We start from the raw sequence: 70,548 nt of genomic DNA on the forward strand, positions 1-70,548 counted from the left end.
GTCAGCGTGGTGTAGTTTAGATGGTGATGGGAGGGCTGAGTGGGAGGGTGGTGAGGGTTGAGTGGTCAGCGTGGTGTAGTTTAGATGGTGATGGGGAGGGTGAGTGGGAGGGTGGTGAGGGTTGAGTGGTCAGCGTGGTGTAGTTTAGATGGTGATGGGAGGGGTAGTGGGAGGGTGGTGAGGGTTGAGTGGTCAGCGTGGTGTAGTTTAGATGGTGATGGGAGGTGAGTGGGAGGGTGGTGAGGGTTGAGTGGTCAGCGTGGTGTAGTTTAGATGGTGATGGGAGGGTGAGTGGGAGGGTGGTGAGGGTTGAGTGGTCAGCGTGGTGTAGTTTAGATGGTGATGGGAGGTGAGTGGGAGGGTGGTGAGGGTTGAGTGGTCAGCGTGGTGTAGTTTAGATGGTGATGGGAGGTGAGTGGAGGGTGGAGGGGGTGGTGAGGGTTGAGTGGTCAGCGTGGTGTAGTTTAGATGGTGATGGGAGGGTGAGTGGGAGGGTGGTGAGGGTTGAGTGGTCAGCGTGTGTGTAGTTTAGATGGTGATGGGAGGGTGAGTGGGAGGGTGGTGAGGGTTGAGTGGTCAGCGTGGTGTAGTTTAGATGGTGATGGGAGGGTGAGTGGGAGGGTGGTGAGGGTTGAGTGGTCAGCGTGGTGTAGTTTAGATGGTGATGGAGGGTGAGTGGGAGGGTGGTGAGGGTTGAGTGGTCAGCGTGGTGTAGTTTAGATGGTGATGGGAGGGTGAGTGGGAGGGTGGTGAGGGTTGAGTGGTCAGCGTGGTGTAGTTTAGATGGTGATGGGAGGCGTGAGTGGGAGGGTGGTGAGGGTTGAGTGGTCAGCGTGGTGTAGTTTAGATGGTGATGGGAGGGTGAGTGGGAGGGTGGTGAGGGTTGAGTGGTCAGCGTGGTGTAGTTTATATGGTGCTGGGAGGCTGAGTGGGAGGGTGGTGAGGTTTGAGTGGTCAGCGTGGTGTAGTTTAGATGGTGATGGAGGGTGAGTGGGAGGTGGTGAGGGTGAGTGGTCAGCGTGGTGTAGTTTAGATGGTGATGGGAGGCTGAGTGGGAGGGTGGTGAGGGTTGAGTGGTCAGCGTGGTGTAGTTTAGATGGTGATGGGAGGGTGAGTGGGAGGGTGGTGAGGGTTTGAGTGGTCAGCGTGGTGTAGTTTAGATGGTGATGGGAGGCTGAGTGGGAGGGTGGTGAGGGTTGAGTGGTCAGCGTGGTGTAGTTTAGATGGTGATGGGAGGCTGAGTGGGAGGGTGGTGAGGGTTGAGTGGTCAGCGTGGTGTAGTTTAGATGGTGATGGGAGGGTGAGTGGGAGGGTGGTGAGGGTTGAGTGGTCAGCGTGGTGTAGTTTAGATGGGGATGGGAGGGTGAGTGGGAGGGTGGTGAGGGTTGAGTGGTCAGCGTGGTGTAGTTTAGATGGTGATGGGAGGGTGAGTGGGAGGGTGGTGAGGGTTGTAGTGGTCAGCGTGTGTAGTTTAGATGGTGCTGGGAGGCTGAGTGGGAGGGTGGTGAGGGTTGAGTGGTCAGCGTGGTGTAGTTTAGATGGTGATGGGAGGCTGAGTGGGAGGGTGGTGAGGTTGAGTGGTCAGCGTGGTTGTAGTTTTAGATTGGTGCTGGGAGGCTGAGTGGGAGGGTGGTGAGGGTTGAGTGGTCAGCGTGGTGTAGTTTAGATTGGTGATGGGAGGGGTGAGTGGGAGGGTGGTGAGGGTTGAGTGGTCAGCGTGGTGTAGTTTAGATGGTGCTGGGAGGGCTGAGTGGGAGGGTGGTGAGGTTGAGTGGTCAGCGTGGTGTAGTTTAGATGGTGATGGGAGGGCTGAGTGGGAGGGTGGTGAGGGTTGAGTGGTCAGCGTGGTGTAGTTTAGATGTGCTGGGAGGCTGAGTGGGGAGGGTGGTGAGGGTTGAGTGGTCAGCGTGGTGTAGTTTAGATGGTGATGGGAGGGTGAGTGGGAGGGTGGTGAGGGTTGAGTGGTCAAGCGTGGTGTAGTTTAGATGGTGTGGGGAGGCTGAGTGGGAGGGTGGTGAGGGTTGAGTGGTCAGCCGTGGTGTAGTTTAGATGGTGATGGGAGGGTGAGTGGGAGGGTGGTGAGGGTTGAGTGGTCAGCGTTGGTGTAGTTTAGATGGTGATGGGAGGCTGAGTGGGAGGGTGGTGAGGGTGAGTGGTCAGGCGTGGTGTAGTTTAGATGGTGCTGGGAGGTGAGTGGGAGGGTGGTGAGGGCGGGTTGATGTGGTCAGCGTGGTGTAGTTTAGATGGTGCTGGGAGGCTGAGTGGGAGGGTGGTGAGGTTGAGTGGTTCAGCGTGGTGTAGTTTAGACCTGGTGCTGGAGGCTGAGTGGCGAGGGTGGTGAGGGTTGACTCGTGGTCAGCGTGGGATAGTTTAGATGGTTTGCTGGGAGGCTGAGTGGGAGGGGGTCTTTCTTGAGAGTTGCGTGGTGCAGCGTGCCCTGGTGTAGTTTAGATGGTGCTGGGAGGCTGAGTGGGAGGGTGGTGTGGGTGAGGGGTTTTGATGTGGTCAGCGTGTGGTGTAGTTTAGATGGTGCTGGGAGGCTTTGCGTGGGCGGGTGGTGAGGGTTGATGTGGTTCAGGCGTGGTGTAGTTTTAGACTGGTGCTGGGAGGCGTGGTGAGTGGAGGGTGGTGAGGGTTGAGGGGTCAGCGTGGGTACGTTTAGATGGTGATGGGAGGTGTTGAGTGGGAGGGTGGTGAGGGTTGAGTGGTCAGCGTGGTGTAGTTTAGATGGTGCTGGGAGGCTGAGTGGGAGGGTGGTGAGGGTTGAGTGGTCAGCGTGGTGTAGTTTAGATGGTGATGGGAGGTGAGTGGGAGGGTGGTGAGGGTTTGAGTGGTCAGCGTGGTGTAGTTTAGATGGTGCTGGGAGGCTGAGTGGGAGGGTGGTGAGGGTTGAGTGGTCAGCGTGGTGTAGTTTAGATGGTGATGGGAGGGTGAGTGGGAGGGTGGTGAGGGTGATGGTCAGCGTGGTGTAGTTTAGATGGTGATGGGAGGCTGAGTGGGAGGGTGGTGAGGGTTGAGTGGTCAGCGTGGTGTAGTTTAGATGGTGATGGGAGGCTGAGTGGGAGGGTGGTGAGGTTGAGTGGTCAGCGTGGTGTAGTTTAGATGGTGATGGGAGGCTGAGTGGAGGGTGGTGAGGGTTGAGTGGTCAGCGTGGTGTAGTTTAGATGGTGATGGGAGGGTGAGTGGGAGGGTGGTGAGGGTTGAGTGGTCAGCGTGGTGTAGTTTAGATGGTGATGGGAGGGTGAGTGGGAGGGTGGTGAGGGTTGAGTGGTCAGCGTGGTGTAGTTTAGATGGTGATGGGAGGCTGAGTGGGAGGGTGGTGAGGGTTGAGTGGTCAGCGTGGTGTAGTTTAGATGGTGATGGGAGGGTGAGTGGGAGGGTGGTGAGGGTTGAGTGGTCAGCGTGGTGTAGTTTAGATGGTGATGGGAGGCTGAGTGGGAGGGTGGTGAGGGTTGAGTGGTCAGCGTGGTGTAGTTTAGATGGTGATGGGAGGGTGAGTGGGAGGGTGGTGAGGGTTGAGTGGTCAGCGTGGTGTAGTTTAGATGGTGATGGGAGGGTGAGTGGGAGGGTGGTGAGGGTTGATGGTCAGCGTGGTGTAGTTTAGATGGTGATGGGAGGGCTGAGTGGGAGGGTGGTGAGGGTTGAGTGGTCAGCGTGGTGTAGTTTAGATGGTGCTGGGAGGGTGAGTGGGAGGGTGGTGAGGGTTGAGTGGTCAGCGTGGTGTAGTTTAGATGGTGATGGGAGGGCTGAGTGGGAGGGTGGTGAGGGTTGAGTGGTCAGCGTGGTGTAGTTTAGATGGTGATGGGAGGGTGAGTGGGAGGGTGGTGAGGGTTGAGTGGTCAGCGTGGTGTAGTTTAGATGGTGCTGGGAGGCTGAGTGGGAGGGTGGTGAGGGTTGAGTGGTCAGCGTGGTGTAGTTTAGATGGTGATGGGAGGGTGAGTGGGAGGGTGGTGAGGGTTGAGTGGTCAGCGTGGTGTAGTTTAGATGGTGCTGGGAGGGTGAGTGGGAGGGTGGTGAGGGTTGAGTGGTCAGCGTGGTGTAGTTTAGATGGTGATGGGAGGGTGAGTGGGAGGGTGGTGAGGGTTGAGTGGTCAGCGTGGTGTAGTTTAGATGGTGCTGGGAGGCTCAGTGGGAGGGTGGTGAGGGTTGAGTGGTCAGCGTGGTGTAGTTTAGATGGTGATGGGAGGCTGAGTGGGAGGGTGGTGAGGGTTGAGTAGTCAGCGTGGTGTAGTTTAGATGGTGCTGGGAGGCTGAGTGGGAGGGTGGTGAGGGTTGAGTGGTCAGCGTGGTGTAGTTTAGATGGTGATGGGAGGGTGAGTGGGAGGGTGGTGAGGGTTGAGTGGTCAGCGTGGTGTAGTTTAGATGGTGATGGGAGGCTGAGTGGGAGGGTGGTGAGGGTTGAGTGGTCAGCGTGGTGTAGTTTAGATGGTGATGGGAGGCTGAGTGGGAGGGTGGTGAGGGTTGAGTGGTCAGCGTGGTGTAGTTTAGATGGTGATGGGAGGGTGAGTGGGAGGGTGGTGAGGGTTGAGTGGTCAGCGTGGTGTTGTTTAGATGGTGATGGGAGGGTGAGTGGGAGGGTGGTGAGGGTTGAGTGGTCAGCGTGGTGTAGTTTAGATGGTGATGGGAGGGGTGAGTGGGAGGGTGGTGAGGGTTGAGTGGTCAGCGTGGTGTAGTTTAGATGGTGCTGGGAGGGTGAGTGGGAGGGTGGTGAGGGTTGAGTGGTCAGCGTGGTGTAGTTTAGATGGTGATGGGAGGGTGAGTGGGAGGGTGGTGAGGGTTGAGTGGTCAGCGTGGTGTAGTTTAGATGGTGATGGGAGGGTGAGTGGGAGGGTGGTGAGGGTTGAGTGGTCAGCGTGGTGTAGTTTAGATGGTGATGGGAGGCTGAGTGGGAGGGTGGTGAGGGTTGAGTGGTCAGCGTGGTGTAGTTTAGATGGTGCTGGGAGGCTGAGTGGGAGGGTGGTGAGGGTTGAGTGGTCAGCGTGGTGTAGTTTAGATGGTGCTGGGAGGCTGAGTGGGAGGGTGGTGAGGGTTGAGTGGTCAGCGTGGTGTAGTTAGATGGTGATGGGAGGGTGAGTGGGAGGGTGGTGAGGGTTGAGTGGTCAGCGTGGTGTAGTTTAGATGGTGATGGGAGGGTGAGTGGGAGGGTGGTGAGGGTTGAGTGGTCAGCGTGGTGTAGTTTAGATGGTGATGGGAGGGTGAGTGGGAGGGTGGTGAGGGTTGAGTGGTCAGCGTGGTGTAGTTTAGATGGTGATGGGAGGGTGAGTGGGAGGGTGGTGAGGGTTGAGTGGTCAGCGTGGTGTAGTTTAGATGGTGATGGGAGGGTGAGTGGGAGGGTGGTGAGGGTTGAGTGGTCAGCGTGGTGTAGTTTAGATGGTGCTGGGAGGCTGAGTGGGAGGGTGGTGAGGGTTGAGTGGTCAGCGTGGTGTAGTTTAGATGGTGATGGGAGGGTGAGTGGGAGGGTGGTGAGGGTTGAGTGGTCAGCGTGGTGTAGTTTAGATGGTGATGGGAGGGATGAGTGGGAGGGTGGTGAGGGTTGAGTGGTCAGCGTGGTGTAGTTTAGATGGTGATGGGAGGGTGAGTGGGAGGGTGGTGAGGGTTGAGTGGTCAGCGTGGTGTAGTTTAGATGGTGCTGGGAGGCTGAGTGGGAGGGTGGTGAGGGTTGAGTGGTCAGCGTGGTGTAGTTTAGATGGTGCTGGGAGGCTGAGTGGGAGGGTGGTGAGGGTTGAGTGGTCAGCGTGGTGTAGTTTAGATGGTGCTGGGAGGCTGAGTGGGAGGGTGGTGAGGGTTTGAGTGGTCAGCGTGGTGTAGTTTAGATGGTGCTGGGAGGCTGAGTGGGGAGGGTGGTGAGGGTTGAGTGGTCAGCGTGGTGTAGTTTAGATGGTGCTGGGAGGCTGAGTGGGAGGGTGGTGAGGGTTGAGTGGTCAGCGTGGTGTAGTTTAGATGGTGCTGGGAGGCTGAGTGGGAGGGTGGTGAGGGTTGAGTGGTCAGCGTGGTGTAGTTTAGATGGTGATGGGAGGGTGAGTGGGAGGGTGGTGAGGGTTGAGTGGTCAGCGTGGTGTAGTTTAGATGGTGCTGGGAGGCTGAGTGGGAGGGTGGTGAGGGTTGAGTGGTCAGCGTGGTGTAGTTTAGATGGTGCTGGGAGGCTGAGTGGGAGGGTGGTGAGGGTTGAGTGGTCAGCGTGGTGTAGTTTAGATGGTGCTGGGAGGCTGAGTGGGAGGGTGGTGAGGGTTGAGTGGTCAGCGTGGTGTAGTTTAGATGGTGATGGGAGGGTGAGTGGGAGGGTGGTGAGGGTTGAGTGGTCAGCGTGGTGTAGTTTAGATGGTGATGGGAGGGTGAGTGGGAGGGTGGTGAGGGTTGAGTGGTCAGCGTGGTGTAGTTTAGATGGTGATGGGAGGCTGAGTGGGAGGGTGGTGAGGGCTGAGTGGTCAGCGTGGTGTAGTTTAGATGGTGATGGAGGGTGAGTGGGAGGGTGGTGAGGGTTGAGTGGTCAGCGTGGTGTAGTTTTAGATGGTGATGGGAGGGTGAGTGGGAGGGTGGGTGAGGGTTGAGTGGTCAGCGTGGTGTAGTTTAGATGGTGATGGGAGGCTGAGTGGGAGGGTGGTGAGGGTTTGAGTGGTCAGCGTGGTGTAGTTTAGATGGTGATGGGAGGGTGAGTGGGAGGGTGGTGAGGGTTGAGTGGTCAGCGTGGTGTAGTTTAGATGGTGATGGGAGGGTGAGTGGGAGGGTGGTGAGGGTTGAGTGGTCAGCGTGGTGTAGTTTAGATGGTGATGGGAGGGTGAGTGGGAGGGTGGTGAGGGTTGAGTGGTCAGCGTGGTGTAGTTTAGATGGTGATGGGAGGGTGAGTGGGAGGGTGGTGAGGGTTGAGTGGTCAGCGTGGTGTAGTTTAGATGGTGCTGGGAGGCTGAGTGGGAGGGTGGTGAGGGTTGAGTGGTCAGCGTGGTGTAGTTTAGATGGTGATGGGAGGGTGAGTGGGAGGGTGGTGAGGGTTGAGTGGTCAGCGTGGTGTAGTTTAGATGGTGATGGGAGGGTGAGTGGGAGGGTGGTGAGGGTTGAGTGGTCAGCGTGGTGTAGTTTAGATGGTGATGGGAGGGTGAGTGGGAGGGTGGTGAGGGTTGATTGGTCAGCGTGGTGTAGTTTAGATGGTGATGGGAGGGTGAGTGGGAGGGTGGTGAGGGTTGAGTGGTCAGCGTGGTGTAGTTTAGATGGTGATGGGAGGCTGAGTGGGAGGGTGGTGAGGGTTGAGTGGTCAGCGTGGTGTAGTTTAGATGGTGATGGGAGGGTGAGTGGGAGGGTGGTGAGGGTTGAGTGGTCAGCGTGGTGTAGTTTAGATGGTGATGGGAGGGTGAGTGGGAGGGTGTTGAGGGTTGAGTGGTCAGCGTGGTGTAGTTTAGATGGTGATGGGAGGGTGAGTGGGAGGGTGGTGAGGGTTGATTGGTCAGCGTGGTGTAGTTTAGATGGTGATGGGAGGCTGAGTGGGAGGGTGGTGAGGGTTGAGTGGTCAGCGTGGTGTAGTTTAGATGGTGATGGGAGGGTGAGTGGGAGGGTGGTGAGGGTTGATTGGTCAGCGTGGTGTAGTTTAGATGGTGATGGGAGGCTGAGTGGGAGGGTGGTGAGGGTTGAGTGGTCAGCGTGGTGTAGTTTAGATGGTGATGGGAGGGTGAGTGGGAGGGTGGTGAGGGTTGATTGGTCAGCGTGGTGTAGTTTAGATGGTGATGGGAGGGTGAGTGGGAGGGTGGTGAGGGTTGAGTGGTCAGCGTGGTGTAGTTTAGATGGTGATGGGAGGGTGAGTGGGAGGGTGGTGAGGGTTGAGTGGTCAGCGTGGTGTAGTTTAGATGGTGATGGGAGGCTGAGTGGGAGGGTGGTGAGGGTTGAGTTGTCAGCGTGGTGTAGTTTAGATGGTGATGGGAGGGTGAGTGGGAGGGTGGTGAGGGTTGATTGGTCAGCGTGGTGTAGTTTAGATGGTGATGGGAGGCTGAGTGGGAGGGTGGTGAGGGTTGAGTGGTCAGCGTGGTGTAGTTTAGATGGTGATGGGAGGGTGAGTGGGAGGGTGGTGAGGGTTGAGTGGTCAGCGTGGTGTAGTTTAGATGGTGATGGGAGGGTGAGTGGGAGGGTGGTGAGGGTTGAGTGGTCAGCGTGGTGTAGTTTAGATGGTGATGGGAGGGTGAGTGGGAGGGTGGTGAGGGTTGAGTGGTCAGCGTGGTGTAGTTTAGATGGTGATGGGAGGGTGAGTGGGAGTGCTGGGATGGTGGTGAGCGTTGAGTGGTGAGCGTGGTGTGTTGTAGGTGGTGCTGGGAGGGTGAGTGGGAGGGTGGTGAGGGTGAGTGGTGAGCGTGGTGTGTTTCAGGTGGTGATGGGAGGGTGAGTGGGAGGATGTTGAGGGTGAGTGATGAGCGTGGTTTGTTTCAGGTGGTGCTGGGAGGGTGAGTGGAAGGGTGATGAGGGTGAGTGTTGAGCCTGGTGTAGTTTAGGTGGTGATGGGAGGGTGAGTGGGAGTGCTGGGAGGGTGGTGAGGGTGAGTGGTGAGCGTGGTGTGTTATAGGCGGTGATGGGAGGGTGAGTGGGAGTGCTGGGAGGGTGGTGAGGGTGAGTGGTGAGCGTGGTGTGTATGCGTATGTATGTGTATGTATGTACAACAAACCTGCAACCGGTTTTGTTCCGGTCTTTACAAGGTGGTTACCGTGGTTACCGGTAATGATGGTTTGGAGTGTTGATGGGGGGGTGCGTGATCATCATCGGTGTGCTTCATTGGTTGTGGGGAGCGGCAGTGACGTCTTTAGCGCTCTGCGCGACAAACCCGGCCCAGTTCGATTCCCGCTCACGGCTAACACCAGTGATGATTATCTGAACCGGACCTGGGCCTCCCCTATGTCCACTCAGCCTTACATGAGTACCTGGTAGTGTGTAAACATCGCCACTGGGGAGACAAAGGCGGCCAGGCGAGTTGCTGGCCGCCCACCCCCTCGTGTGCTGTGCCGGCCTTCGTAGGTGCTACTCGCTCACATCACTTACCCCAACATTCTGACAAGGCTATATGGGGGAATCTTTGTCTTGAGCGTATCTTTGTCTTGGGCGTGGGTTTATAGGATTCGTTAGGGTGAGTTTTGCGTGCATGCGGAACTTGTGTTCCACATGGCCTTTCTGAGATTCTTCCTGTGTGTGTCCCACCCCCCCCCCCCCCAGGCGATGATGGAGGGCACGTGTGAAGGAGGTGTCAGCGTCACGAGGGCGGTGAGGATGCAACCGTGATGATTGTCCCCGGGATGATTAGCCCGAGGGACAGGCCACCTCCACCTTAATGACGCTGGGCAGCAGCGAGGCTGAGCCCACGTGTTCTCCCTGGCTTGGCTTCCCCCGCTGCTGCTCTTGACGTTCGCTCCACTGGTCGCCTGTGCTCAACCCGCCCAGAAAATGCCCCACTTTTGACAGATTTTATAAACTAATCACGGTCGAGCCGACAGAGATGGCGCTTGGGCAGGTGGCCACCGTGCGCAACGGGTCACGTGGTGGGCAGTAGAAAGCTGCAGTGCAGGAAAGTTAATTGTTGTAGCGTACTTCAGTGCCCCCCCGCATCTGTGCTTCCTGGCTTCGCCAAACCTGTACTGGCCAGCCTGCTGAGGTATTGTAAAATAACCCCCATGACCCACATCTTGTGGGGATGCGCTCATCCAGCAGTTGCTTGATAAAGGTCTCTGCATATACAAGTACTTTACTTGGCAGATGCAGTTTTGCTAGTCCACGTTTATCGGGTTTCCATTTCAACCTTTTCTAAGAATGCCTTTTATTGGAATAATGTGTACAAGAGTGTGTGCGTGTGGGGAGCGGTCGCGTAGCGGTTCACATGCGGTGCCATGAACCTCGCGGCCTGAGTTGGATTCTCAGCCACGGTTAAAATCATTGGCCATTGTCGAAACCAGTCATTGGCTTCCCCTAGGTCGACTCAGCCTTGATTACCTGGTGAACGGCACTCGCGAGCCGAAGGCGGCCGAGGCATGGCGCTGGGCACACCGCCCCTCGTGTGCAGTGCTGCCATTGTCGGTGTTTGCGTCACAGCACTTGCCCCAGCGACGTATGTCGGCTACACGGTGGACCGTTGTGCGTGAGCCCATCATGCCCATGGTTGTGTGACTCCTGCCAGGGCCTCGCCGCCGTCACGCCGCATTGCCTGGGCTCGTGGCTGCGCAGCAGCAGGCGACTCTGCGAGCTCTGCATTGGTCAGACCCACGACAGCAAGGGTCTGGCAGAGGTATTGTGCACCACCAGAACAGTTTTTGTTTCTTGTGTTTAGTTTTGTTGTCCTTACCCTCGCACCTCCAATGAGCACGGTTAGCTACGTCCCATGCGAAATAAATTCAACATCCGTTCAACATGCATACACCACCGCCCCAGATGTTCTACATTGCTTCATTGCCGCTCTTCATTTTACTTTGTGATTGCTTTTGTCATTGTGGTGGTCCAGGCCATTAATGCCAATGGGACCCATTCCGGTCTCTTTTTTTTCTCAGCTGGTTCAACAAAAATACACAGGAGAACTTGAACTTGATTTTCAGCTGCCGAGACGATTTTGTGGGTTACAAGAGATGATCAAATTTCAGTCTTGTTTCTAAAATACGTTTTTGCTTCAAATATGTCGCCCGGATAATCCCTTGGGATGGAAGGTCTCATTTGGAAGGGTGTCCGACACAGGCAACTCTCGATCACCGATCGAGGTTGCGGATTTCACGTGTAAGTGCAGAAGTAAACACTTGTCCGCTCCTCACCCGTTGGGGGTCATTGGGATGGAAGGTCTCAATGCTCACATCACCACAAACACGTAAAAATCTAAAACTGTAAACGATTAAAAATTTTACCCAGTAAGGGCCCACTAAGCGTCCGCTAAGCGGCGTTGCCCTTTTTCGGGAGTGACCTGGCCACGAATGATACCTCTGACGAGAAGTGGCTTCTCATCGTGTGGACATTTATCACCGCAGCCAGATACTCCCAACGCGTGTTTCTAAATGTGGAGGGAAAAATCTAAGGAACCGGATAAAAATCCACGCCACCGTGGGGAGAGAGACACGCAAACTCCTCCTTATACCAAGCGAGCTAGTTAACATCTCGCCACGGTGGCAAGGAATCTGATCAGAGGATGCATTTTTCTCTTCTTGGTTCTTTCGGTAAAGTCACGTAGAAGGGAAGTAATAAAATAATAAAAATAAAACATAATAATGGTGAGAATTATTTTATTATGTTTTATTTTTATTATTTTATTACTTCCCTTCTACGTGACTTTACCGAAAGAACCAAGAAGATAAATCCCTGCAGTCACGAAAGCTTTAAATCGAGAGGATGCATTCTGCATCTTCACCCATAGTCTCTAACAAGTAAACAATAGCTTTGGATTTAATAGCCTAGTTCACGTGATTTTCATTATCTGTTTTTTTATCTGGATCAACCCTCCCCTCCCCCAATACTCTAGATAATTTATCAAATGTTGACTGGTCCTGTGTCAAGATCATGCAAATTCCTATCCCGTATTCCCTTATTCCCTGGCCCTGTCTGCACAGGTTACGTTTGTCTCCTGCACCAGGAACGGCTGGGATGAAGTCGACAAGGCCGCCTGGGAGGTGAGCTCATCGATGGTGCCCCTTGCACACCGCTCGAGTACCGCACACGCCACGTGCCTGTCCCTCGGGCTAATCACCCTGGGGATCATCATCATCATGGTGCATCCTCACCGCCCTCGTGACGCTCACACCTCATTCACATGTGCCCTATGTCATTGCCTGGGGGGGGGGAAGTGACATACACACAGGGCTGTCCGTCTCCAGTTGAGTCAGATGTTAACTCCCTCGCAGTGTACAGGAGGCGGTCGTAGGTTCCATCCCGACCCTGACGGCTGCTGCTGCTGTATATTTGGAGTTTGCATGTCTTCCCCGTGGTCGCGTGGATTTTTCTCCCGGTACTCCAGTTTTCCCCTCCACATTTAGAATCGATGTCACGCGTTTAGAGTATTTGGCTGCTGCTATACATTTCCACACAATAAGCCACTTCATTGGGCTATCATTTGTGATGGCCAGGCCGCTTCTGAAAACGACGTAGCTCAGTGGGCGTCACCTGGTTAAAATAAAAAATGAAACACACAGGGCTGTCCCTCTTCAGCTGAGTTTCGTGCCTTTTATTCTTTTTGCAACGACAGCCTGCTTTCCCAGGAAAAGCTCACCGTGTCTCTTTTTCCGGAGTGTTCTGACACTTTTTCACAATCGGGGGTAATTTTGCCATGTGTAATGGCAGCTGATTAATTTGCAGGTAATTTTTCAGCATCGAGACGTTTGGGCTATACCAGTTGCATTGTGTGTATGGTTTTTTTTTGCTATGGGAGGAAACCACAGAACAAGGAGAGAACGAACAAACAGCGCGCAGAAAGACGCCCGACCAGGGTATCGAACCCACTTCTGAGGCTGTGCCACCGTATCGCAACTTTTATTTGTTTTGTTTTAGTCTCCAAATTACAATAAAACCTCTTAAAGCCGGACTAATTGGGGTGAGAGCCAATCCAGATATGATGTCTGGCACGTTGGGCTTCAGGGTGGCGCTCCAGTAAACATGGAACGTGGTGGATCGAATCACGTTCCAGTGTTGGCCCAACGTTGCACGTTTACTTGGGCGGTGGTAATGCGCGTGACCCGTAGCCACCAGGACCTGGGCTGGATTCCCGGCTCTGGCCCAAATTTCTTGAGGGGTTTGTATTCTCTTCCCCCCGTTCTGCATGGATTTCCTCCTGGTTCTCCTGTTTCCTCGCTAAGCTATAAACACATAAAAAGTAGAGTCATTGGTGTTGACCATAAATCCCAAGTGTGGCTTTCGTCGGCAAACTGTTTATTGTTATACTAATTTGATTGTAATTTGTATTCATAATTATAACAAAAAAAATTTACACACATGAGTAACACCGAAAATTCGATTACTAGCTCGCACTGCACTGTGAACTCGGCAAACCAGCTTCTACTCATAATGTAATTGCTTTCCACGGCTAACATCAGTGGCGCGTGATATCCGAACCCCCCTTCGTCACACGCACTGACCAGCACGGTGACCTATATTCCAGTGACCTCCATGGCTGGACCAATATGGCATTTGGGAGGCTTGCGAGCCGCCCGCCGCGTCTGCTTGCGCTGGTTAACGACGCTGCGCACGCGCGCGCTTGCGTGCATGTGTGACGCTGCCGTGCAGGACGCGCCGCCGGCGATCGGCGCGCTGGTGCGGTCCCTCCCTCCCCTGGAGCTTGGCATGGACGAGGTGCTTCTGGTGACTAGGGCCGAACGAGGTTTAGCGCTGGGCAAGGGTGGAGAGCACATGGCACCGTCACCGCCCGCGGGGGAGGTGAGGCAAGACACGGTTACGGAGCGCCAGGCCCTCTACTTTCATTTTTAATTGGTATCTAAATTACGCGAGACACGATTAACCCTTTCCCAGATTTTCTTAATCGGAACGGAAAGCGGGAGGGCGTGGCACATTTTGGCGGCATGCTATCAAAGTGCGGTGGTCGTGTCGCTACGGTTCCCTGTGGTGAGTACAATGTCTTTAAAAACAACGGCGCTGCGCCTCCCTGAAGAAAATGAACGCTGAACCGCTTGCCGCGTTCCGAGATTCAAAGGTGAACGTGACCCACCCTGAAACGAAAAAGAGCTTCATAGCTCATCGGATTCCTCCAGTATAAATACAGATTCTGATTCTGAACTTGCAGATGTCTCGGAACGGGAAAGGGTTAATTGGCCATTTGTGTTTAGATTGCATCGTTCCAGTGACTTGTAAAGGTCAAGGTGCAGCGCTACATTCCTCGAGACCTCCCACACTGGCCTTAGAAGAGGTGGCAGGCAGTACCTGCACTCGAGCCCAGCGTGCACGACCTGCCGATCGACCGATTGCAATGAACCAATTTGTACTGCTGGGTGGGCAGGGGCACCCTGGGGATGCAACTGGAAGAGTGCAGTCGAACCGGCGACCTCTGGTTTGCATGTCCAGTGCGCTGACCATGACACCAGGGCAGCTTCCTATGTTTCTCAGTTAAGTCTATGACTTGGATATTCTACGTGGAAAACTGCTCACTTTTTTTTTACCAGTTTCTTTTTGCGGTTATTGCAGGTCCAGTATTGCTGACCATTACACCTGGTGGCATCCGCAGAAATGTTTATATATCTTACCGAGCTCTTGATTCACCGGTTTCTTTGTGCCCCGGTGCAAAGAATGAGACGGGGGTTGGCGGGGGGGTGGGGGAGAGGGGGGGGGCACCCTGTCACACGCCCGTGCCGCGTGTCGCGCAGGGCCACGGGAATGGCGCCATCTGCCTGTATCGCTGGCGGCCCTGCCTGGAGCACCAGCTGCACGTGGCCGCGCTCGGCTGCTCGTGGGCGAGCGACCGCCGGGTGGGCGACCGCCGGGCGGGCGAGCGCCGCGCCGGCGCCGGCGAAATGGCCGGGCCGGCCCACGGCCGCTGCACGCTGTGCGACGTCGCTACGTCCGTCGAGGCGGAAGACGACACCAACTGCTCCGTGAGCTCCATCGAGGACGACTTTGTGACGGCGTTCGAGGTGCTGGAGGACGAAGGTAAGGCGCCGCGGTTGAAGCGCTGTGGGGAGCGGTCCCCGGACACTGTTGCAGATATTAGGATCTGCAGTTTCGATGTTGAAAACGATGTTCGTGCATTGTTGTCTGCGAAGCTGGTTTGAGGGTTGGCAGGGCAGTGATCCACTGGTCTTGATAGGATGGGAACCACTGCTCTAATCCACGTGTTACTCTTTCCCAGCACGTCTCTCTCTCCCCACCCCCCCCTAAAAACCCTTCTCTGATGTTCGCCTCCAGGTGGGAGCGGCGTGGAGAGCGACCCCAGGCATGGCGGCGTTCACTGGCTGCAGGGCGGCGCTCCGGGCGGCGTGGAGGCCCCCGGACCCTCGGCCCGCGTCCCGGCCGTCCGGCCGCACGGCGGTCCCCTGGGGGGCCCCGGCGACGACTCGCAGTTGGCGGCCGGGTCGCGCTCGTCCCCCGAGCGTGGCACGGCGCCGCCCAGCGCTCCTGCTGCCGCCCCCGACCCCCGTGGCCTCGCGCCGCCGCCACCTGCCCGGCCGGGCGCCGCCGCCGCCGGCGCAGCAGCTGCACTTCTCCGCGGCGTCTCCTCTCCCGGGTCGATGTTCCGGCGGCGCCGGCAACGTCGGCGGCGACGGCCGCTCGGACCAAAGCATCCGGGGTGGAGGCGCCGACGCGGCGTTTCCGTCGCCCGGCAAGGAGCTCGGCGACTCGTCCGGCTCCGACGTGGAGCCGCAGGGGCCGTGTTCCGACTCGGAAGTCGAGACTGGGAGGCCGTCGTTCCTCAAGGACGCCGCCGCCGCCGCACGCGAGGAGGAGGCGGCGTCCGAGACGGAGGAGTCGAACGGCTCGAGCCCCAGCCCCGTCATCTTCCTGGACGAGGAGGGATACGAGCGCAGCATGCGCGCCGAGATCCACGTGCCCAGCATCCCCGCGCTGCTCGGCCACGACATCGAAGACTCCGACTCGGAGCTCGGGGAATTCTTCGACAGCCGCGAGCGCTTCGGGACGCCGGACGGCACGGGCGGCGAAGGCGGCGCGGGGGCGAAAGACCGGCGCCTGCCGGCTCCGGGGCGTGGCGCCCCCAATCCGCGGCGTTTCGATCGCTCCTTCCCACCGGCCGGGCTGCGGAAGCCGCTGCCCCGGAAGCCGACCGACGCTCCGGGTTCGCCCGTCGTGGGTCTCGTCGGGGGCTCGCCCACGCCGCCCCCCGCGGGCTTCGCCGACGGCCGGGACCCGTCTCCCCGGCCGGCGCTGCCGTCGCAGCAGCCGGAGTGGAAGCGCGCGTCGGCGTTCACGCCTCCCAACGTGCGAACCGGCGGCGGCGGCCCCGGTGGCGCCTCCACCGTGGCCGACTTGGCCACACAGATCTCGAGCAGAATCTTCCAGTCGCTGGCGCCGGTGGCGCCGAGCGCCGGGCCCGGCGAGGGGGCAGAGGGCGGCCGGGCGGCCGAGCCGGCGCCTCCGGCCACGGCGGAGGAGAGCGAACCGAACTCCGTGTCGGCGCTCGCAAGCCACATATCCAGCAATATCATGAGGTCGCTGTCGCGCGCTCACGGGGAGAAAGGCAGCGGCGGCCCCGTCCAGCGGAGAGGGAGCGACGCCGGCGATTCTCCGTACTGCGTCGCGGGTGGCGGCGGTGGCGGCGGCAGGGCTAGGAACGCTACGACGGGCCCGTATCAGCGCACCCGGCGCGAGGGCGACAAGTTGGCGAAGCTGGGCGAGTTTGCCGGGAAGCTGTCGTCCGCCGTGCTGGGCTCCGCCCTGTCGGGCCTCCCGACGGTAGCGGAGGCGCCGCCGCCGACCCGCAAGCAGCGGGAGGGCGGTGGCCGGCGGGGGCCGCACGGCCGCCGGGTTCGCTCGCGCATCAAGGCTCCCGCCTCCTCCTCGGGGCGGTGCTGCTGGGCGGCGCCCGGAGAGCTGGCGAGCGTGAGCGCGATGGCCGACGGCCTGGTCGGGGCCTGCTTTTACGACGCCATTCACGAGGTGGCGTACGGGAGGAGGCGGGGTACGGCGCCCGCCCCACGCCGGGCCGCCGGTCTCGCCGCCGGGGCCGAGAGGCTGGCGTCGCTGGTGGACGGGGTGGTGAGGGGCGCCATGCTGAGCGCGATGCAGGCCCTGCCGGACGCCTGGCACGGCCTCTACCTGGGCGCCGTGGTGCAGTTCTCGGGGGAGATGGCCGAGCAGGCCGTGTTCGAGGCCACCATGGAGGCGAGCCACCTGCCGCACGAGGGCCGCGCGTGGAACGCCGGCGGCGCCGTCGTGGACGTGTACTCGTCCGACCTGGCCGAGTCCGTGCTGCAGGAGGCCTTCATCGGCCTCTCCTGCTCCGCGAGCACATTCCCCTCTCAGGCGGCCATCAGCATTTCCTGCAACGGCCAAGTGCCGGGTACCGGTGGCCTTGCGCCGCCTCCGGAGGACGCCGGCGGGCCGTTCCCTCGCGGCCCGGACGGGCCGTGCCTCGTCGAGGCCTTCGGCAGGAAGCCGCCGAGGCGCGGTGACTTCGCGGCGGCGCCGACTCTGGTCTCGGAGAAGGAGTCTGGCTCGGAATCCGGCGACGGCACCAGCTTCTTGTCGTCGCCTCTGCCGTCCGTGGCGGGCCCTGGCCCCGAGCTGGCGCCGGTCCTGGGCCGGTACGCGGGGTCCTTCTCGTCGGCGCTGTTGCGGGAGGCTCTGAGCGCCGCGTCCACGCCGCGCTCCGCGGAGGAGTTGGCGCGGAGGCCGAGCGGCGCCGGCGTCCTCGACGGCACGGAGGCGGCGCCCGACGGCGCCCGCGGAACGGCGGAGCCGGCCGAGTTGGCCGAGCGTCTCTCCCTCTCCATCCTGCGCTGCTCCGTGGAGGAGGCCAAGGCGCGGCTGGTGCGGCGCGAGGGCTCGGAGACGCCGGCGGGGGAGGGCGGCGGCGGCGCCACGGGGACGCGGTCGCCCGCCACTCCGCCCCCGAGCCCCGTGCGGACTCCGGAGCCGTCGCTCGATCGCGATGGCCCGCGCCACCCGGGGCTCCGCCCTCCGCCGCGTCCGTCCGGCCGGACGGGGGAAACGACGGGCGGCGGCGACAGGAAGGTGATGCGGAGGCTGAGCAAGGATCTGAAGCGGGAGCTGTCCAAGTGCTTCCAGCCCACGGTGCCGCCCCCCACGCCCCGCGCCATGACGGCCGCCGAGCTGTCGGGCATGGGCCGCGACGCCGAGGAGAAGGCCGAGTTCGTGCTGCGCGTCGTGCGCTCCCTGTCAGAGGCCGGGGCCAGCAGCGAGGACGAGGCCGAGGGGGAGGGCACGCCCGTCCACCGCGACGTGCGGGCGTACTCGAGCCAGCTCGCCGGAGACATCATCTCGCTGGCGACGGAGCTCGCGTCCATTTACATCGACGACACGAAGCCCAAGGACGTGTATTTCCGCAGGGAGCAGCAGCAGAAGAAGAAGAAAGCGGCGCCGGGCGGTGCCGCCGCCCGGCGCGTGGACGTGCTGTCCCTGGTGAAGGCCCGACTGGAGCGGTCCGCCGAGGCCATGACGCGCAACATCCTGCAGTCGTCGCTGGCGGCCGCCAACCGCGGGAGCGCGTGGGCGACCGCGCCGCCGCCGATCGCCGAGCGCCCGGACAAGCTGGAAGACGCGACGGAGGCCCGGCTCCACGACTGGGCCCTCCGCCTCGCCCTGCCCGGAGGCCGCGCCGCCTGCGGCCTCACCAGCTGGCCCCACTGCCGCTACCGCGAGAAAGCCGGCAGGGTCGAGAGCCTCAAGGTTCACCTCCGGGCCTTCGCCGACGTCTGCGCCGAGGACGTCGTCGCCTCGTCGCTGGCGGCCGCCGCCAAGAGGCCGCGCGGCGGCGGCCGCCTCTGCGGCTGCCTCCGCGCCGCCTGCTGCTCCCGCTGCTGCGGCGCGGGGAAGCGGTCGAGGAGCGACAGCATCACGGAGGAATTCTACCTCTTCGTGACCCGAGGGGCAGAGGGCGCCCCCAGGAAGGCCGGGGGAGGCGGCTGCCCCTTGCATCGCCCGGGCGCTGGCAAGGCCGGCACGGCCGCATCGTCGGCGCTCGGCCGCTTCGCCGAGCGGGTGGCGAGCGACGTGCTGGCGTCGGTCCGCGCCGCGGGGGTTGCCGGCGGGCCGAGCGCGTCCCGCCACCCGGCGCCGTCTCCCCGCGTGGAGCTGTACGCCGCGAGGCTCGTCAACGTGGCGCTGTGGCAGGGCAAGTGGGAGGTGATCCGCCGGCGCGGCCCGCCGCCGCTGCCCTCGCCGCAGATGAGGTCCACGCCCCGGGCGGGCGGGTGGCCCCGCGCGTCGGGCGCGCGGGGCCGGGGACCGCCGCTCATCCGCGTGGAGGCCGAGGCGGGGTCGGCGGGGAGGCTGGAGGCGGAGGGGAAGGGGAGGGGTGAGGGGGAGGACGGGGGGAAGAGGGCGGCGAGCGACGCGACTGCCGTGGGCGAGAGCGCCACGTCGGACAGCGGCATCGTCAGCAGCTTCGCGGGCAGCAGGTGACGGTGACGCGGACCGGGCGACGCACGCCGTTGTTTCGTGTGTGTGCGCACATGCGTGCGTTGAACTTCTTTCGCACCACCGTACGTAGGCCAACGGTGCTAATTCGAGGTGCAGGGCGAAGGACAAAAAGCAGTTCTAAAGAAATGAGTTTGTCAATCTAGATGCTCATTTAAAAGTGGCATAACTCCAGCGGCTTCCTAATATCGGAAGGAAGATGGCTGCAGACGCGCACATCTGAAAGCAGACGATGCGTTGGCTAGCCAAAAAAAGAAACTGGCGACTACTCTGAGCACACACGTGGGATACAAAGCAAGCGCCTTCTTGTCCGGGGATACCGCAAGGGCATTCCGGGGTTGTTGGTTTGTTACGGCAATGGTGGTGGTGGTGGTGGTTTTGGTGTTGGCGGGGTTAGCGGCCATGTTGTACCATTTGCAGTGCGCCCCTGCTGACCCGCAATGCACGCTCTGGAGAGAGGATCTCCACGGACGCGCCGCGCGCAGGAGGAGGAGGAGGAGGGGGCAGCAGCGAGGGCAGCTCGGGCAGCTTGGGCAGCTGGGCCCAGCTGAGCAGCAAGGGGGTGGGCGACGAAAGCAGCAGTTTCCTGCAGCTCAGTGACAGGTGCTCGCAAAACTCCCACGCGGACACGTCATCTCACCGTCGTCGTCGTCATCTGCTGTGGTTTTCTCGACGAAAGTGGTGTCACGTCAAAGCAAATAAACCTCTTAGGACTGTACATAATGGTGAGTGGCACGATCCCAACTGTGAGGGGAAGTAAAGTGGGGCTTTGGCAGGACGAGTCACGGCTAGGGAGGGGGGTGGTGGGGCGGGCGATGGGGTGACGGTGGTCAAGAATAATGACGGAGCGACGGCCAGGGCATGGAATGCATCCTGAGAGGACGTTCAGCGGGGAGACGGAGAGCGGTGAGATCAGGGAATGTGCAGGTGCTGGCTGGATTGTTGAATCGCCGGGTCATGTGAGATCATTATCGGAATCTTTATTCATCCTGGAGAAATCCGATGAGCTGTGAAGCTCTTATTCATAGCTGTCCGGATGGCGGTGCCTTGGGGAGGCCTCCATCCAGCAGTGGATTGACCAAGGCTGATGATGACGACGATGATGTACATTATCTGATATTGACATTAAAAATCGAAAATGTTGTAATCCGGAACGCACCCCCAGTATAAACGTAGGCGTGTGTAGAACAGTCACGAAGGGTGGGATGGCCGCACCAATTCTCGGCCACCTTTGTCTCCCCACGCCATTGCTGCAACACGCATCCTTGACCCACTGGAGCCTCGTGCCTTCATCACTCACTCGCCCACCATGACTCCAATCCCACGCTCCCCACCCCTCCTCCATTTCTCCTCCACCTTCCTGCGTTCCCACTCCCTCTCTCCTTCGTTCCCACTCCACCCTCCTCCCCCCTCCTTTGTTCCGCCTCTTTCGCTCCCCCCCCACCCTCCTCCCCCCGTCACTTTGCTGCCGGCCCCCAGCAATGGGGCTGGCAGCAGCTGGAGCAGCGTGGCCACAGTGGACGTCGAGGGCTCCGACGAGAGCTTTTCCTTCCCCACCCTCTCCACCAGGTGCCCGCGCGCACTCCCACACGGGTACCTACGCACTCACACGTGCGCATGTCCACACGTGTACCTGCGCATGCTCACGCGCGCACCTGTGTGCGTGTACCCACGTGCTCGCGCGTAGCTGCACGTGTGTACCCGTGCGCTTTCCCGCACGTGCACCCATGCGTGCACCCGCTCGTGTACCCGCATGCATGTACCCGTGTGTACCCGTGTGTACCCGCGTGTACCCGCGTGGGTGCTGTCGGCTCTCCCCCTGCATGGCTTCCCCTGCAGTATTCGTCGTCAAGTCATCGCATGGCAGTATCAGCAGCAGCAGCGGGGGGAGTGCTTTTTCCTCTAGTGCATGTTGATCCTGTGTGCGCGTGCATGCCTGTGGGAGCGGTAGTGTCGCGGTTAGCACTACGCTGCGCTACGAACCTTGCGACCTGAGTTCGATTCCCGCTCATGGCCAACCCCGGTGACGATTACCTGAACCGGTCCTGGGCCTCCCCGTGGTCGAATCGGCCTCAAATGAGTACCTGGTGCGATGTGTAAACATCGCCACTAGGGAGACAAAGGCGGCCGGGTGTAGTGTTGGCTACCCACCCCCTCGTGTGACGTGCCGGCCTTCATAAGTGCTCGCTAACAGCACTTGCCCCAACAATCTGTGAAGGCTACGCGGGGGGCGGGGTCTTTGTGCGTCTGGTTACCGAGCGTCGCGACGACGGCGTGGTTGTCTTAGTTGGTGCGTCTCCCCGTGCGAGCCCTGCCGCCGTCTCTGTGCCAGCTGCCGCCGCTTGCGCCGCGTGGGGCCACTGCACTTCGTGTAACAACGTCGGCAAGCAGACAATGTCCCCCTCGCATTTCCGCCTCTCCACATTGCGTCATTTACACATCCCGTCAGCCACGAAGCCTCTTGGGAGCGCAGAATTCCAGTGGCGTTGGTACAATACAAGCAAGCTCTGGATACGGTTTTGACATCGAGTGTCCTGTCAGCAGTCAGGCTTGGCTGAAGCGACGCTGACGAACCCCTAGACGTCGTTAGGCAAGGATCCCCTCCCTTTTAAACACGGGATCCCAGTTCGACGCAGAATAACGGCTAGCGGCGTCGTGTGCAATCCGAGCTGTGCAGTGGCCCCCGCGTGGCAGCGTCGCCGGCCTGCGTGCGCTCAGCGTGCACCGCACCGCACTGCACCGCATCGCACCGCACTGCGTACCGCGCGGTGGAAGACGCCTTCGGCCGTGCTCGCGCCGCACGGCACGCCGCTCTCCCGCGCTGCGCTGGTCTGGGCGGCAGGGCAGGCCCCCAGAGCCTCCTCGTGACTGCCCCGGCCTCCTCATGTCGCGAGTGACTTGTGGCGCGAGCGCGGCCGCAGCTGGTGCCACCGGGGCCGCGCGCTCTTCCGCCGCCGGCTTCCGATGTAGCCGGCACAGCGTCTCCCCCCCTGGCCCCGTTCTCCTGCCCCGCCCCCGCACCCCCCCCCCCCGCACCCCCCCCCCCCGCCCCCACCTCCTGGGTCAGACGCCCGGCTCCCGGTCGCGCTGCCCTCCTCCGCCGTGCCGCGCGTTGCTTGTTCGCGATGCCCGACGTTCCGCTGCGCGTGCCGGGAAGCCGCCTCGAACCGGCTCCATTTCCCCCCGCCCCCCACCGACGGAGCTCTCGGCTCGCGGAGTGGAATGTCACTGTCCCCCGCCGACGGTGACGAGTGATGGACACCGCCGTTGTCCCCCCCCCCCCCCCCTTGCGTGCGTGCGAGCAGCGATCCGCAGGGGGCCCCGGAGAACACTCGGCCCACGGGAGCCTCCGGGACAGGTAAATGCGAGACGCAGGTTCGCGCGTGCGGGCAGGCAGGGCGGCCCGATGGGGGGGGGGCGGCGGGTAACACTCACGGCAAGGAGGACCCGGGTTCGATTCCTCACTCTGGAATCTTTCGTCGTGGAGTTTTGTGTCTTTCCTCCGTGTTAAACACACACAGTGCCACCGGTGTTGGCCAAACATCTCGGTGTAGCAGGGCGCTCCTGAATAATACGCCTTTGGGCGTGGCTTTCCTGGGTAAATAGCTGATTATTGTTATTGTTATTATTCCATTACGATTGTGTTGGTAAGAGTGGGAGGAGCCTTTTCCTCACTGAGGGCCGAATCGGACTTACAGAATCGGAATCAGAATGTTTATTCTGGAGGAATCTGATGAGCTGTGAAGCTCTTTTTCACAGATGTCCAGGGTTGGTCGGGTCAGAACGCGACAACAACAAACAGCACAGAAACTTGATACGTGTGCAAAGTATAGGAAATGTTAGCAAATCACTAAAAATAATACGAATAAAACTAAACTGTTTTTATTTTATTTTACAGATTAAGGCCCACTGAGCTATTTGTGGCCTGGCCACAAATGAAGTGACTTAACACGCGGTTATTTATAGTAGCCACACGCACACCTTGGCGTTATCCAGTAACGCCGCAAAGAACAAGTGCCTGAATGTGCTAATATTAGAAACCCGGCGCTGCCAGGTTAGTACGGCTCAAACGCTTGCAGCGACGGATGCGCATCACGCATCGGCTGTTTCGATGTGGTAGGCTTCGTGCATCTGCGGCTCACACGAAGTGAGTGAAATGTTGGTGGAGGACATGCTGATGTTGCTGCTAATCAATGTGATCATTCCTGAAAACGTTCTGCCACTGGTGATGGTCAGCGCATGCTCACGTCATCGCCGGCGCTGCCGATGCCGCATCTGAACTTCCCCTTCCGCCGTGAGCAGCGGTTAGCGCGCTGCGCTGTCACGTTGTGTCACCTGCCGCGCCGGGAGATTGACTCGAATTGGCGACCTCTAGATTGCAATCGCGGTGCGCTCACTGCGGTGACTACAACCACGGCAGCGCCATCCCCGTGTCGCTCGGTTCAAGAGGTCAACAGGAACACGCGTGTTGTTCGACACGCGTGTCCAGGGTATGTGGAGCGGTTAGTGTAGCCGGTGAGCTCCGCTGCTGCCCTCCGAACCCGGCTACGACCCGAGTTCGATTCCCGAGTATCTGAACCGGTCCTGGGCTTCCCCTAGGTCGACTCGGCCTCAAACGAGTACCTGGTGCGGCGTGTAAACTTTGCCACCGGGCAGACGAAGGCGGGCCGGGCGTGGCGCCAGCCACCCACCCCCCGTGCGCCGTGCCGCCCCCCTTCGTAGGCGCTGCTGCGCTAACAGCTCTTGCCCAAACGGTGTGTTGAGGCTACATGGTGGATCTCTTGCCTTTGGCTTTGTGCGCTCGTGTCGTGTTTGCGCCCAGCCGTGTGGAAGCAGGACCTGCTGGTGCACACCGTGTGGCCACGCTGCTCGGGCCTCCGGGCCGAGGAGGCCGTGCTGGTGCTGTGGGCCGTCGCGTCCGCCCGCGGCGTCGCCCGCTTGCGCGTCACCGAGTCTCAGCTGCCAGATCCGCAGCAGGTAGGGCGGGGGGAGGGGGCTCCCGGGGGGGGGGGGGGTGAGGGCCGTGGGGTGGTGGGGATAGGAGGAGGAGGCGTTGTGCTTGGAGAGGGTTTCAAGTTTATTATTTTTTTTCACGTGGAGGCCAGGATAGAGGAGACTCATTCACGAAGGTGATCTGGGCCGCCAACATTACAACAGCGGAAACACGAACTACAGAAACTAACGAGTAGAAATGGTTCTGTATGGTAGTGAGTGGTTCTGTGTGGTAGTGAGTGGTTCTGTGTAGTTGTGAGTGGTTCTGTATGGTAGTGAGTGGTTATGTGTGGTTGTTAGTGGTTCTGTGTGGTAGTGAGTGGTTCTGTATAGTAGTGAGTGGTTCTGTATGCTGTCGTGCGCTTTTTGCAACTCTGTTTCATCTCTGTGTTGCTCCTTCTGCTGCTGCTGCTCCTGCTGCTGTCCCAGCTGCAGGCCCTGGTGCGAGCCGCCCGGCGCCGCCTGTGGACCGTGGGGGACCTGGTCCGCTCCCTGAGCCGGCAGCGCGAGGCGGCGGACGCGGAGGAGGAAGAGGAGGAGGGGAAGGGGGAGGAGGGGGTGGTGGTGGTGGAGCCCACCGGCGACCCGGAGCACCACGCCTCCCTCTTCCAGCGGCTGCTGGGCCTCACCTAGCAGCCCGAGGGGGGGGGGGGGGATCGTCGTCCCTCCCTCCCTCTCCCATGCCCCCCCCGTCACCTCCCCCCCCCCCCCTGTCCCGTCACGCACCCCGCTCTGGCTGGGACCCCACCTGGTCAAGGTGGCACACGCGGCGGGGGTGGGGGCGAGTGGGGGGTGGGGGCGAGTGGGGGGTGGGGGCGAGGGGGGGGTGGGGGCGAGGGGGGGGTGGGGGCGAGTGGGGGGTGGGGGCGAGGGGGGGGTGGGGGCGAGGGGGGCGTGGGAGCGAGGGGGGTTTGGAGGCGAGGGGGGGGTGGGGGTGGTGATGGCCCCCCGGGTTCCTGTTCGGGCGTCAGGGCCGCTCGCTGAGTGTTTGTGCGGAGACCGAGTATTACCACGGAAACCAGGTGTTTCCACGGATACCAAAGTGTGCCAAAGGATACCAGGGGCTGCCACGGGTACCGGGTGTTTCCACGGTTACCAGGTGTTACCATGGATACCCGGGTGTTCCCATGGACGCCGAGCGTTCCCAAGGGTTACCGGGTGTTCGTTCGGATTCAATTCGACAACCCACACGCTCGGACCGATCGCGCGGCTTGAGACTCCCGCGCGCACCCTCACCTCGCTCCCAACTCCTCCCGAATGTAACGCCAGGCCCCACCCGAACCCTGACCCTCGGTGGATCTAACCCGACCACAGTCCCTAATACTTGACCTCGACCCGAACCCCCCTAACTGGACCAGGCCCCCTAACCCCTCGTCCCAGCCCCCCGCTCGTGTGCAATGCTTGGGGTGAATCGAGCTCTGGCTGCGTTAGGGTCTCCTACATCTCTCGGCTTCGCCATTTCACACTTTGCTGTCGTGTTTCACGCGCACAGGTGGTTTAATAAGCTCTCGTACTTGGGGTGTCTGTGCGTTGTTGCGTTGCGCGTGCGTGCTGTGCGCTTTTGGAACCCCCCTCTGTGCCCCCTCCGCTCTCGTCGGTTCTGGACCAATTGCCCAGTGCTCCTGCTGTTGTGGGTTCCCGGGGCAGTGCGTCGATTGTCAACAAACAGGTTAAAGGAAGGCGCAGCCCTGCGAAGTGCTCGCTCACGGCACTGCTGGCAGAAGTGGAGATGAAGGAAAGAGGTCCCTCCAGGGAATATTTTTTGGCCTTCACTCCCACACTGGACCAGACATCTTGGGAGAGGCAGGAGCACCCAGATTTGACCCCACTTTATGCGCCCTTACCGATAGACTGTGGTGGTGAACCCATTCGTACTGCTGGATGCACGGAGGCGACGGGGGGGGGGGGATTTAAGAATATTTGGTCGTAAAGGAAAGGCGGCCGCGGAAGCCACGACCACTTTTACGGCTTCTGGGTTTTTCTCGGGATCCTCCAATTTCGTGATGGGAGCACTGGTCGTGCGCAACGCAGCTCCTCGCCGCAGAGTAGCGCCCCGCAGAGTAGCGCCCCGCAGAGTAGCGCCCCGCACGGGGGTTGTCTGCTCCCCTTCACGTGGCGGGCGGCAGTTGCCGCGTCCTCCCGCCCGCGATTGTTCGGCACGCACGCAAGGTAGCCACGGCCGCTCGCCATTTGGCTTGGTGTAGGGGGCATCGTCCCCCGCAGCCCCCGGATTCTCCGATTTCAAGCGGGCGGCCACGAGAGGCCGTTAACGCAGCGCAAGGGGAGAGCGTTGCACCTCCGCTTGGCGCCCGGCGCGGCTGCTCGCGACTCCATCGGCTTTCATCGGCAGACCTTGCAGGCAGGCCACGGCCGCCGGACGATGCCCTACCGTGCGAGTGAGCCGTCACGTCTCGAGAGATTTCCCCCCCAGGTGAATAAAGCAGATAAAGTTAAGTGGAGCGAAATAGTGGTGGATGGGGCTCGCGCAACGGTAGCACAGCGGCAGAGTTATCCCCCCCCCCCCCCTGCAGTGTGGATTTTGTTGCTTTTGGGCACGAAAAAAATTGTGGTTGAATGATGGCCGCGTTGCGGCGTCAATCACCGGTGCTGAGAGTCCGGAACCGGTGACGTCGGTAACGAACGCGCCGATTGATACGGGGCGGACGCACGAACCGCACCGCGGCCTAAGTTCGACTCCTCGAGGTAAAGGCGCGGCCCTGCAATTGGTTGCTCACACCACTGCTGGGCAGACGGGTCATCACGGGGAGGGAGCCCTCGGGGGTGTTTGGTCTACTCTTCCGCGCCGGCCACACGTCTTGGAAGAGGTCGTTGGGCGTTTAAAAAGTTTAAACACCTTGTGCTTATTGTTCTAGACATTTCTCTTGTGCGCGGCAAACCGGTACCAACCGGTTTTCTCCCGCTGCTTTATTTTCATTCGGTTACCGGTTGACGGAAAGGGAAACAAAACTTTGAACGATCGGCGCGAGAAATTCCAAACACCCCGAGGAAGGTGGCAGCTGCCGGGCAGCTTCGCTTGCGTCTCCCCGTAGCCACGTGGTGCCCACCACCCCCCCGTATTGTTCACCCCCCCCCCCCCCCCCGTGTTCACCCCCCCGATCCTCAGCTTTCTGTGGGACTTTGGTGGTATTACGAAAAACAAAAAAAAACCCCGGCGACTTGTGAGTGTTTCCATGAGCATTTGCTATAGCTGTGAAGGAAAGTGTTTTGAACTTCAGGATTGTGCAATTCCATGACCGACTGTAGCTGTGTTTGCACTTCTCTTTGCGCATCGTTACGCCTCGTGACTCGGTAGCGGAAATAAAATAAGAATAAAGGACGCACTTCTGTTGCATGACCCCGGCGCCGCGTCTTTGACGGAGCGGGGCCCGGTGGCCGATCGGCGCACGCGGCCGCCGACGTGGAGCGACCCGGGTTCGATTCTGGGCTCGGGCTCGTGGCGATGATTAACTGGCCATGGGTGGGGGGGGGTCCCGGCCACACGCAGGATTCCCGCTTCTCCTGCGTCGTCTGTGGGAGTAGTTGAGCGCCTGCGGCCCGAGGCGCCGTGCCGTGCGTTGGGGAGCGAGGCCGGAGCGGAGCCGCGGCTGGGAAGACGGTGCCCCCTGCCCCCTAAAGCGCAACCGTGGAAGACGAGGACTGGCACACGGAGATGGCGTCTTTATTGGCGGTTTCCCATCGCGGTCGCCAAACGGCTCGTGGCGACGAGAGGCGATGACTAAACTCGGCATGGCACAAAAAAAAAACGGAACGTCTAGAAACGCCGATTCAGCAGCGACATTACGAATGGCCCTTTAGTGGAGGCAACCCCAGCTGCAGCGATTGAACCCAGTATCTCCGTGTACGTGACAAAGCCACTGTGGGTCCCGTGACCCCAGCCGACCTCTTTCGCACGAGACCACGCGTTTTTGTTGTCCCCCCTCCACCAAACCTCCGATGAGAACGGTTGGCGGCTGCGTACAGTGCAAAAGAAGTTCAACATACAACATGCATGTGGTGGGTAGCCGGGGCTAGAGGGGATCGGCCTCCTGGAACCTCTCCAGCATTCTCTGGCGTGCACACGGCCGACCCAGCAGCACCGCTGCGAGGTGAGTGCGGGGTCACCCCCCCCCCCCCCCCCACACAGAGCAGGGGGGTCCCCCCACGAGGTCAGGTGACCGGTGCCCTTGGACGCCCGTCCACCGCGTGCTCTGCGAGTGGCGGCCTTCCGCTCTAGTTTTTGGACATTCATGTAAAATATATGTATCGGTGGCGAGATGTTAACTACCTCGCCTGGGATACAGGAGGTTGTGGGTTTGATCCCGACCCTGATTCATGTGTATTTGGAGGTTGCATGTCTCTCTCTCTCCCCGTGGTCGTGTGGATTGTTCTTTGGGTCTTCCAGTTTTTCCCTCCACGTTTACAGTCAACATCACGTGTTCGGAGTCTTTGGCTGCTGCTCTACATTTCCACGTGATAAGCCACTTCGTTGAGCTATCATTTGTGGTCAGGTCGCTTCTGAGAAATGGCTATGTAGCTCATTGGGCCTTACCTGGTAAAATATTAAAAATTGTTTACAAAAAATAGACATTCAATTCGCTATACGTGATTTCACTTATCACAACGATGTCAGCTCTCTCCCCTCTAAAGGAAAAGGATATTTTCCACGCACGGCCTGTGGCCACACGGATTGCATGAGAAGCGTTACCCTGTGAGCTTTTGACGGAGCCGCCGCGTGCGACGTGCCCGCAGATAGATTTGTCCATCGCTGTTGTTAATAAATCGTTAAATCGGACGTCCGTACGGTAAAGCCGCCTCCGCCGCCACGGCACAGACGGCCAGGGGAGGGGGGGCGGGCTGACGAGCTCTGAGCATCAGGGCGGCGTTTACAAGCCTGGGAAGAGAAGCGGATTTTCAAAGCTGAGCTGTGCAAGGGCAGAAAGGGGGGGTGGAGGGGGAGGGAGGGGGAGGGAGGGAGGAGGAGGGAGAAGGGAGGGAGGAGGAGGGAGGGAGGAAGAGGGAGAAGGGAGGGAGGGAGGAGGAGGGAGGGATGGTGGGGGAGGGAGGGGGAACAATTTTGCCTGCAGCTTGGCCAGGAGACGGCAACATTGGAGGGAAGGGAGCGGCTGTAGCAACGGCCACACACCCACTCAACGGCCACACACCCACTCAACGGCCACGGCCATCGCGTTAGCGGAGAGACGAGCAGGCGACGGGCCGACGAGAGCGGCCGTTGTCAAAATGCGAATGAAGGTGGCCGATGGTCGTGGCCGATGGTCGTGGCCGCGGCGTTGGCCGCGATCGTCTTGGCAGCACGAGAGACGAGGAGGAGACGGGGGCAGACAGCCGGGGGGCCGTGGCAGCATCCGCCGGGCAGAGCCAGCTCCCTTCCGGACCGTTGGCCATTCCTGGTGTTAGTTGAAGCTGTAGTTTTCCGAGCACGAAGGCAGCACGGGTGCGGGCTGCTGCTTTGCGGTCTTTACGTCGAGCGCCGCGTCGGCTTTGCCCTTGCGCTGCTGCCTGCGTTGACCTGCCACGGAGACGCGCGGAGCGGCAGGTGAGCGGAACGCGCCAGGGCGAGGTGCAGCGTGAGATCACGCGGAGCGGCGATGGGCCCCGCCGGCAGGCTGCTGAGTTTACGGGACAATCGCGTGTTGTTAATTATTGGCTGTTGACGGGGGGTTGAGGGGGGGGCACCGCACCTGGCACGCGGATGCACTCGTGGCGGTGCCAGCCGGCCCACGCGGCCACGGTGCACGCGCGGCTGCAGTAGAGGACCTCGCGGCAGCGCGAGCACGGGGACAGGCGCACGCCCACGGCGCGGCCGCAGCCGTAGCAGAACCGCAGCAGGAAGCGCCTGGCCAGGGAGACGCTCGTTCACTTGATACAAAAACACGAATAGGTTTTACCCCCTTCTGGCAAAAACACCAAAATGGAAACCCATTCTCAAGACATCAAGTCTGCATTCACCACTTATGGCACCACATGCAAGTACGTGTGGTTCATGCAGAATTAGCAGAAAGGGTGACACCTATCGTTGTTTTTCATTACACTGGCAAAAAAGGTCCTGTACATATTCCTGTATTACTTATTCATTCACTAGCTGACTCATCACAGAACTGCAGTTGGAAGCGCCAAGGCAGGGAGACATTCACTCACTTTTACATTCACTCATTGATATTTTGCTTTCAGTCACCCATTCACGAATCCAAAAATCTGGAACAATCTCGAGTGTGTGTGTGTCGTGGGAGTGTGTGTGTCGTGGGAGTGTGTGTGTCGTGGGAGTGTGTGTGTGTATTGTGGGAGTGTGTGTATTGTGGGAGTGTGTGTGTGTGTATTGTGGGAGTGTGTGTGTGTGTCGTGGGAGTGTGTGTATTGTGGGAGTGTGTGTGTGTGTATTGTGGGAGTGTGTGTGTGTGTCGTGGGAGTGTGTGTATTGTGGGAGTGTGTGTATTGTGGGAGTGTGTGTGTGTGTATTGTGGGAGTGTGTGTGTGCTCGCGCGTTCACACCTCACGATTTTCTCTTCATTCGCCGCCGCGCTCCTCTCTTTGGTGCCCGCGCCCGCGCGGGTTTCTCGTCTGCGACCGTGAAGAGGGAGCGCGCGGTGAATGAGCGCGCAGTGAATGAGCGCGCGGTGAATGAGCGCGCGGTGAATGAGCGCGCGGTGAATGAGCGCGCGGTGAATGAGCGCGCGGTGAATCAGCGCGCGGTGATTCAGCGCGCGGGGGCCCGAGCGGCCGTCGCGTTCGCCGTTGTTCACACGCCAGTAGGGACCCACCGCGGTTGGCCCGGACGGATTTGAGCCGCGGAGAACAAAACCGTGAAACTAAAAAAAACAACTGAACTTATTTTTTTGTTTGACCAGGGAATGCCCCACCGAGTTGCTGCGTAGCTCAGTGGGGCCTGGGCCACCACAAATGGGAGCTCGACGAAGTGGGCTTAGATCTCGACTTGAAGCTCTCGCGACTGCAGGAATTCCATATTCTTGGGTCTTTCGGTAAAGTCACGTAGGTTTTTGTTATTTTCTTTGAACCTATCTACGTGACTTTAGCGATAGACCCAAGAATATGAAGTGGGACTTACCGTGTAAGCCCACTTCATATTAGCGCAGCCAAATGCTCTAAACGCGTGATGATGTTGTGGAGGGAAAAAACGGAGGACCCAGAATAAAATCCACGTGACCACGGGGAGACAGAGACACACGCAAACTCCAAATATCCAGGTGTCAGTCGGGATCAAACCCATAACAGCCTGTATACCAGGCGAGGTAGTTAACATCTCCCAGCCACAGTGATGATGATGATGAGAGAGAGAGAGACGCAAACTCCAAACATACAGCAGGCGTCAGCGTCCGAATCGAACCCACGACCTGCTGCACACCAGGCGAGGGAGTGAACATCTCCCGGCCACCGTGACGCACGAAGGCGACGTGTGAGCGAGCGTCGCCACCTCGTCGTTACCTCCGTGGGGAGTGCGGCGAGGAGGAGCGCCGTGCCGAGCCAGGGGACGGCCCGGAGGCCGTGGGGACGGTCGCGCCCGCGCCGGTGTAGACGAAGCTCTTGCTGGGCCCCACCGCTGCGGAGATGCACAAGCAAAGCCCCCCGTGTAGCCTTCACCTGGCCGTCGGGGCAAGTGCTGAGGGCGGGCGGCGCCTACGAGAGCCGCCTACGAGAGCCGCCTACGAGCGGTTTCGGAAGCCACTGGGAGCTCTGCACTTTTAAAGCGCCCAGATCGTCAACGCAAATTTTATTTTTGTGTTTTAATTGCCCTTCCCCCGCACCTCCGATTATCACGGTTGGCCATGTAAGGTGCGAAAGAAGTTCAATGTACGTGCGCACGCACGAGGGAGCCGGGTGGCGAGCAACCGCGCGCGAACGCCTTTGCCCAGTGGCGATGTTTACGCAGCGCAGCGCACCAGATTCTTGATTGAGGCTTTGCCGGGTTACGCAGCGCGGGGATAAGAAGAGACGTCTCGGCGGGAATCTTTTTTGCCAATCTCCAAATGATGATAAAAATAAGAATAGGCCTCTACCCCTTTCTGCCAATAAAACAGGAGGTGTTTAAGATGTTCAATCACCAAATAGACACACACCTATTCCAAGGCATCAAGTCCGCATTCACCACGTAGTTGTGGCACCAATAACACAAGTCTGGCTGTCGCCTGATGAAGCTGGTTGTAATTACTGGTGAAACTTCGTTCTCAGATTGTAAATGTTGTGGCATGGCTCTCCAACACACCGGTTAGTGCTGTACTAGTGACGAATTGGCACGTTCTGTTTACGTGACAACCCTCACTAGTTGGCTGTGTCGGGTGTGGGCAGGTTTAACGACGCATTTATATATTTATGTGATCTAACCCAACAAAACCTGTATCATGGAAAACATGCTCTGATAATAGTAATAATAGACTTTCATTGTCTTTGAAACTGATTGGCCTACACCAGAGACAGCAGCCTCCTTCTTCATGGCCCTGTCTCACAACCGGCGTTAGACGGAGGACAACGCCAAACAAGCGACCAGCGCAAGGGCAATGCAACGACCGGCGCGTGAGCAGCTGGGATTGAGCGGCGAGCGGCTTACTGACGACCCCTCGCTCCGCCAAGGCCTCGAGGCGCCGGCGCTGGCGGGCGACGGCGGCGCGGCGCAGAGCGGCGCCCAGGTGGGCGAGCACGGCGCGGCGCGCGGTGAACGCCGCCCGCTCGCTCGGGGAGAGCGCGTGGTACGGGGCGTGGGCGACGCGCCGGTCCTGCGAGTCGCAGAGTCGCACCACGGGCGCACGCGCCGGTACACACACCAACACACGGGCCAACGCATTCACCAACGCACTCACGTACACACCAACGCACTCACGTAAACACCAACACCTATCAATGCACTCACCAACGCACTTATAAACGCACTCACCAATGCACTCGCAAGCAAAGCAGGCATGCACGCGCGGGAGATTGTTCTTGTGGTGATCATCGTCACGATCGTTGCAATGATCGCGACGATAAATCTTGAAATGTTTGTGAACGTTGTCAAGTTAACTAGCGCCGTGTCTCGTCACGTGCCGGAGCAGCCGCTTGGACCTCCCGAGTGACCGGGCTGAGCGAACGACGAACGAGAGCTGGCTCACCGACCTCCGGCGTGGCGAGCCTGGTGAATGCGGTGAGCGCGGTGAGTGTGGTGACCGTGGTGAGCCTGGTGAGCACGGTGAGTGTGGTGAGTGCGGTGAGTGTGGTGACCATGGTGAGCCTGGTGAGCGTGGCGAGCCTGGTGAATGCGGTGAGCGTGGTGAGCCTGGTGAGTGTGGTGACCGTGGTCAGCCTGGTGAGCGTGGTGACTGCGGCGAGCCTGGTGAGTGCGGTGAGCGTGGTGACCGTGGCGAGTGTGGTGAGCGTGGTGAGCGCGGTGAGCGCGGTGAGCGAGGTGAGCGCGGTGAGCCTGGTGAGCCTGGTGAGCCTGGTGAGTGTGGTGAGTGTGGTGAGGGTGGTGAGCCTGGTGAGCCTGGTGAGCCTGGTGAGCGTGGTGAGCGTGGCGAGTGTGGTGAGCCTGGTGAGCGTGGTGAGCCTGGTGAGTGTGGTGAGCGCGGTGAGCACGGTGAGCGAGGTGAGCAAGGTGACTGTGGTGAGTGTGGTGAGTGTGGTGAGCGTGGTGAGTGTGGTGGTGAGCGTTGTGAGTGTGGTGACCGTGGTGAGCGTGGTGAGCATGGTGAGTGTGGTGAGCGTGGTGAGCGTGGTGAGCGTGGTGAGTGCGGTGAGCGTGGTGAGTGTGGTGAGCGTGGTGAGTGTGGTGAGCGTGGTGAGTGTGGTGAGCGTGGTGAGTGCGGTGAGCGTGGTGAGCGTGGTGAGCGCGGTGAGCGCGGTGAGTGCGGTGAGCGTGGTGAGCGTGGTGAGCGCGGTGAGCGTGGTGAGTGCGGTGAGCGTGGTGAGTGCGGTGAGCGTGGTGAGTGCGGTGAGCGTCGTGAGCACGGTGAGTGCGGTGAGCCTGGTGAGCGTGGTGAGTGTGGTGAGCGCGGTGAGCGTGGTGAGTGCGGTGAGCGTGGTGAGTGTGGTGAGTGTGGTGAGTGTGGTGAGCGTGGTGAGTGTGGTGAGCGTGGTGAGTGTGGTGAGCGTGGTGAGTGCGGTGAGCCTGGTGAGCGTGGTGAGTGTGGTGAGTGTGGTGAGTGTGGTGAGCGTGGTGAGCGTGGTGAGCGCGGTGAGCGTGGTGAGTGCGGTGAGCGTGGTGAGTGTGGTGAGCGTGGTGAGTGTGGTGAGCGTGGTGAGTGTGGTGAGCGTGGTGAGTGTGGTGAGCGCGGTTAGTGTGGTGAGCGTGGTGAGTGTGGTGAGCGTGGTGAGTGTGGTGAGTGCGGTGAGCGTGGTGAGTGTGGTGAGCGTGGTGAGTGTGGTGAGCGTGGTGAGTGTGGTGAGTGTGGTGAGCGTGGTGAGCGTGGTGAGTGTGGTGAGCCTGGTGAGCGTGGTGAGCGTGGTGAGTGTGGTGAGCGTGGTGAGCGTGGTGAGTGTGGTGAGCCTGGTGAGCGTGGTGAGCGTGGTGAGTGTGGTGAGCGCGGTGAGTGAGGTGAGTGTGGTGAGCGTGGTGAGTGTGGTGAGTGTAGTGAGCGTGGTGAGTGTGGTGAGCGTGGTGAGTGTGGTGAGCGTGGTGAGCGTGGTGAGTGCGGTGAGCGTGGTGCGTGTGGTGAGTGTGGTGAGCGTGGTGAGCGTGGTGAGCGTGGTGAGTGTGGTGAGCGTGGTGAGTGTGGTGAGCGCGGTGAGTGCGGTGAGCCTGGTGAGCGTGGTGAGTGTGGTGAGTGTGGTGAGCGTGGTGAGCGTGGTGAGCGTGGTGAGCGCGGTGAGCGTGGTGAGCGTGGTGAGCGTGGTGAGCGTGGTGAGCGTGGTGAGCGTGGTGAGCGTGGTGAGCGCGGTGAGTGCGGTGAGCGTGGTGAGCGTGGTGAGCGCGGTGAGTGCGGTGAGTGCGGTGAGTGTGGTGAGTGTGGTGAGTGTGGTGAGCGTGGTGAGCGTGGTGAGCGTGGTGAGCGCGGTGAGCGCGGTGAGTGCGGTGAGCGTGGTGAGCGTGGTGAGCGCGGTGAGTGCGGTGAGCCTGGTGAGCGTGGTGAGCGTGGTGAGCGTGGTGAGCGTGGTGAGTGTGGTGAGCGCGGTGAGTGTGGTGAGCCTGGTGAGCGTGGTGAGCGTGGTGAGCGTGGTGAGTGTGGTGAGCGCGGTGAGTGCGGTGAGCCTGGTGAGCGTGGTGAGCGTGGTGAGCGTGGTGAGTGTGGTGAGCGTGGTGAGTGTGGTGAGCGTGGTGAGTGCGGTGAGCCTGGTGAGTGTGGTGAGCGTGGTGAGTGTGGTGAGCGTGGTGAGCGTGGCGAGTGCGGTGAGCGCGGTGAGTGCGGTGACCATGGTGAGCGTGGTGAGCGTGGTGAACGTGGTGAGCGTGGTGAGCGTGGTGAGCGTGGTGAGCGCGGTGAGCGTGGTGAGTGTGGTGAGTGTGGTGAGTGTGGTGAGCGTGGTGAGTGTGGTGAGCGCGGTGAGCGCGGTGAGTGCGGTGACCATGGTGAGCGTGGTGAGCGTGGTGAACGTGGTGAGCGTGGTGAGCGTGGTGAGTGTGGTGAGCGCGGTGAGTGCGGTGAGTGCGGTGACCATGGTGACCGTGGTGAACGTGGTGAGCGTGGTGAGTGTGGTGAGCGCGGTGAGCGCGGTGAGTGCGGTGACCATGGTGACCGTGGTGAACGTGGTGAGCGTGGTGAGCGTGGTGAGCGTGGTGAACGTGGTGAGCGCGGTGACCGTGGTGAGCGTGGTGAGCCTGGTGAGCTTGGTGAGCGTGGTGAGTGTGGTGAGTGCGGTGAGCGTGGTGACCGTGGTGAGTGTGGTGAGTGTGGTAAGCGTGGTGAGCGTGGTGAGTGTGTTGAGCGTGGTGAGTGTGGTGAGTGCGGTGAGCGCGGTGACCGTGGTGAGTGTGGTGAGCGTGGTGAGTGTGGTCAGTGTGGTGAGTGTGGTGAGTGTGGTGAGCGTGGTGAGTGTGGTGAGCGTGGTGAGCGTGGTGAGTGTGGTGAGCGTGGCGAGCGTGGTGAGTGTGGTGAGTGTGGTGAGCGTGGTGAGCGCGGTGAGTGTGGTGAGCCTGGCGAGCGTGGTGAGTGAGCGTGGTGAGTGTGGTGAGTGTGGTGAGCGTGGTGAGCGTGGTGCGCGTGGTGAGCGTGGTGAGCGTGGTGAGCGTGGTGAGTGTGGTGAGCCTGGTGAGCGTGGTGAGCGCGGTGAGTGTGGTGAGTGTGGTGAGCGTGGTGAGCCTGGCGAGTGTGGTGAGCCTGGCGAGCGTGGTGAGTGTGGTGAGCCTGGTGAGTGTGGTGAGCGTGGTGAGCGCGGTGAGTGTGGTGAGCGTGGTGAGCGCACCTGGTTGAAGTGCATGAAGGCGAAGTCGACGACGGTGCCGACCGCCAGCCTGGCGCCATCGCGCACGCGGACGGGCGACAGGACGCTGGCGCCGGCCGCGATGAGCCGGTCGATCTGCACGGAACACGGCCGAGCGCCAGCTACGGTAGAAGCCCTCTTAGCACGAAACCGGTCGTTCAGTGATTTGGTCGTTAAGCGAGTGTAGGGAATGCACGATAAAGGCTTAAATCGTTCCAATGGCATCGAAAGTTAACCCCTTTTCACCGCAAAAGACGTACTTTATAATATTTAAACAATGAATATCAATAAATAAAGATACTAACAACATAATGAACGCATATTATTACAAGAAACGTGGTTAATCAATGCATAATGTAATATTTACTGTACCTATAACAACCCGCCTAACAGGGGAACGGTTGGTAAGCGAACACATTGGGCTCTATAGAGACACTACACTACTATACGCTACACTACTATACACTATACACTACACTACTATACACTACACTACTATACACTATACACTACACTACTATACACTACACTACTATACACTATACACTACACTACTACACACTACATTACTATACACTACACTGCTATACACTGCACTATACAATATACTACTATACACTACACTACTACACACTACACTATACACTACATTACTATACACTACACTGCTATACACTGCACTATACAATATACTACTATACACTACACTACTACACACTACACTATACACTACACTACTATACACTACACTATACACTACACTACTATACACTACACACTACATTACTATACACTACACTGCTATACACTGCACTATACAATATACTACTATACACTACACTACTACACACTACACTATACACTACACTACTATACACTGCACTATACAATACACTACTATACACTATACTGCTATACACTATACACTACTATACACTATACACTACACTACTATACACTCACTATACACTACACACTACATTACTATACACTACACTGCTATACACTGCACTATACAATACACTACTACACACTACACTATACACTACACTACTATACACTGCACTATACACTACACTACTATACACTATACACTACACTGCTATACACAAGGGCGCGCTGAGGTCGTGGCTCAGAACGCCGCGGCAGTCGGAATTTTTACTTCGGCTGCAGGAATCCAGGAAGGCGGCCAGAACCGGCGCTACCAACAATTTCCCAAGCTCTGCGGTTCTACATTGGGATGTTTGGCCTGACTGTGACCGGAGAAAACCCACAGGCCGCAAGGGAAGCAAGAGGGAGGGGGGTGACTGCTCGATCCCCGTACGGATCGAACCCACTTGCTGCACTGCCGTGCCCGGGGCAAGCCAGGGGGTGGCGGCCACGACGCCCGCCCTCGGGCTAGAGAGCGTCGCCAGCTTGTGCCATCGGCTGCACTCCGAGCGCCTGGGATGTGGCCTCGTCTCGCAAGGCCAACGGGGGTCGATGCTCGGGTTCGCTCAGCGGTGACCGCGTGACAGGTTGCCGGCGCGTAACCGTGTCACGGGGCTACCGGTAACGCAGAGCGAGCGGTGGCAGCTACCGCCGTGGATCCGGGACGGCGCCCGGACGGGCGTGCGAGCGCCGGGCCCGACCGGGCAGGCTCCCAGGGCAGCGACGCCCCCGTCGGGGCAGCGACGCCTCCAGGTGCGGCGGGCGTAACGCGAGCGTCTCGACGGCCGTGCGGGTCTCTCACGAGCGCGAGGAGCGACGCCGCCTCGAGGCCCCCGTGGGAGTAGCCGGGGTTGGCGGCGGCGCAGAGCGCGTTGCCGACGCCGCGCGGCAGCGCGAGGTCCGGGTCGGCGCCGGCGCTCAGCAGCTCCTCCACCGCCTGCGCCCGCCGGCACAGAGACAAAGCTCGAGCCCGCCGCCCGCGCGGCGTCCGCGGGGCGAGCGCCGCCAGGCCGGCACCGACGAGGGTTGGCGAGCCGCGGGGGGAACTCACCGGGAGGTTCCCGCAGGCGACCGCCAGGGACAGCGGCGAGTGGCCGGCCCACAGCGGGTCCACGCTGGCGCCGTGACGCAGCAGCAGGCGCACCACGGCCTGCACGCACTGCACACCCGCGGCGGCGCCATCGTCACCATCTCACGGACACCAAAGACGAAGAGCCCCAGTACAGCTTCAACAGACTGTTGGGCAAGTGCTGTTGGCGAGCACCTATGAATGGTATGGCACACGAGGAGGTGGGTAGCCAGCACCACGCCCGGCCGCCTTTGTCTCCCCGGTGGTGATGTTTACACCACCGCACCAGGTACTCATTTGAGGCCGAGTCGACCTCGGGGAGACCCATGGACCGGTTCAGAAAATCTTCACTGGTGTTGGGTGTGAGCGGGAATCAAACTCGGGTCGCCGCTACACTAAACGCACACACACACACACACACGCACACACCCACTCACACACACACCCACTCTCACACAAACTCAGATTCACCACGCCCACTCACACACACACCCACTCACACACACGTGCACACACACTCACACACACGTGCACTCACACACACACGTGCACACGCACACGTGCACACACACGCACACGTGCACACACACTGCACACACACTCGCACTCACACACACACGTGCACTGACACTCACACACACGTGCACACACACTCACACACACACGTGCACACATACACCCACTCACACACACACGCACTCACACACACACGTGCACACACACTCGCACACACCCACTCACACACACTCGCACTCACACACACACGTGCACTGACACTCACACACACGTGCGCTTACACACTCACACACACGTTGACTTGACACTGACATTCACACGCTCAGCGCACCTGCGGGTTGTCGGAGCGCTGGCAAGCCACGTGCAGGGCTGTGAGTCCCCCCGCTGCAGCGGGCTGCTGGGGGCGGCCGTGGAGCTGGGCAGGGACCCCTGCCTGGGCAGCGTCGCTCCTCGCCATGCCACACACCGCGTGGTCCGCACCCTGCGCACGGCGCCGCCACGCGGGCACGCGTGGGCGAGTGGGTGAATGGGTGAATGGGCGAGTGGGTGAGTGGGCGAGTGGGTGAGTGGGCGAGGGGGTGAATGGGCGAGTGGGCGAGTGGATGAGTGGGTGAGTGGGTGAATGGGCGAGTGGGCGAGTGGATGAGTGGGTGAATCGGCGAGTGGGTGAGTGGGCGAGTGGGTGAATGGGCGAGTGGGTGAATCGGCGAGTGGGTGAGTGGGTGAATGGGCGAGTGGGTGAATGGACGAGTGGGTGAATGGACGAGTGGATGAGTGGGTGAATGGACGAGTGGGTGAGTGGGTGAATGGGCGAGTGGGTGAATGGGCGAGTGGGTGAGTGGGTGAATCGGCGAGTGGGTGAGTGGGTGAATGGGCGAGTGGTTGAATGGGCGAGTGGGTGGATGGGCGAGTGGGCGAGTGGATGAGTGGGTGAATGGGCGAGTGGGCGAGTTGATGATGGGTGAGTGGGGGAGTGCATGAGTGTGTGAGTGGGCGAGTGTGTGAGTGGGTGAGTGGATGAGTGGGCGAGTGGATGAATGGGTCAATGAGCAAGTGGGTGAATTGGCAAGTGGGCGAGCGGGTGGATGGATGAATGGGTGAGTGGGTGAATTGGTGAGTGAATGGGTGAGTTGGCATGTGGACGTGTGGGCGAGTGGGTGAATTGGTGGGTGAATTGGTGAGTGAATGGGTGAGTGAATGGGTGAGTGGGTGAATTGGTGAGTGAATGGGTGAGTTGGCATGTGGGCGAGTGGGTGAATTGGTGAGTGAATGGGTGAGTGAATGGGTGAGTGAACGAATGAGGAGAGAGGAGTCTCATTTGCAAGCGTGATCTGGGTAAACAACAAGAGTTAAGACAATGACAACAGACAAGCACGTGGTGTGGGGATCGGCGGCACTGCCCTGCTGGCGCCACGGCGCCAGCTCGAACCCAGGCCCCTGACCTGGTCGGGAGGGAAGAAGGAGGCCTCCGTGTGGGGCGCACGCACGTCCGGGTCGGCCGCCGCGTGCAGCAGCAGAGAGACCATCTTGACCCCGCGCGGCCCCGGCGTGCCAGCGGCCACCAGCAGGGCGGGGACACCTCCCATCTGCACCCGCGTCGCCATCGCTCACAACATCATCATCATCATCGTCGTCACGGTGACGCTCACAACATCATCATCATCGTCGTCACGGTGACGCTCACCACCAACGTCGTCGTCGTCACGGCGACGCTCACCACCAACGTCGTCGTCGTCACGGCGACACTCACCCCTAACGTCGTCGTCGTCACGGTGACGCTCACCACCGACGTCGTCGTCGAGCCACGAAAACCCAGACACGGCTGGCAACGGATAAAACAACGCTCTCTCCGCGTCGGTGTCACCGGGGGGTGCTGCGTGGGCGACGCGGCTACCTCGGGTGGCAGGCGCTGGTCAGGCGGCGCCCCACGCTCCAGCAGCAGGCGCAGGGCGCGGGCGTCCCCGGCGCTCACCGCTAGCAGGAGGCACGGCGCGCGGTCCCCGCCGCCCGCGCCGGGGTCGGCGCCGCGCTCCAGCAGCAGCAGCGCCGTGGCCCAGAGGCGGCGCCGCCTGCACGGGGGAGAGAGGCGGGGGGGAGCGAGCCACGGGTGAGCAGGTGGGTGAGTCGGTGAATGAGTGGGTGAGTGGACGAATGAGTGGATGAATGCGTGGGTGAATGAGTGGGTGAGTGGATGAATGAGTGGGCGAGTGTGTAGATGGGTGGGTTACTGAGTGGGTGAGTGCCCCCCCTGCCCCCCCCTACTTCCCCCCTGCTGCCCACCGCTCTCCGCTTCTCGACTCTCGAGTTGGGTCGCCTGTGCGCACGCTACCCGCGCACACCATGACCGGGAGGTCTGATCTTCAACCTTCCACAAATCACCTCCTGTGCGGATCGTCATCACCACCGTCGTCCCCACCACCCTGAGCATCATCGTCGTCGTCGTCACCACTCGTATAGATCTTCAGCTTGCCGCACTCTTTTCTCTGGCGACTGTCTTGTCGTCTCCGCCGTCATCGTCCAGAGAGACTGAGAGACTCGTCTGCGACACTCACTTGTGTTTGAGGGTGGCCAGCTTCCTTGCCCTTCCTTCGCCCTCCTCCTCCTCCTCGTCTGCTCCTCCTCCATCGCTGCAGCAGCCGCCGCCACCGCCGCGATTCTCACCACCGCGCCCACCGCCGCCGCCGCCGTTTTCGCCGTCGCCGTCACGAGCCGCCCCCTCGTCACGGCGGAGCCTGCTCAGGGCCTCGGCACTCAGCTCCAGTTCCTTGTCGGAGACGGCGATGGCGAACGCGCGCAGCGTAGCGGTGGAGCGGAACTCGGAGCTCGTAGAACGTCCCTCCTCCTCCTCCTCCTCGCTGCGTGCGCCCGAGGGCCCGCGACCGGTCCATCCCGAGCGCTCGGGGTCAAGCGGTCGTCCCTCCGCCGACGGGGCCATCGCCGTGGCCTTGCCTGGCCCGCGCTCGGGTGGGGACGGCGAGTGGCGCGCGTTTAGGTGGCGCGCGGCGCGCGGAGGAGCGAGCGGCGAGACCGGGAGGCCATGGAGCAGCGGTGGGCTGGGTAATGAGTTCGGCGGGTGTGGGGTAGCAGAGGAAACCATGAGGGAGATGGACCGACGGCGTGTGAGAGTGGCCGGAGCGATGAGTGATAGTCGACGAATTAATGAATGTTTACACGTGGAAGGAAACCAGAGAAAAGCCACGCGTGCGAGGGGGAAACACTCTATCCCACACAGATTAAATATCGCAGCTCCACACGCTGACGTCACATTTCTTTAAATGACCAATCACATCCCAGCTCCACACTCGGGCGTGGCGTTGCGTATTTTTTAACGACCAATCACATCCCAGCTCCACACGCGGCACCGTGTGCGTGCTTCTTTACCGACGCAGCAGTTGGCCGATGGCAGCGGCCGCTGCGGCCACGTCGTGGCGGCTCCTCGCACAACGCCGACGCGCGGTCCCTCACGTCGACGCCGCTGTCCGACGGGGATACCCGGGTGGGGTGCCACCGGCGGCCGCTCTCGGTTGGGGGGGTCCCGTCCCACCGAGACACCGCGGCACCTTCGGCCTCCGGCGTCTCCGGGCGACCGCCGATTGCTCCCTGGGCCGGTGGCTCCTGGAAAGACACCGCGGGGACGCGGGCGGTGACGTCCCGGCGGCGTACCAACGCGGAGCTGAGTCAAACCCATCTCTGAGCGCTGTGCGGTTGTTATTATTTTTGTGGTTGTTGTTTTTGCCCCTACAGGGCTGACCCGTACCTATTGGCTAACCCATCCCTACAGGGCTGACCCGCCTCTACTGGACATCTGTGAAAGAGCGCTTCATAGCTCATCGGATTCTTCCAGTCCAAATTAAGATTCTGAATAACAAAATAAATTCAAAGTAGCTACGTGGGTCTCTTTGGGTCTCTATGTAACCTGCACACTCAATAGTCATGCAACTGGATGGATGTGTAGTGACAAAGAATCGATCACTTAGCAGCATAGCGCTTATTGCTGGCAGGGAAGGGGATCTGCAGCTGCAGCAGCCCTGACTGTCACGTGATAGACCAGACAGAGGGATGTAGAGGAAAGGTTACAGGAGGGGCACGTGAGGGAAGCCCGGGAACCCGCTAGTAGGTTCTAGAAAGGGGGCGTGGCCGGGGCGGAGCGAGGCCACGCCGGGAGGATAAAAGTGGACCCTGGGCGGGATCTCGGGGCTGTCGCTTGGAGTGGGATCCCCTCGTCGTGCTGCTGGAGTCTCCGTCTGCGTCTTCACCTGCTCGGCGTCGTCAGCCAGGCAGCCTGCCAGCTGTGTCCTGACTGGGAGCCGTAGTCACTCTGTGTGGACTGTGAAGGCTGTTAATAAATAGAGTGCCTCCTACTCTCAGTGTCTCTGAGTCAGTCACTACAGATGTATTTATTTAGCTAATTCAGTGCTGCCACTCACAAACACAAAGATCACCTGTACATCCTGAACAGACTGTTGGGGCAAGTGCTGTTAGCGAGCACCTGTTAAGGTCAAAACAGCACACAAGGGCATGGGCGGCCAGCACCATGCCCAGCAGCCTTTGTCTCTCGAGTGGCGGTGTTTACACACTGCACTAGGTGCTTATTTGAGGCTGAGTCGACCTAGGGGAGGCCCAGGACCGGTTCAGATAATTGTCATTGGTGTTGGCCGTGAGCAGGAACTGGACTCGGGTCTCCTGGTTCGTAGCGCTACACACACACACACGCGAGTCTCCTACCTGTGCATAGTACAGCATGAGGCAAGCGAGCAGAGGAGAAATTCCATCGTCCGTCAACGCGTTCACATCGGCGCCCCAGTCCAGCAGCAGGTGAATTGTGTCTTCCTGGCAATTCACCTGCACACGGGGGCAGCACCGCATCAGCACAACGGCACGCCACACGCACCTGAAGCGCGACAGCTGCGGTCATTCACCACGGCGCTTGTACGTACCAAGCTAGGTCCACTAAAAGGCCATCGCGGGAAGTGTCCAAGCAAGGCTCGCTGGCAGGAGGTCACGGCACCCAAGGTGCTATCGGGTTGCCTGCTGTGCCAGGCTAGGTGCAGGAGGAGGTTATGGCACAAACCCAGGTGTTATCATTTAACTCACTGAGATGACTGGCAGATGCACCCACTTTGCCCCCTGTTGTGCCACCTTGCTACGTTTTATCTGCCGGCCCTCCGCTCGTATCTATGTATCCATGTTGAACTTCTTTCGCACAGTAAGTAGTCAACCGTGCCATTCGGAGGTGCATCGCTCCTCCGCCCTCCGTTGTTGCTGGAGGATGACTGCCTCCGACTCCCCAGTAGCGTCCTTCACGAACCTCCTCCACAGCGGCCGACTCTGAACGTCATCGGCACATCCACTCAGCTCCACATCCTCCCGCACCACATTATCCCATCGCCAATATGACTCTGTTCAAGCGATTGCTGAGGCGTGGGGACCCGGCTTTTGAGATTCTGCATGCAACCAAGTTGGTGGACCCTGCGTCAGCGACTCGTTTGCGTGGAACCGATTGCTCAAGTGCGGTGACGAGGCTTTTAGCGGTTAAGTTGCGCACAACTGAGTCGCACGCAACCGAGTTGCACGCAACCAATCGCCCAGCTGCGGCGCGGCCCTCTCACCGCAGCGGCGTGCAGCGCGGTGCGGCCGCGTGCGTCCGCGACGTCGGGGTGGGTGAGCGGCGGGCCGAGGGCTCGGACGCCGTCGCCCCTGGCGGCCGCCGCCAGCAGGCGCTCCGAGGCCTCCTCCAGGGGGCCCCGTGGGCCGAACCCCACGCGGCGGCCCTCCAAGATGTCGCGCGCACGGCAATCGAGCGCGCAGCGCTCCTCCCTGCGGCGACAGAGCTCGGCGTCGTCACCGTCGCCGCCGCGGTCTATCCACTGCTGGATGAAGGCCGCCACCTCTCACGATGCAACAATTAGCATGATTTATTATTGATCCGCGTGTTCACCCAGGAGAACCTCACCGAGTCTCATGACTCCTTTTCAGGAGGGTCCTGCCAGCTGTTCACAGCAGGGGGCGATGCCGCCGCCGCTGCTGCCGTGTGATCCAAACCGAGTGATTTCCAGCGTCGGGATGTAATTTTGACCCCAATGCCACTCGCACTGCGGGGGTTGTTTTAGCTATGAGTGGAAAGTGGCGAGCCTGGAGAAAACCCCGTGCAGAGTAGCGGTGGGTAGGTAGGTGGGTGGGGAGAAAAACGTAGAAACTCCGTACGGCAAGGAATCCGATTCACACGAACCGATTCAACGGCTTCCGGGCTCCGCCGTTCCCCCCAGCCCAGCTGCCACCGTGGGCGGGCGGGCGGGGGGGTGGGGGGTGTGGGGGGTGGGGGGGGGGTGGGTGGTGGGGGGGGTGGGGGCGGCAGGAGGGACGCTCGCGTGCGTGCGTGTTACCCGTGTGCCCGTGCGTGCGTCCTCAGCCACGCCCGGACCGGGAGGTGGCGGTCCCGCCAGCAGCTGCCCGCGTGGAGCCCGGCCGCCTCCCGAGCTGCGGCGACAGGGGGGGGGGGGGGATCCGACCGGCAGTTGATCCACTGGGGTGGGGGGGGGGTCGCGGGTCGCGGGTCAGACGTGCGGACGACGCGACGTCGCGCGTCCGCCCCCGACAGGTGAACCGCCCGCTGAGCCAGTGCGATGCGGCGTTCGTTTTGATTCGCGTGCGTTCGTTCGGGGAGCTCGGCGGGGCAATTATGTCGCGTGCGATGGCGTTTGCGCTTTTTACGTTTGTCCAGTAATAGATTTTGGGTGATTCGCGATCTTTCGTAGAGGTTGCCCACGCATCTGTCTCGACCACAGTGCCCAGCGCGTGGGGTCTGCCGCATTGCATCGTGGTTATTTCTCGACAGCAACGACCACGCTCTCAAGTCTACCGATTTCTGGGGCCCAAAAACGGAAGAATGTACACGCGTTATATACGTAATATTATGTACATACATAATGTATGTTGATTAACTGTGAATAACCCAACCAATAATCCATTGTAATTTATCTGGATACATTCACCTCCACCTCTATTAAAGACCGAAACAGGAGGATTTATCCACAACTCTGTCTGTAGCCTGATGATGCTGCTTGTAATTGCTGGCGAAATGTCACGGTACTCGAATGGTAAATGTTGTTGTGGGTCTACTCGCCAACACACAACCGGTGAGTGCTGAACTAGCCACTAATTGGCACGTTTTGACACAAACTTGCTAATTGGCTGTGTCAGGTGGTGGCGGGTTTAACGACACATTTATATTCACGCGATCTCACCCAACAAAAACCTCTATTGTGGAGGTCTACCTCATTGGTGTCCTCAGCTCGGTCACCAACGACCACACAACAACAACACCGCCACATATCAATTTCATTCTGCACTTAACGTCATCTAAATTCCAGCTCTGGGAATTGAAGCGTCGGGTGTGAGCGTCACGCGACGAGCCACGCTCTCGCACGCGCCGGGCGAGTGAGGGGCAGTGCTGACCACTGCTACCGCACGCGGGCCAGAGGTCGCTTGAAGAAGAAGAATGAGCAGAAGGAGGATTAGAAGGAGGAGGGGAATGAAAAGCAGCAGGAGGAGAAGAAGGAGGAGAAGGAGGAGGCATCTCGGACGTAGCTCTGCGATACCCACTTCTGCAGGTCCTTCTCTAAGCACGCGTGCAGGGTCGCACCACCCCCCGTGCGAGATTTCCGAAGGGATTCTTTGTGTGGTGGCGTCGTCGCGACTCCGACGCGAGCCAAATCGTGACCGTATTGGGCAACAGAAACGCCGAAACACCGTGCAAAGGAGAAGTCTACGAGTGAGTTGTTATTTTTATTTCAGCAGGCAAGGCCACACGGAGCTGCTGTGCAGCTCTATCTCAGAAGCGACCCGGCCATCACAAATGATATCTCAACGAAGCGGCTGATCATCATCATCATCACGTGGACATGTATAGCAACAGCCAAATACTGTGAACCGCATGATGCCGATTCTAAATGTGGAGGGAAAAACCTGGAGGACCTGGAGAAAAATCCACGTGACCCCAGGGTCGGGATCGAACCCACGACCTCCTGCATACCAGGTGAGGGAGTCAACATCTCCTAGCCACAGTGATGATGTTGATGAGAGAGAGAGACACGCAGACTCCAAATATACAGCAGGCGTCAGGGTCGGGATCGAACCCACGACCTCCTGTATACCAGGTGAGGGAGTCAACATCTCTTAGCCACAGTGATGATGTTGATGAGAGAGAGAGACACGCAGACTCCAAATATACAGCAGGCGTCAGGGTCGGGATCGAACCCACGACCTCCTGTATACCAGGTGAGGGAGTCAACATCTCTTAGCCACAGTGATGATGTTGATGAGAGAGAGAGACACGCAGACTCCAAATATACAGCAGGCGTCAGGGTCGGGATCGAACCCACGACCTCCTGCATACCAGGTGAGGGAGTCAACATCTCCTAGCCACAGTGATGATGTTGATGAGAGAGAGACACGCAGACTCCAAATATACAGCAGGCGCCAGGGTCGGGATCGAACCCACGACCTCCTGTATACCAGGTGAGGGAATCAACATCTCCTCGCCACCGTGGTGGCGAGGAGATGTTGAGTCGGAAGTGGAAGACGCCCGTTCGCACCTTTGAAGAACGGCGCGTCACACGCGGCGAGGTAGCTGGCGGTGAGCGGCAGGTGCTGCGCGTCGGTGGAGTAGCGCTCCATGCCGGGCGGCAGCACCACGCCGTCGTGCAGCGCCAGCTCCTGGAAGCGGTAGCCCAGCGGTTCGCTCTGCACCTGCGCGGGTGACGAAACACAAAAGGGGTCCCCCCCCGTAGTAGCCTCGGCAGACCGCCGGGGCGAGCGCCGTTAGTGAGCGGCACCTGCGAAGGCCCGCCTTTGTCTCTCCAGCGCAGATGTTTGCACACCGCACCAGGTACTCATTCGAGGCTAAGTCGACCTAGGGGAGGCCCAGGACCGGTTCAACGGTGTTGGTGACCGTGAGCGGGAATCGAACCGGGTTGCCGGGTTCGTGGTGCAGCGCGCTGACCGTTACGCCACCACACCCCACCACCACCATCAGGAGAGGTGGTGGTGGCACACACGCGCAAGCCGGCGGTTTGGATTTGGGGTTGATGGATCACGCAGAGATCACTGTGTGCCGCACAACTCCCAGCCCACAGACGTCTGTGGCCGACACGTAAACAGTTCGTCACACGCACCATGTGTTGCATTGTCATGAGCGTAGCAACAGATTTTGGGAGCTGCCAAACATCCCAATTATAGGATCACAGAGCTTGGGCAGTTGCTGACAGTGCAGGTTTCCGGCGGTATTCTGTTTTCCCGTGCCTCCACGCGGAAACTGGACAGCGTTCCCAGATGCGTTTTTTTGCGTGAACGCCGCTGCGCCTTAACGTATAATTTCGTGTAACGCGCTTATACTTACACGGCTGCAGGGTGATGCAGCAATCGCAACTATTTTTTAACTGTATGTATTTTTATTTTATTTAAACCAGGTAAGGCCCACTGAGCTACATAGCTCTTTATCAGCAGCGACGTCGTGGCTATCACAAATGATCGCTCAACAAAGTGGCCGTCACGTGGGGAACCTCCAGCAGCCTCATCGTCGTGCGGACATTTACAGCAGCCAATTGCTCTAAACGCCGCGTGGTGTTGATTCTAAGTGTAGAGGGGAAAAACCGGAGGACCCGGAGAAAATTCCACGCAACCACGGGGAGAGCGCGAGAGAGAGACACCGCAAACTGCAAATAAAACAGCAGGCGTCAGGGGTCGGGATCGAGCCCACGACTTCCTTCACACCAGGCGAGGGAGTTAACGTCTCCTAGCCACCGTGAAAATGATGATGAGAGGAAGACACGCAAACTCCAAATATACAGCAGCAGGCGTCAGGGTCAATATCTACCCCATGACCTCCTGCACACCAGGCGAGGGAGTTAACGTCTCCTAGCCACCGTGGCCCTCTGCTTCGTCTATACCTGCTTCATCAGCGCTTCGTCGAACCCATCACCGCCGCCGCTCCGCACGGTGCCCGCCGAGCGTGCCACTCCCCCGTCCCCGCGGCGGCGATCATCGCGCCGGGCCCCGTCGTCGCGCCGGGCCCCGTCGTCCGCCGTTGGGCGGCCCGCGGTTGACGCGTCCGCGGAGTCGTAGGAATCGTCCGAATCTTCGTCCACCCCTGGAGAGATCCGGCAAGCTACGAAGCTCTCTTCTGCAGACAGCGACGGTCGCGGAGGCCATCCCTCCGGATGCGTCGGCGCCGCGCGGCGGCGACGACGCCTCTCGCGCGCCCGGCCTGCCGACGCCTGCATCGTCCCAGAGCTGGAATTTAGATTAAGTGCAGAATCAAATTGATATGTGACGGTGGTTTTTCTTGTGCAGTCGCTGGTGACCGTGCTGAGGCCACCAACGAGGTAGACCTCCACAATCGAGGTTTTTACTTGGGTTAGATCGAGTAAATGTACAAATGCGTCGTTAAACCCGCCACCGCCCGACACGGCCAATTAGTGACGAGTTCGGCACACACCGGTTGTGTGTTGGAGATTTCGGCGTTCGGTGGCACGTCCCCGGCCTGGCCTCACTTCCCGTTTGGCCGCGTGCGATGTCACTTCCCGCGTGTTGGCGCCCGCTGGTGATGTCACTTCCTCCGGGGGCCAGATCGCGGGAGCGATGTTCGCCAGGTGAACGCACAGCTTGATGAGCCTCTCCCCCAGCCAGATCCCCACGTCCTGACGCCCGTCCCCGTAACTCCGAACGCCTGGTCCAAAACGCCGGTCGCTCGCGTACAAACCCTGCAAGAGGCACCACAGCAAACGGCGCAAAGTAAAATAATCCGCCCAATAGAGGCGGTTGGGGGCAAGTGCTGTTAGCTAACCACCCATGGTTAGAAATATTACCCACAAGTGACTCAATTGGGATCGGGCACGTAGCCGCAGCGGTAGCGGTGGCAGCGGTGGCAGAATAGCCGCCGTATTGCGAAACCTCGTGGCGCCTTCCTCCGTGACGATTGGCGGGCGCCGAACGAAAACTCGCGCCAACACCAGACGTGCCGAGTCGCAGCCGTCCCTAGATTTACGACGACTTCAGGGAATCCCTCGATCTACGGCACGTTCGGCCTACGACATTTCGCGTGAACGCAATTGACAAATCGTGGACGCTTTTCGATGAACGAAATCGAATCTCCGCGTTAACGGATTTTTTTGCGTTCACCACGCGCCGCGAGATCGTCAAGCGGGAAGCCACGCGGGAGGCTGCGTCGTGATCAGCGACAGCGTCACGGTGGCCCTGCGGTGCAACGGCAACGCCTCCACCATCGCCTCGCCAGTGCAACACGCGGCAAGGTCTTATTGGCGAGTCCCCCGAAAAGGTGAATTACATTAGTTACAAATTATTAATTCAGTCGTTTGAACGTTTACGTTCTTTATTATTATTATTATATAGTGATAAGTGATATGGGTGTATATTTCTAGGTTAGGAGTCGAAAATGACTTGTCTGAAACACATCCCAAAGTTGTAAGTATTAAATGAGTTGGAAAAGCCATTTACGATTTACGAAATGTTCTTTCACGCCGTGTATTTTGAAGAATAGTGTCCCTTTTGTAAGACCGAGGGAAACCTGTACGGGAGACCCTTGAATAACGCGGGATTATCGTTTGCGGTTTCGACTGATCGCTGGCGACCTCTTTGTGTCCCAATTGGGCCACCGCGGGGTTGTTAGTTCTGGCTTCTCATGGCGAAACACGGAGGTACCATCACTCAAGACGCCTCGCGCGTGATGGCGCTGTGTGGCTGCTGCCGTGGGACGGTGTGGGCCCAGCCTCACCACCAGTGTCAGACCAGAGAACACCAACAGGGGAACAGCACAAACACAATGCCACAAGTACATATGATGTAGCTGCTCACACCGAGCTTCAAGTGTTCTGATAGTGCATTGTCTTTGTACTGTTCATGATTCCTTGCAAAAGGTTTATATTTGGTTTAACACGAAGGCTTTCACGACCAATATTATTAATAATAAAGGTTTTTGGCTTAGATCGCGTTATTTATAAATTTGTCGTAACCCTCCACCACCCGACACGGCCAATTAGTAAGGGATTGGACACGTAAAAAACCCGCCGAACAGTGACTACTCCAGCCCACCGGTGTGTTGGAGAGTGAATCCACAACATTTACAATCTGAGTGCGAAGTTTCGCTGGATTCACTCAACACACCGGTGGGCTGAAGTAGTTACATCGACACATTTATTCTTACGCGATCTAACCCAAACACCTTTATTGCGAGGTTTATCTTTGGTGTTTGAACATTTTAACACCCGTTTTATTTCCATAAAGAGTAAAACCTATTCTTATGTTTTCATACTTTGCTACTGGCAAAAAAGGCCCCATTTTAATCAAACAAATTGTTGTTTAGTTTTTTTTGGTTTAGTTTACTACGGAGGGCGAGTCTGAGCTTGTCTATCACCCAGCACGAACGCAACACGGGGGCCAGGGGAGGGCAGCCGTGGCGCGTTCATCGCCATCATCGTCATCATCATCACATTGGGGCAATGTTTGTCTCGGCACGCACGCGCGCCCTTTCACTCCGGCAGCGGGGCAACGCTAAACCCCAGCGACGCGCACACCAAACATCCCGCCACAAAGACAAAGACGCACTCCCACCTCGTATAGCCTTAACAGACTGTCGGGGCAAGTGCTGTTAGCGAGCAGCACCAATGGAGGCTACCGGCATTGTGGCACACAAGGGGGTGGGTGGCCAGCGCCACGCCCGGCCGTCTTTGTCTCCCCAGTGGAAATGTTTTTACACACCGCACCAGTTACTCATTTGAGGCTGGGTCGACCTAGGAGAGGCCCAGGACCGGTTCAGACAATCGTTCGCCACTGGTGGTGGCCGTGAGCGGGAATTGAACTCGGGTGGCCGAGCTCGTAACGCAGCTGCTAACCACTACCCCCCCCCCCCCACTAACACACACGCTAACATATACATACTGTACACAGACATATGCACACAAAGACAAAGATCCCCCTTATAGCCTTAACAGACTGTTGGGGCAAGTGCTGTTAGCGAGCAGCACCTATGAAGGCCGGCACTGCGGCACACAAAGCAGTGGGTGACTAGCACCACGCCCGGCCGCCTTTGTCTCCCCAAAGTGGTGATGTTGACTACACACAGCGCAATCAGGTACTTGTGTGAGGCCGAGTCGACCTAGGGGAGCCCCACAATACCGCTTGAGATAACACGATGTAACACAATTTTTGTTCCTGGGTAGTGTTATTTCGTAATCGCTTTGCCTAAATCAGGGGTCGGCAACCTACGGCTCCGGAGCCGCATGCGGCTCTTCACGGGCTGCTTCTTGACGATATGTACGTATGTACAGTATGTACTCAGATGCATTGCGGCTCTTGAAATACTGAATTTTGTACCGAATTGGAAAGAAATGGCTCTTCTTGTTATTTTGGTTGCCGACCCCTGGCCTAAATAGTATAGAAAATTGCTATTACTCCCCACAAACTTTGCTTTTTTTCATAGCTCTATTTCCCCCTCTGTACTATCCTACAAACATACATTTATTTCACCCATGACTAATGTGTAAGAGATTCTCGCAACATTTTTTATATATGATATCTTTAAACACACTTTTATTTAACTCACTCTGTCTGTTGTTGTCGTTTTCGTGTCCTCAAATCTTGTAACTCAATTTTAACCCACTTCCCAATGTGGTATCGACTGCAAATTTGATATACTTATGTCATACTGATGACAATGCTATATTCTATCAAAAATTTTGTAAAAGTATTTTTAAACATTCACTTTTTATGTTATGTTTCGGCTTGGGTCTAATTGTCCACGTTCAACTCACGTTCGCTGTAAATCACCACGGACCCTTACGTTGTGGCAAGCTTCGGGGCGACTTCCTGGAGTCGTGGAGTTCTGCCATTACTAGTCCGGTACATTTAATTAAAGCGTGTTTAAAAAAAAAGTATTTTTAAATATTACTTCTTTCAATAAAATTGAAAATTGAAAAACATTTTAAAATTAAAAACTTTCACAATTTTCTCTTTTTTTATTACAAATTTTTTTTCCTAGCAACAATTGTCCATCTTACCTTCCAGAGTTGTTTTGCATTGCTCGCAGGTGAAATGAGGTGCCCAGGGTTTGTCTTGATCCCTGACAGGCATGCCGAAATATTCCTTGTAGGCCTCTCACATCTTAGCAGCTGCTTCCACAGAGTACATTTTCGCTCTTGTCTTGATAAATTGGCCGCAGACATAGCAAAATGCGTCTGCCGGATGCTTGCAGCCTCTTGATGCCATCTCAGAAAAATGCAGATATGTATCCACTTTGGCAGCTGGAACTAAACTGAACTGGTGGGCTTAAGGCCCCTGTATGTATATTGCTATTTATATTACTGGAAAGTTCTAGAATGTTCTAGAAGTTACTCCAGGTTTACTCAGCACTGAATCTATCTGGAATGTTCTCGAAAATAGGTACATTTAAAATATCACTGTCCTGGTCACAAAAGAAAAGTTTGTGGGGAATAATAGCCATTTTCTGTACTTTTGAGGCATAAGCAATTAGGAAATAACACTTACTACCCAGGAACAAAATGTTGTTTTGCTACACAGCGGTATTATCGATGTCACTGCTGTTTGGTTGAGCGCAGGGGAATACGAACTCGGGTCGTAGTCGGGATCGTAGTGCAGCGCAATAACAGCCACAATACCACCACCAGCACCACCACCACCACCACCACTATCATCACCAGCACCACCATCACCACCACCAGCACCATCACTACCAGCAGCACCGCCATCACAACCAGCACCGCCATCACCAGCACCAACACCATCACAACCATCACCACTATTATCACCAGCATCATGATCATTACGACCCACACCATCACAATCTCCGGGTTCGTAAGTGTAACGCGGCTAATCGTTACGCTACCGCTCCCCGCGAAAACCACCCCACAACCATCACCGCCGAGCGCGTGCGTCAGCCCGGAGCCTCGTGTCAACAAAGGACGTTCCGCTCCCGACACAAAAGTGTTTGGAGAATAGAGGGCGGTGGTGGTGGTGGCGCTCCCTCTACCTCCCTCTACCTCTCTCCCTCTCTCCCTTCTGTCATCACCGGTTGCTGAGCACGTGGCCCCCTAGATGCCAGGTGAGCCAACGTCTAAACGAAGGCGTGGGTCAAGTTCGGGTCGATACGAACGAGTTCACAGGTTTCGTGAACTAATGACGAGGGGATGGTGGTGGGGGGGGAGGTTATGTACGCGCTGTACCGTACGTATGTACTATGTTGAACTTCGTTCGCACCGTACGTGGCCAACCGTGCTAATCGGAGGTTGCGAGGGGGACACACAACACAAACTAAACACAGAAAGCAAACAAATTAAACTGGCAGCATACTTGGTCGAGAGAGAGGGAGGGGATAAAGAGAGGAGAGGGGAGAGGGAGGGGGGGGGCGAGTGGCTGACACCTGGAAGGTGCTCCCATCCAGGAACGTGAAGAGAGGGGGTAGAGAGAGAGGGGGTAGAGAGAGAGGGGGTAGAGAGAGAGGGGGTAGAGAGAGAGGGGGTAGAGAGAGAGGGGGTAGAGAGAGAGGGGGTAGAGAGAGAGGGGGTAGAGAGAGAGGGGTAGAGAGAGAGGGTAGGGGTAAGGAGGAGCAGAGCGTGCTTCGTCGTGTTGGTGTTTATGTCTACGAAGAAAGTAGCACAGATTGATTTTGTTTCAAAATGTAAAACATGGAAAATATTTCATTTAAAAAGGGGGGGGGGGGGAGCACATAAAGCAAAGTAACGACAAAGTGCCGACTAAACCGAGCATCTTCTTGTTTCCTTTGATCGTAAAAAGCGAGAGAGAGGGGAGAGAGATGGGAGAGAGATGGGAGAGAGAGGAGAGAGAGCTACCCGTCGGAGGCCGTCGGACTGCGAGGGGGGCGGCGTACATAACGAGAGAGTGAGCACGAGAAAAGGAGCGAGAGAATGAGCGAGAGAGAGAGCGAGCGAGCGAGCGAGCGAGCGAGGGCAACATAAAGCCCCGTTTAAAAAAAAAAAATTACGAAATGATGAACGAAACAAAGTGCCGAATACATCGAGCATCTTCTTGTTTCCACTGATCGTAAAAAAAAAAGAGAGAGGGTGGAGAGGGGGGAGAGAGAAGAGACAGAAGAGAGATAGGGGGGGGGGAGAGATGGGAGAGAGAGGAGGGAGAGAGAAGAGACAGAAGAGAGAGAGGGGGGGAGAGTGGCTGTCACCTGGAAAGTGCTCCCGTCCGGGAACGTGAACGAGCCGTAGCCCTCCCTCCTGCCGAGGTAGAAGCGCCCGAGGAACTGCGACCCATCAGGCCACAGGTGCTCGCCCAGCCCATGGCAGCGGTCGCGGAAAAACTCGCCCACGTACAACTGCAACGACACGGGACCCCAAAAGCCTCTCGCTCCTTACTCTTTGGTTCTTTCGGTAAAGTCACGTAGGATCTTTTTGTCTCGCAGTCTGTTAAAAGATCTCATAGTTGTGTGGAAACCCTCCCCGTAGAGGCGGTTCAATCTTGATTTGAAGCTTTCGTGACTGCAGGAATCCATACTCTTTGGTTCTTTCGGTAAAGTCACGTAGGTGACTTTACGTAGGTGACTTTACCGAAAGAACCAAAGAGTATGGATTCCTCCAGTCACGAAAGCTTCAAATCAAGATTCCTCTCGCTCCTCTCGCTCGCCTGGGGTGCGCAGCCGTGGCTCGGAGATGTCAACTCCCTTGCCCGGTACGCAGGAGGTCATGGGTTCGATCCCGACCCTGACTCCTGCTGTATATTTGGAATTTGCGTGTCTCTTTCTCTCTCTCTCTCATAATCATCACGGTGGCTTGGATATGTCAACTCCCTCGCCTGGTATACAGGACTCCTGCTGTTTATTTGGAGTTTTCGTGTCTCTCTCCCTGTGGTCGTGTGGATTTTTCTCCGGGTCCTCGGGTTTTTACCCTCCACACGTATAAACATGTACTTAGGAGTATTTGGCTGCTGTACATTTCCACGTGCTAAGCCACTTCCGTCGAGCTGTCGTTGTCAATGGCCAGCTGGCTTCTGAAAAAGAGCGACCACATCGCTCAGTGTGCCTTAGCTGTTAACATAAGAACATAGTGGAGTTGTTTGCTATCGACCCGGACTTAAGTTTTACATTGGCATGACCGAGACGTGCCAGAGGCCGTGGCCAAGCCCAGTGCCGGATCAAGTTAGTGCGGGGCTTGTAGCATATGTTGTAAAGAGGCCCTACATTAAATAAAAACACAAAAATATTAAAACACAAATTTTTGACTTGCATAGTAAAGTAATTGTATTTTGCTATACAGCCAGATAATACGAGAAATCGCTAACCTTAACCACCCAGTCGTTCATAAAAGTTGAAGGCGGTATAGTACTATAGTAATAGAGCAAGTGCAGAATCACTGAACCAGAATTGATAGCTTGAAAGCATTTAGCGTGGGGCCCTTGAAAGTGTGGGGCCCGTAGCTACTACACATGTAGTAGCTACTACACATGTAGCTACTACACATGTAGCTACTACACATGTAGCTACTACATTTGTATCGATAAGTTGCAGCAATTGCAAGACAAAGATCCCCCTGCCTGCACCCCCCCCCCCTGCAACAGACTGTTGGGGAAAGTGCTGTTAGCGAGCTCCTATGAAGGTGGGCACGGCACACGGGAGGGGTGGCCAGCACCACGCCCTTTTTCTCCCCCAGTGGCGATGTTTACACACAGCGCACCAGGTACTCATTTGAGGCTGAGTCTACCTAGGAGGGGCCCTGGACCGGTTCAGATAATCGTCGCCGGTGTTGGCCGTGAGCAAGAATCGAACTCGGGCCGCCGGGGTTCGTAGTGCAGCGTAGCGCTCACCCGCTACACTTCCGCTGGACCCGCCACGGTGGCTAGGAGATGTTAACTACCTTGCCTGATCTACAGGAGGTCGTGGGTTCGATCCCGAGACTGACGCCTGCTGTGTATTTGGAGTTACGTCTTTCTCTCTCCCCGTGGTTGCGTGGATTCTTCTCCAGGTCCTCCCGTTTATCCCTCCACATTTAGAATCAACGTCACACGTTTATAGTATTTTGGCCGCCGCTATAAATTTCCACGCGACAATCCACTTCTGTCAACCTTTCGTTTGCGATGGGCAGGTCGCTTCTGAAAAAAAGCCACTGTAGCGACTCAGTGGGGGCCTTACATCTGGTGAATTAAAATTAAAAGTTGTTTAGTTTTAGTTTACAAACAATGCTCGCTCGCTCGCTCGCTCACCTGCCCATCTCGCCACGCGAGCCTGCCTCGTCCGTGCCTCAGCCCGCGCAGGGTCTGCCCGCTGTACCGGGCGCCGTCAACATCGCGGCCAAACGCATGGCCACCGTCGTCACCGTCGTCACCGTCGCCGGCAATGCCATCGCCGTCGTCGGCCGGCAGCAGTCTCGGCCCGGGCGCCGCCACGGGCAGGCTGCGCGTGGGCCCCAACTCAGGGCCCGATAAACTTTGTCTCGGGCGCTTCTCCATCGTGACGAGCGATCGTGCGGTCAGCATCTTCTGGCCGGGGGGGCACAAAGGTTCAGGAGGGTGACAAGAGAGAGGGGTTAGAGCGGGTTCAAGCTCACCGCTGTCTCGGGCGTTCATCGAGCTCTTCGGTCAACGGGGAGGTGGGCCACGGTGATGACGGTGGTCGTGGTGGCGGTAAAGTTGCAGCCTGCAACTGCTCGCTCACGCCCCTGCTGGCAGAAGGGCCTTCGCTAGAGGGAGCTCTAGAGAGCCCATACAGAGGGGTATTTGGCCTACTCTTCCACGATGGCCGGATTGTCAACGAACGTTAGCCGAACGTTGGAATGTTTACTGGGCCACCGAGTACCACTTTGTGGGGAGTGAACAGTGGACAATGGTGGAGGTGGTGACGACGACGACGGATATGGTGGTGATGCTGACGATGATCTGAGTCGACTCCAGATCGGAATCTGTAGACATTTGTGAATCAATTGGACATCTGTGAATCAACTGGACATCTGTGAATCAATTGGAGATCTGTGAATCAACTGTACATGCGTGAAAAATACCTTCATAGCTCATCGGATTCCTCCAGTCTAAATAAAGGTTCCGATTCTGGAATTGAATCGCCTGACCCCACCATCACAGTCATAATCCCGGAGAGGTCGATAAAGTGGGTACCACATTGTTGTAAAGTCACGGGTGTAACACCAGTGGCTGTGAGAACAATGTGCCGAGTCTGCCCCCATTGATTACGATGACGGAGTTGCACTGGGGTCGACGGGGTCAGTCACAATCACGCAGGTCGATAAATAGACTATCACTTTGCGGGGAGAGCCAACATCGGCGTCGTGTGGCGAGACTGACATCAACCTGAATTGTCCATTCCACATTCCTATGACAGCGCCCAGCATACTAAGGTCATGAAAAATAACCGTTCACTCGGAGCGTTATTTTTTTGTGATCTTTTTCCTTTCGCATCGATTAGTGGCAACATATCGAAGGTGCAATTGTAGAAGTTGTTATCCACTCAATCGCCTGTCCAGAAGCAGGAGTTTCCATTCCTCCCCTTCAAGGAATGAAGTCAGGGGCGGAGTGTTTACGACGTGCTCGATGTTTCTTGTTATTTTAATGTTTACACACACACACATGTACATCATCATCATCATGCATATCTATAGACGGCATGTTCAGGTTAAACCGTGGCGATAGCAACGGGCCAAAACTCATCTCGCGCAGTAGACGCACAAGTCCAGAGCGGCGCTCGCGAACGAGAAGAAACGCGAACGGGAGGAAGGGAAGACGGCGAGGAGGAGGAGGAGAGAGGCGACACGCGGATTGGAGACCGCACGCCGGGTGGTGACACCACCCGAAACGTTGGACGTTGCTTGGGCAGTCACGCGTGGCGCCCAGACACACGACGACGACGATGTTCGAACCACGCGAGAAACCCACGCGACCGCGGGGAGAGAGACGCCGCAAACTCCACACACACAGCAGCAGGCGTCAGGGTCAGGATCGAACCCACGACCTCCTGCACACCAGGCGAGGTAGTTAACATCTCCTAGCCACCGTGATGATGATGAGAGTGAGAGACACGCAAACTCCACGCACACAGCAGCAGGCGTCAGGGTCAGGATCGAACCCACGACCTCCTGCACACCAGGCGAGGTAGTTAACATCTCCTAGCCACCGTGATGATGGTGAGAGAGACGCCGCAAACTCCACACACACAGCAGCAGGCGTCAGGGTCAGGATCGAACCCACGACCTCCTGTAGACCAGGCGAGGTTGAGACTAATAACGGAGCGGCAGCCACATGGATGAAACGCGCGAGATTCTAACTCCGACCTGCGAGTCGACTCAGTTCACCACCACCACCATCACCACCATCACCACCATCACCACCATCACCATCACCACCACCATCACCACCACCATCACCACCACCATCACCACCATCACCACCACCACCATCACCACCACCACCATCACCACCATCACCACCACCACCATCACCACCAACACCATCACCACCAACATCATCACCACCACCATCACCACCACCACCATCACCACCATCACCATCACCACCATCACCACCATCACCACCACCACCATCACCACCACCACCATCACCACCATCACCACCACCACCATCATCACCACCACCATCACCACCACCACCATCACCACCACTACCACCACCATAACCACCACCATAACCACCACCATCACCATCACCACCATCACCACCATCACTACCACCACCATCACCACCACCATCACCATCACCACCATCACCACCACCATCACCACCATCACTACCACCACCATCACCACCACCATCACCACCATCACCACCACCATCACCACCACCATCACCACCATCACTACCACCACCATCACCACCACCATCACTACCATCACCATCACCACCATTACCACCACCATCACCACCACCACCATCACCACCACCATCACCACCACCACCATAACCACCACCATCACCACCACCACCACCGCCGCCGCCGCTGAGCACCGAGGAGAGATGTAGCGGACGATGCCATCACATCTCGTGTGGCTGGGCACTGTGGGCAGCGAGGGGTCGGGCTGAGATGAAGACCATCGCAGGGGTCGTGAGAGACGGCGGCGGCGTGGAGGGAGAGGCGTCTTTATCCAGCGGTGGAGCGAACAAGGTCCTGACGAGAATGATGGTGGTGATGATGGTGATGATGATGGTGGTGGTGATGATGGAGGTGATGGTGGTGATGATGATGATGGTGGTGGTGATGGTGGTGGTGACAGCGGCGTGGGAGCGTGGCGCTCCTAGTTACTGACAACTTCAGCGAGAAACTCGCGTCCCATTGGACGCGACCACCACTGCGTGCGGAGTGTGATGGGGGTGGTCTCACCCACTGGGGGTGACCACCGCTGCGTGCGGAGTGTGATGGGGGTGGTCTCACCCGGACGTGAGCCGTGAAACGAGACGTCGTCGACCCCCCCCCCCTCGTGCCGAGCCGCGTGAATGGTGCAGTCCGGCGCCTGGTAACAGCAGCAGCAGCCGCGTGATGCACAGAGTTGAGTCGGGCGGGCGGGGACATCGATAGATAAACATCGAGAGAGAATCGTTGATAGATAACACTGGTCAACACACTTTTTCCGGCAGAAGGTATTCCAATGGTTTTAAGGTAATTTTGGGGTGCTGATTCCAAATCTTGCATGAGTTGTTGTCTATCACATCAGGTTTTTGAGATATCAAATATTGGATTTTCAATAAAAACAGCAAATTTATGCTCATATACGAATAGCTAAACAGACATCCATACAAGAATAAGATAAGATACAATATACAATAATAATGAAGCAAACATTTAATGAGCCGTAGCACAAAGTTGTGAGAGTGACTGCATATCAATGTGAGTGAATGCATATTACCATGTAAGAATTGAATTGTGAAGATAAGAAAAATATGTACAAAAAGGTCATTCACAATAGTGATGTTACATCTGCATAAACGACCTCTTCTTTGACGATCTCCGATGTACAGCTTGTGGATTGTCTCTCATCAAGGAGCAGCAGTAATCTGCCATCATGTTTGAGTCCCATCGCCTTGGTAACGTTCTTCCATAACTTGAATGTCTTGATGAAAGCGTTCACCTTGTTCTTCGCTCACGTGACCCATGTTCTCTGGAAACTGGGCCAAGTGACTATGTAAGTAGTGAACCTTGATGCTCATTCTACATCCAAGTGCTTGGCAACTCAAGAGCAACTCCTCCACAATCTCTCGATAGTTGTCCGCTTTCCTGTTCCCAAGGAAATTCCGCACCACATCAGAGAATGCATTCCAAGCTCTAGCCTCTGCCGCAGTCATTGTTGTAACAAAGTGTGGAACCCTGATGGGTGTTCTTATTTGAGGGCCATCAAATATTCCTGCCTTTTTCTTCTCGGCACTGAGACTTGAAAAGGTTGAACATATACTGTATAGCTGAAGCAGTCTGCAGTGTGATCAAGAGCTTTGACGAATTGCTTCATTAACCCACGTTTTATGTGCAGTGGGGGAAATACAATTTTATTCCTATCAACCAGAGGCTCATTCTTTATGTTCTTGTCACCAGGCGTCAAACTGATTCTTGGTGGACAGTTATTTTTAACCCAGTGTTCTAATGTAGCCCTACTGTCCCAGTAGCACAGGAAACAAGGGTATTTGGTGTGACCTCCTTGCTGACCCAGCAGAAAATTAACCATTTTCAAATCAGCATAAATTAGCCATCCATGAACATGGTATTCCAATCTATCCAGAACAATCTTGATGTTGGCATACTCTTCATTCATTTTTACAGAGTGTCCTATTGGGATTGAACCATATATATTTCTGTTGTGAAGTAACGCACATTTCAAACTCCTTTTACTACTGTCAATGAAAAGTCTCCATTCACTTGAATCATATGCGGGCAGTCCCATATTGAGCAGAAGCCCTTCAACATCGTTACGATAAAAGGAGACACTAGTTCCAGGTCTGAGTAGTCCTTTCTCTTGCAGCCTGGAAGCCAACAATTCAGCAGACTGGTTTGGTAAATACAAATCTCTTACAAGATCATTTAATTCAGGCTGACTAAACAGAGACATTTTTATCACAATCTGCATCAGATGGCGTATATTCGATCTGAGCATCGTCATCATCATCATCTGTAGAAGCAGGTAAACTGAGGGATTCAACATCAATCTCTGGTAGCTCAGTAAATACAGGCACAGGTGTTTCCTCACAGTGCTCAACTGGTCGTCTGGCAGATGGGATATCTGGGTATTGTAAGTGTTGTTTGTTTTTCTTATTGAAACCTTTTACATTGACAAGGCAGAAGTAGCAGTTATCCAAATGGTTTGTAGGTTCTCTCCAAACCATGGGCACACCAAACTTCAGCCTAGCATTCTTTCCTTTAGACCATGATCGCAAAGTTTCAACAGGTTTTACACACTTTGTGAGGAGCCCAATTTTTGTCTTGGTCTCCAATTCGTACTTTAAAGTAGGCAAGATAAACCTTCTTGACAAAGGTATTGATGTTGCGCCTTTGATCCTGCAAAGTGAAGCTGCCACAGATGTAGCAGAAGATATCTGGGTCATTACTGCATTTCCTTCTTTCGGATGTTGTAGCCATTGTTAGATCACGCCCTGCAGAAGAAACATATTAAATAAATGTGGATATCTACATAAAATGATATTATAAACACACTATCCTAAAAATACATCACCATATTTTAACACTAAATCAGTCACTGACTCGCAACAACTTGCAATCAAAAGTGACAAGAGTTAATTTCGGCTAAAATGAATGAAAATGGGGTATGCCGATAGCATAAAAATGAGATGTGATAGAGCAAATCTGAGATCAGATTTGGAATCAGCACCCTGAAATTAGTCTAAAACAGCTGCAAAAGTCCAAGGCAAAATTTGTATTTATTTTTTTGTTGACCAGTGTAATAATCGATAGAGAAACGTCGATAGAGAATAATCGATAGGGAATCATCGATTGTTACGTCTCCGCGTGCCTCCGCACTGCGTGGCGGAGAGCGGCAAGAGAGCAGAGGGCGCAGTCCATGGCTGGGCCCTCCCGCCGCGCCTCCAGTGAAGGCGCGCAGGCCACAGCGTGGCCACAGTGGTCCACTGCGTGGCCACGGCGGTCCACTGAGTGACCGCAGTAGTCCACTGAGTGGCCGCGGTGGTCCACTGCATGGCCCCCACACACAGTTCGCGTGACATGGCCACGATCGCACCACCGTGGGGCCGACTCCAACTCTATCTCGCTGGCCTGCGTGCTACTAAGAAAGGGGCCATTTGCTCAAACACGTCGACCGCTAACTTACACGTTTTTTCTCTTCATTCGAAGGCCACGGTCTTATTACAATTGGCGAAATGGGTTTTGGGGGAGCCCCTTTGAAGTGATTCGAGTCGCAGGCGACCAAACGCCCGCTAGGTGTCCCCGTCACACCGCTGAGGCGACATGGCCCGCAGCCGGCAACGCCACGCGCGCACGTGGCGTCTGACGCCCAACCATAAACCATTTATCTAAAACTTACTATTACCAAGAAAGGCCCACTGAGCTATTCGCTGTAAGCACTTGCTCAGAAGCGACCGGGGCTATATGGCGAGTGATGCATCGTCACCGCGTGGACACGGAGAGCGGGCGAGTCGTCTGAACGCGCGATGTTGAGTCTTGGATGTGGAGGGGAAAACCGGAATGCCTGGGGAGCAATCAATCCACGCGACCACGGGGAGAGAGGCAGAGAGACACGCAGACTCCACATACACAGCGGCAGCAGCAGCAGGCGTCAGCGTCGGGGTCGAACCCACGACCTCCTGTAGACCAGGCGAGGTGGTTTATACTGCGCCGTGTTAGAGTGCAACACACACCAGGCAGGCTGCTCTCGTGACGAATTGGCCACCTTCTGTTTAGGGGCCGTCCATAAATGACGTCACGAGATTTTGGACGATTTTTGACCCCCCCCCCTCGTCACACGGCGTCACAAAAAGTGAGACCCCCCCTCGAATATGACGTCACAAAGCTCTGCCCCCCCCAAACCATATTTCCATTTTGAAAATAAAACATGCTTCAAATCGCTTTAAACTATTGTCATTGTAGTGCGTATTTAGTGTGGCGCTGCACTCTGATGTTGTAGGAGTGTTGTTATAACAATTCTTTTTTTATTTAAAGTTGCGCATTTTTATGTGATGTCACATTTTTCAAACCCCCTTTCCTCGTCACACATCGTCACAAATGTCCAACCCCCCCCCCTAGGTGCGTGACGTCATGTATGGACGGCTCCTAAAATGCAACACCAAGAGACAGACAAGACGCCTCCTGTCCGTCTTTGTATCTCCACATAGCATACTCAATTGTATATAGTGCATAGTCAGATATGTGTACATGCATGTGTGTGTGTTCACATGTATGTGTACTCAGATATCCTGGGTGTACCCATGTGTGTGTGTGTGTTCACGTATATGTGTACTCAGATATCCTGGGTCTACCCATGTTTGTGTGTGTGTTCACGTATATGTGTACTCGGATATCCTGGGTGTACCCATGTGTGTGTGTGTTCACGTGTATGTGTACTCAGATATCCTGGGTCTACCCATGTTTGTGTGTGTGTTCACGTATATGTGTACTCAGATATCCTGGGTCTACCCATGTTTGTGTGTGTGTTCACGTGTATGTGTACTCAGATATCCTGGGTCTACCCATGTTTGTGTGTGTGTTCACGTATATGTGTACTCGGATATCCTGGGTGTACCCATGTGTGTGTGTGTGTTCACGTGTATGTGTACTCAGATATCCTGGGTCTACCCATGTTTGTGTGTGTGTTCACGTATATGTGTACTCAGATATCCTGGGTCTACCCATGTTTGTGTGTGTGTTCACGTATATGTGTACTCAGATATCCTGGGTGTACCCATGTGTGTGTGTGTGTTCACGTGTATGTGTACTCAGATATCCTGGGTCTACCCATGTTTGTGTGTGTGTTCACGTGTATGTGTACTCGGATATCCTGGGTGTACCCATGTGTGTGTGTGTACTCAGACACGTATTATGTTGAACTTCTCTCTCACCGTACGTAGCCAACCGTACTAATCGGAACGACCACAAACTAAACTCAAAAAGCCACACACGCCCATCTGGGTGTGCGTTCATCCAGCAGCGAACTCTGGACACACGGCACACACAGTACACACACAGTACACACACACAGTACACACATAGTATACACTGTCACACACAGTACACACACTGTCACACACTGTCACACACAGTACACACATTGTCACACACTGTCACACACAGTACAGACACTGTCACACAGTACACACACAGTACACACTGTCACACAGTACACACACACAGCACACACAGTACACACACAGCACACAAACACACACAGCACACACACAGCACACACACAGCACACACTGTCACACACTGTCACACACACACAGCACACACACAGTACACACAGTACACACATAGTACACACAGCACATACAGTACACACACAGTACACACACACAGCACACACACAGCACACTGTCACACATTGTCACACACACAGTACTCACACACAATACACACACACAGTACACACACAGTACACACACACACAGTACACACAGTACACACACTGTCACACACACTGTCACACAGTACACACACACAGTACACACATAGTACACACACAGCACACACAGTACACACACAGCACACACACAGCACACACACAGCACACACACAGTACACACTGTCACAGTACACACACACACAGCACACACACACAGTACACACACAGTACACACACAGCACGCACACACACAACACACACTACACACTGTCACACACACAGTACACACACAACACACACACCCTGTACACACTGTCACACACTGTCACACACACAGCACACACGCAGTACACACAGTACACACACTGTCACACACACTGTCACACACACTGTCACACACTGTCTCACACAGTACACACACAGTACACACACTGTCACACACTGTCACACACATACACAGCACACACACAGTACACACAGTACACACACAGTACACACATAGTACACACACAGTACACACACAGCACACACACAGCACACTGTCACACACTGCCACACACACACAGTACTCACACACAGTACACACACAGTACACACTGTCACACACACTGTCACACACACACATTACACACACAGTACACACACTGTCACACACAGTACACACACACAGTACACACACTGTCACACACAGTACACACACACAGTACACACACTGTCATACACTGTCACACACAGTACACAGTACACACACTGTCACACACAGTACACACACAGTACACACACTGTCACACACAGTACACACACAGTACACACACAGTACACAGCACACACACTGTCACATACAGTACACACACACACAGTACACACACACAGTACACACACTGTCACACACAGTACACACACACAGTACACAGTACACACACTGTCACACACAGTACACACACAGTACACAGTACACACACTGTCACACACAGTACACACACAGTACACACACAGTATACACGCTGTCACACACTGTCACACACAGTACACACACAGTACACACACACAGTACACACACCGTCAGACACAGTACACAGTACACACACTGTCACACACTGTCACACACACACTGTCACACACACTGTCACACACACACAGTACACACAGTACACACACTGTCACACACACACACACAGTATACACACAGTACACACACAGTACACACAGTATACACACACAGTACACACACTGTCACACACACAGTACACACACAGTACACACACAGTATACACACAGTACACACACTGTCACACACACACACAGTACACACACAGTACACACACACAGTACACACAGTACACACACACAGTACACACACAGTACACACAGTACACACACACAGTACACACAGTCACACACAGCACACTGTCACACACAGCACACTGTCACACACTGTCACACACACACAGTACACACACACAGTACACACTGTCACATACAGTACACACACACAGCACACACACTGTCACACACACAGTACACACACACAGTACACACACTGTCACACAGCACACACAGTACACACACTGTCACACACAGTACACACACTGTCACACAGTACACACACAGTACACACACTGTCACACAGTACACACACAGTACACACACTGTCACACACACAGTACACACACACAGTACACACACAGTACACACACACAGTACACACACACAGTACACACACTGTCACACACACAGTACACACACAGTACACACACTGTCACACACACAGTACACACACACAGTACACACAGTGTCACACAGCGGGGTTGCTGGCTGCGTCGTAGCCACCAGGAGGCAGTGCCAGCACAGAACCGCCCCGTGCCGCTCGACTCACCGACCCGCACGGACCGGCGTGGTGAAGTATGGTCAAAAACACCCACGTGACCGACACAACGTGGGGGGGGGGGGGGGGGGGGGAGAGAGATCTTCATCCAGCAGTGGAGTGAATGAACGATGCCGTGAGAGTAAAACACAAACTAACTTGGTGTCGTGTCGGGGGGGTGCGCGGCGCTGCACGTCGCAACTCCCCGGGGGCGCGATATTGTTCTGGAGTCGTAGAATAATAACGGGCGACGTTTCGGCCAATGGACCCTCGTTCATGGCACAGGTGGCTTTGCAAGGAGGACCGCTGCCGTTCGAGTTGCCGCGAAGAACAGGTCGATTAAGAGATTCTCAGGAGTCGTCTTCTACTCCAGTTGTTTCATAAATCATGCGACCTACTTGCTGTACTTGAGACCTACTTGATGTACTGTTCATCTCGCAGCAAGGGGGGGGGGGGGAGGGGGTGGTGGTGGGGGGCAGGGGGGGGGGCAGGAGAGTCTCTCACGGAGTCTCGGGGCAATCCGTGCGTGATCCACCAACCTCGCATTACTCCGCGCACCGCCAGCATCTCCGACGGTGGTGGGTAACGGGGAGTGGGGGCTGGGGATTATCTTCTGACTTGCGTCCCACTGCGAGGGAGCACAAAGGCGGTGGGACGCCCCCCCCACTCCCCTTTCCCCGTTTGCGCCACTCAGGGCCGCTCCTTTGTCGGGGTTCGCCGCAATCCGTTGCTTTGTCGTCAACGCGTGTTCGTTCACTGGCCAGCAAGCTCCTCGCTCTCGATTGCCTCTTTGTCCCTTAACGCCGGCTTTGTCCTCGTAAATGCGCTGGTTTCTCTCGTGTGTGTGTGTTGGACTAAAGCCCGCCACGCGGATAGGCATAGATATGTGTGTGTGTGTATGTGTGTACTCAGATATGTGTGCATGTATGTGTGTACTCAGATATGTGTGTGTATGTATGTGTGTACTCAGATATGTGTGTGTGTGTATGTGTGTACTCAGATATGTGTGTGTGTATGTATGTGTGTACTCAGATATGTGTGTGTGTGTATGTGTGTACTCAGATATGTGTGTGTGTATGTATGTGTGTACTCAGATATGTGTGTGTGTGTATGTGTGTACTCAGATATGTGTGTGTATGTGTGTACTCAGATATGTGTGTGTGTGTATGTGTGTACTCAAATATGTGTGTGTGTGTGTGTACTCAGATATGTGTGTGTGTATGTATGTGTGTACTCAGATATGTGTATGTGTGTGTGTACTCAGATATGTGTGTGTATGTGTGTACTCAGATATGTGTGTGTATGTGTATGTGTGTACTCAGATATGTGTGTGTATGTATGTGTGTACTCAGATATGTGTGTGTGTGTGTGTACACAGATATGTGTGTGTGTGTATGTGTGTACTCAGATATGTGTGTGTATGTATGTGTGTACTCAGATATGTGTATGTATGTGTGTACTCAGATATGTGTGTGTATGTGTGTACTCAGATATGTGTATGTATGTGTGTACTCAGATATGTGTGTGTATGTATGTGTGTACTCAGATATGTGTGTGTGTGTATGTGTGTACTCAGATATGTGTGTGTATGTGTGTACTCAGATATGTGTGTGTGTATGTGTGTACTCAGATATGTGTGTGTATGTGTGTACTCAGATATGTGTGTATGTATGTGTGTACTCAGATATGTGTGTGTGTATGTGTGTACTCTGATATGTGTGTATGTATGTGTGTACTCAGATATGTGTGTGTATGTATGTGTGTACTCAGATATGTGTGTGTATGTATGTGTGTACTCAGATATGTGTGTGTATGTATGTGTGTACTCAGATATGTGTGTGTATGTATGTGTGTACTCAGATATGTGTGTGTATGGTTAATGTGTGTACTCAGATATGTGTGTGTATGTGTGTGGACTCAGATTATGTGTGTGTATGTGTGTACTCAGATATGTGTGTGTGTATGGTGTATTCAGATATGTGTGTGTATGTATTTGTGTACTCATATATGTGTGGTATGTATGTGGTACTCAGATATTTGTGGTATGTATGTGTTTACTCAGATATGTGTGGTATGTATGTGGTACTCAGTATGTGTGTGTATGTATGGTGTACTCAGATATGTGTATGTTCTGTGGTACTCAGAAGGTGGTGTGTGTATGTGTACTCAGAAGTGTATGTATGTGTGGTACTCAGCTAGTGTGTTTAGTATGTGTGTAATCAGATATGTTGTTGGTATGTGTGATACTCAGATATGTGGGTGTAGTATGTGTGGTACTCAGATATGTGTGTGTGTGTATGTGTGTTGTATGTGTGTACTCAGATATGTGTGTGTTTATGTGTGTACTCAGATATGTGGTGTGTATGTGTGTACTCTATATGTGTGTATGTATGTGTGTACTCAGATATGTGTGTGTATGTATGTGGTACTCAGATATGTTGTGATTATTGTGTGTACTCAGATATGTGTGTGTATGTATGTGTGTACTCAGATGTGTGTGTGTATATGTGTGTACTCAGATATGTGTGTGTATGTGTGTACTCATATGTGTGTGTATGTGTGTACTCAGATGTGTGTGTGTATGTGTGTACTCAGATGTGTGTGTGTATGTATGTGTGTACTCATATATGTGTGTGTATGTATGTGTGTACTCAGATATGTGTGTATGTATGTGTTACTCAGATATGTGTGTGTATGTATGTGTGTACTCAGATATGTGTGTATGTATGTGTGTACTCAGATATGTGTGTGTATGTGTGTACCAGATATGTGTGTGTATGTATGTGTGTACTCAGATATGTGTGTGATGTGTGTACTCAGATATGTGTGTGTGTACCTCAGTATGTGTGTGTTGTGTACTCATATATGTGTGTGTGTATGTGTGTACTCAGATATGTGGTGTGTGTATGTGTGTACTCAGATATGCGTATGTATGTGTGTACTCAGATATGTGTGTGTGTATGTGTGTACTCAGATATGTGTGTGTATGTATGTGTGTACTCAGATATGCGTATGTATGTGTGTACTCAGATATGTGTGTGTGTATGTGTGTACTCAGATATGTGTGTGTATGTATGTGTGTACTCAGATATGTGTGTGTGTATGTGTGTACTCAGATATGTGTGTATGTATGTGTGTACTGTACTCAGATATGTGTGTGTGTATGTGTGTCTGGCAAAACA

The 70,548-nt window shown here is 56.6% G+C and overlaps 2 protein-coding genes across 3 annotated transcripts; one reads left to right on the forward strand and one right to left on the reverse strand.

The window, feature by feature from the left end:
• Nucleotides 1-14,407: 14,407 nt before the first annotated feature.
• On the forward strand, nt 14,408-24,814 carry AKAP11 (A-kinase anchoring protein 11). 2 transcript variants are annotated; one of them, XM_061575577.1, is made up of 7 exons: nt 14,408-14,583; nt 14,839-19,028; nt 19,468-19,650; nt 20,527-20,616; nt 22,353-22,405; nt 23,870-24,024; nt 24,469-24,814. In XM_061575577.1, the coding sequence occupies exons 2-7, from the start codon at nt 14,869-14,871 to the stop codon at nt 24,670-24,672; spliced, it is 4,845 nt and encodes a 1,614-aa protein (XP_061431561.1). In that variant the 5' UTR covers nt 14,408-14,583; nt 14,839-14,868; the 3' UTR covers nt 24,673-24,814. The 2 variants fall into 2 exon arrangements, with proteins under 2 accessions (XP_061431561.1, XP_061431562.1); XM_061575578.1 differs by lacking the exon at nt 20,527-20,616.
• A 4,218-nt stretch (nt 24,815-29,032) lies between these two features.
• Nucleotides 29,033-60,231, reverse strand: LOC133357586 (ankyrin repeat and MYND domain-containing protein 1-like). Its single transcript, XM_061575582.1, is given in 24 exon segments — nt 29,033-29,566; nt 29,739-29,893; nt 30,547-30,615; nt 31,498-31,612; nt 32,618-32,783; nt 36,382-36,495; nt 38,132-38,266; nt 38,381-38,488; nt 39,246-39,395; nt 40,357-40,500; nt 40,809-40,983; nt 41,467-41,873; nt 42,296-42,529; nt 43,640-43,756; nt 44,524-44,731; nt 45,298-45,391; nt 47,509-47,662; nt 48,862-49,062; nt 49,064-49,204; nt 49,410-49,460; nt 49,462-49,674; nt 55,143-55,289; nt 57,170-57,445; nt 59,936-60,231. Coding segments are annotated over 23 exon segments (3,687 nt in total). The 5' UTR covers nt 57,443-57,445; nt 59,936-60,231; the 3' UTR covers nt 29,033-29,450.
• Nucleotides 60,232-70,548: the final 10,317 nt, after the last annotated feature.

The sequence above is a fragment of the Lethenteron reissneri genome, chromosome 58, assembly GCF_015708825.2.
Source record: "Lethenteron reissneri isolate LAM-NWPU_2019-01 chromosome 58, ASM1570882v1, whole genome shotgun sequence".
NCBI classification, from domain to species: domain Eukaryota; kingdom Metazoa; phylum Chordata; class Hyperoartia; order Petromyzontiformes; family Petromyzontidae; genus Lethenteron; species Lethenteron reissneri.

What these genes read in the sequence shown, in the direction of transcription:
- AKAP11 (XM_061575577.1), top strand. Translation starts at nt 14,869, where the DNA reads ATGGCGGCGTTCACTGGCTGCAGGGCGGCGCTCCGGGCGGCGTGGAGG. An exon ending in TTCCTGCAGCTCAGTGACAG is followed by an intron (nt 19,651 to 20,526) that starts GTGCTCGCAAAA and finishes GCCGGCCCCCAG; the next exon opens with CAATGGGGCTGGCAGCAGCT. An exon ending in TTCCCCACCCTCTCCACCAG is followed by an intron (nt 20,617 to 22,352) that starts GTGCCCGCGCGC and finishes GCGTGCGAGCAG; the next exon opens with CGATCCGCAGGGGGCCCCGG.